At 43.9% G+C, this 71,017-nt stretch overlaps 2 protein-coding genes and 1 long non-coding RNA gene across 4 annotated transcripts; 2 read left to right on the top strand and 1 right to left on the bottom strand.

Annotated features, from left to right (window-relative positions):
- Positions 1–11,734: 11,734 nt before the first annotated feature.
- On the top strand, positions 11,735–46,656 carry LOC113915965. Its single transcript, XM_027581850.1, has 18 exons — positions 11,735–11,794; positions 14,642–15,057; positions 24,821–24,855; positions 24,976–25,062; positions 27,476–27,517; positions 27,840–27,869; positions 31,462–31,506; positions 31,856–31,903; positions 32,072–32,118; positions 32,220–32,269; positions 32,544–32,761; positions 32,875–33,125; positions 34,934–35,068; positions 37,818–37,956; positions 40,187–40,240; positions 40,709–40,789; positions 43,345–43,614; positions 45,187–46,656. Exons 1-18 carry the CDS (start codon positions 11,735–11,737, stop codon positions 45,204–45,206), a joined length of 2,028 nt encoding a protein of 675 aa, XP_027437651.1. The 3' UTR covers positions 45,207–46,656.
- Positions 46,657–52,433: 5,777 nt separating this feature from the next.
- Positions 52,434–59,961, bottom strand: IL12A (interleukin 12A). 2 transcript variants are annotated; one of them, XM_027582985.2, is made up of 7 exons: positions 59,323–59,961; positions 58,468–58,622; positions 55,286–55,399; positions 54,896–54,937; positions 54,779–54,820; positions 54,538–54,681; positions 52,434–53,064 (listed from the first exon to the last, which is right to left on the bottom strand). In XM_027582985.2, the coding sequence occupies exons 1-7, from the start codon at positions 59,336–59,338 to the stop codon at positions 52,909–52,911; spliced, it is 669 nt and encodes a 222-aa protein (XP_027438786.1). In that variant the 5' UTR covers positions 59,339–59,961; the 3' UTR covers positions 52,434–52,908. The 2 variants fall into 2 exon arrangements, with proteins under 2 accessions (XP_027438786.1, XP_027438788.1); XM_027582987.2 differs by lacking the exon at positions 59,323–59,961 and adding an exon at positions 59,169–59,241.
- On the top strand, positions 59,250–67,079 carry LOC118356859. Its single transcript, XR_004819991.1, has 3 exons — positions 59,250–59,398; positions 66,350–66,480; positions 66,842–67,079. It is a non-coding gene; the product is annotated as an uncharacterized LOC118356859 (long non-coding RNA).
- The last annotated feature ends 3,938 nt before the right edge of the window (positions 67,080–71,017 follow it).

The raw sequence follows: 71,017 nt of genomic DNA, 5'->3' as shown, positions 1-71,017 counted from the left end.
ATGTGCCTTCTCAGGGTAAACAAAGTTTACAGTGGCTTTTTTCCAGTCTACCGGGCTAGCTGTCCCTTCTGGAACAGGCTGCTGTGTTTGGAGTGTGTACCGCCATGTCTGGTTGTTCAGTAGTAAGTGGTGGGTCCCGCATCAACCAAACATGCTCTTGTACTCTGCTGTATTCAAAATCAAGAAGACTGTTCCTCAGTTAATCACTCGCACAATCTATTTTAGTAAAAGTTCTTCAGGAAGCTGATGGTATCGATCTACAAAATGAGACAGCTCCTTCACACCATGTCCTCTGGTTTAGTAGTTTCTTGGTTTTGCATACCCTCCACACCCCCTTCCCTCCACCATTTGGACTGCTTTCTTGGTGTCCAGAGGTTGCAGAGGTGTTAAACCGTTGTTCGAGCATAATTTGTCCCTTTGGTCATGGCCATGAGGCTAGCAACCCTAGCTGTGACCAGCCAAATTCGAGTATGGCCCAGCACCAGGATTTGCCACAATGCTCCCCTTTACTTTCACTTTAATTATTACAGGTAAAAACAGCCAAGGGATTGTATATTAAACTTCTTTCCCATCCTTTTGCATTTTTTTGTGTGTGTGTACCTAGTGAAGCCAGCTCTTTGGGCCAAATTTGGTCTACCATTTCTTTCTCTTTTTTTTTTTTTAAAGATTTTATTTATTTATTTGACAGAGAGAGACACAGCGAGAGAGGGAACACAAGCAGGAGGAGTGGGCGAGGGAGAAGCAGGCTCACCACCAAGCAGGGAGCCTGATGCGGGGATCGATCCTAGGACCCTGGGATCATGACCTGAGCCGAAGGCAGACGCTTAATGCCTGAGCCACCCAGGCGCCCCTGGTCTATCATTTCTAAATTCCATTGGTAACCTTTATGTCCAGTAATTGATGGCATGTAGCTGCTGTCTCCTTTCCATTCTGAGAAATGAGACAACTAAAGTGCAGAGAGGTTTGCCTAAGGTCACAAGCAAATGAATGACAGAGCCAGTATTTGAAACCAGGCTTATCTGATGTCAAGGCCTTGCCCTTAACCTTTAGCCAAACTCCCTCATATGAGCAGATTCCAAACCCTGGAAGCCAGAAGCTTCTCCTATTCCACTGGGCTTTTCTTATATTATCCCATAGGGATTCCCTCTTCCCAACCATTCCCTTCTCTTCCTCTTTTTGTGATGGGCAGTCCATTCAGTCTTTGTCTGGGCTCTCTTTGGGCCTCTTCTTTTCCCACCCCAGGGCCTCTGTCGGGCAGGAAGTGGCAGTTCAAATAGATCAGTGATTCTTAAAGTTGGCTGCAAGTTGGAATTACTTTGGGAAACTTTAAAAAATGCTAATGCCCAGGGACGCCTGGGTGGCTCAGTCGGTTGGATCATGATCCCAGGGTCCTGGGCTCAAGTGCCCTGTCGAGCTCCCTGCTCCGCCGGGAGTCTGCTTCCCCCTCTGTCCCTCCTCCCCCTCATGCTCTCAATCTCTCTTGCTCTCAATCTCTCTTGCTCTCAATCTCTCTCTCAAAAGAAAAGAAAAGAAAATTGCTAATGCCCAGTTCCACCCTAAAAGGTCTGATTTAATTGGTTGATTTCGGTCTTAGTTTATTCAGGCTGCTAAACAGAATGCCATAGACTGGGTGGCTTATAAAGAGCAGAAATTTATTTATCATTCCAGAGGCTGGGAAGTCCAAGATCAAGGCACCAGCAGATTCAGTGTGTGGTGAGATTTATAGACCTTCCTGATTTATAGACGGCTGTGTTTTTGCTGTGTCCTCACATGGTAGGAAAGGGTGAAGTAGCTCTCTGGGACCTCTTTTAGTGAGGGCACTAATTCCATTTAAGAGGGCTCCACCCTCATGACTTAATCACTTCCCAAAGACCCCACTTCCAAATACCATCACATTGGGGGTGAGGCTTCAGCATAGGAATTTTGGGGGCATACAAACATTCATTCTTTAGCAGCTGTTTGTGGGTTGAATGGTTGCTCCCAAAAAGGTGTGTTTACTTCCCAGAACCTGTGAATGTCAGCTCTTTTGGAAAAGGGTCTTTGCAGATGTAACTAAGCCAAGGATATCAAGAGGAAATCATCCTGGATTATCCCAGTTGGCCCTAAATCCATTGACAAGTGTCCTTAGGGAGACACCAGGGAAGAGACAGATGGAGGAGAGGAGGAGACAGCTTGAAGATGGAGTGGAGATTGCAACCAGGTGGACACAAGCCAGGGAACACCTCAAGCCACCAGAGGCTGGAAGAGACAAGAAAGAATTCTCCCCTGGAGCCTTTAGAAGAAGCGCAGCCCTGCTCATACCTTGATTTTAAACTTCCAGCCTCTAGAATGGTGAGAGAATAAATTTCAGTTGCGTAAGCCACCATGCTTGTGGTAATTTGTTTGCCAGTCAGGGGGAACTAACACAGTTGGGGTGTGCCTGGGCATCGAGTGTTTTTGAGAGTTCCCCAGGTGATTCCAATGTGCAGCCAGGGCTGGAAACCACTGGAATAGGGCATTTTGAGAGTGTCTCCCCTGGCAGTTTCCCTCAGCTCAGGGCTTCTGCCATATCATGATGTCTTCTTAATTACATTTGTGTTGTCTTTTAGTGGAGTAAATATTTGATGCCCTGTGGGAACAGCCAGGATATACAAAATCTATAGTAAGGAAATCCAAAGTTTTACGCACAGGTATTTTGGTATCCGTATCTTAAATGCACAACCTGATGCCAGAATTTTTTTCTCGAAGGCTGTTTGGGCTGTATCTGCAGTGTTGTTTGCTGCTGCGTTGTTGGGTTTCTGAGTTATCCTGCCCCCTTCTTCTGCCTTCCTGTCTTCCTCCTGCTGCTTGTCTCTGGGCAGTTTACTTTACTCTAGGGCTCCTCAGCACCTCTGGAAACCTGGCCCGAGGAAGGAGAAGGACCATGCCAGGTGCTCTGTCTGCAGGGCTGAGGAAATGTTGTGTGGAGCGAGGAGGAAATGGTCACTGTGAGCTTTCTGGGATTTTGCCCCTTCTCCACATCCCTGCACAGGGAGATATGTTTCCGATGTACAGACACCTTTCCATATAAACCTTGAGAAAGAAGATGTTGGGGAATGATAGGGATACGTGTATTCAAGTACAGAGACTTTGTTACTCTTTTAAAGGCATGGGGAATAATTGAACTGACAGTTTGAGAGCTTCCAGGGGGTTGGGATTCAACACAAGTTTAATAGTCTCTGAAGCTGTGATTTCTCCACCATATCCTGCCTCTTGAAAAAAATACATGGCTACGTAACAGTATATATACTGATACTGATGTGTATGTGTATTAATACATTCCACAATGTGGATGACACAAACATGATGTAAACTGAAAGAAGACACAAAGAAACTACATTATGTATGATTCTGTTTATATAAAATGTCCAGGGGCGCCTGGATGGCTCAGTTGGTTAGGCGTCTGCTTTCAGCTCAGGTTATGATCCCAGGGTCCTGGGATCAGGTACCATGCTGGGCTCTCTGCTCAGTGGAGAGTCTGCTGCTCCTCCCTCTCCTTCTGCTGCTTCCCTTGCTTGTGCTCTCTCGCGCTCACTGTCTCTCTCAAATAAATAAATAAAATCTAAAAAAAACTTTAAAAATGTCCGGAAAAGGCAAACCTGTAAAGATAGAAAGTAGATTAGTGGTTGCCTAGAGTTGGACGTGGAAATGGGTATTAACTGTGATTGGGCAAGAGGGATCTTTTTGGGGTGATGGAAATGTTCTAATGGGTGAAAATGTGATGGTTGCACAACCTGGCAAGTTTACTACAAATCATGGAATTGTACACTTATAATTATTTTACCGTATGTAAATGATACCTCCATAAACTTATTTAAATATTTATATGTAATATCTAATTTAACCCTGTTACTATCAGAGTGCATGTTAAATTTTGTAATCTATAGTGCAGCACACTTGTGGCAGAGCCTCATTTTCTCTGAAGGGGCTGGGCATCATGCACCTGCCTAATCCTGTGAGGTCGAGAGTGCAACACCTGCTAGAGGAATCCCAAGCCCAGGGAGTTTTTCTCACTAGGTCTTCAGGATAGTCTAGGGCCTTTCTCCTGCCAGAGAGTTTGGAAAAGTGACAGTGGTTTTCTCTTCTTTCGATATCCTATCAGGATATGTACAACAGTTTTATTATAGTAATAATATAGAAGATTTTCCGCAAGAAAATCATTAAAACCATACTACTTCTTTTTTTTTTTTTTAAAGATTTTATTTATTTATTTGACAGAGAGAGACAGTGAGAGCAGGAACACAAGCAGGGGGAGTGGGAGAGGGAGAAGCAGGCTTCCCGCTGAGCAGGGAGCCCGATGTGGGACTCGATCCCAGGACCCCGGGATCATGACCTGAGCCGAAGGCAGACGCTTAACGACTGAGCCACCCAGGCGCCCAAAACCATACTACTTCTGTAGACCCTAAGAAGGGTCTTGGCTTTACTTTCTGTATCAGTCAGGATGGACTGGGTTATGCTGCAGTAACAAAAGTCATCCAAATTCCAGTGGCTTAAAAGAATAATAGTTTATTCCACACACTGTATGACTTTGAGGGTTGGTGGGGGGGCTTTGATCCGTGTCATTCCCTATTCAGGGACTCAGGTTGACAAAGTCTCCACCATCTAAGACATTGCCAGTGTCATGGTATGAGGAAGAAAATATGGAGAAATACACATACTGGTTCTTAAATGTTTCTACCCAGAAGTCCCAAACATTTTTTCCACTCATGTTTTATTGGGCAAAGCAAGTCTCATGACATCACCTAACTTCAAAAGAACAGAGAAGTGTACACCTCCTTCCTGTTGGGAAATAGAGGGGAAGGGAAAGTGGGTGAGCAATAATTATGCTTGTCACACCCACTTCCACCAGAAGAGGCATCCCAGTGGTAAGGACTCACAAGCTGCCCTCTGCTGGGTGAGGGTGACCATCTGTCCCCTTTTGCCTGAGGGGTTTCCTCAGGATAGGCACTTTTAGTGCTAAAACTGGGAGAATTTCAAGCCAGTTGAGATGGATGGTCGCCCTAGTTGAGTTTTGCCTTGAGTTGCACATCATGGGTATGAAGGATGGAAAATCTCCTTGCCTATGAATACCACTTTCAAAAAATCTGAAAGTTACAGTCCAGGCCCTAGAGTAACCCAGCAAATCCTTTTGAGCCTTTTTTTTTTTTTTTTTTAAAGATTATTTATTTGAGAGAGAGACAGAGAGAGAGGGAGGGAGGGAAAGTACAGAGGGAGAGTGAGAGGGAGAAGCAGACTCCCTGCTGAGCAGAGAGCCTGATGTGGGGCTCCATCCCAGGACCCTGAGATCATGACTTAAGCCAAAAACGCAGACGCTTAAGTGACTGAACCACCCAGGTACCCCATCCTTTTGGACCTTTTAATTAAAAATTGAGGTTACTATAAAGACTGCTCTGAAAGTTCTCACTGGTCCCTAGCTCTAAGAGGGAGTCGGAGTACTTGTCTCCTTGGGCAGGGTCTGGACACTTCCCTTGCTCATTCAAAAGTCATCACCAAGTTAGTCCATCCCATCCTGAGAGGGTTACCTGCAATTGATGAAGCTTGAGCCTCAGAGCTGCTCACTTACATGGGCCCTTAATGTGTTTGCATGGTTGATGTGTGTGTGTGTGTTTTAAAGATTTTATTTATTTATTTGACAGAAAGAGACACAGCTAGAGAAGGAACACAAGCAGGGGGAGTGGGAGAGGGAGAAGCAGACTTCCCGCCGAGCAGGGAGCCCAATGTGGGGTTTGATCCCAGGACCCTGGGACCATGACCTGAGCTGAAGGCAGACGCTTAACGACTGAGCCCCTCAGGCACCCCGGGTCAATGTGTTTATATAAAATTTCCAAAGTAAAATATGTTTGTATTCCTTTTCTGAAAGAGAACTTCCCAAATTATATGCTCTCTAAGCCCCACAAAACCTGGATTAATTCCAGATTGCATCAGAACATGTCCACTATGCTCCTCATGCCTCAGATGGAAAAAGGGCATGACTTTGCTCAGGAAAACTTTCCTTATCTTCCTGTGTAGCCTTTTCCCCTATTGTATATTTTCAGAGCATCATGTACCTCCTATTCATAATGCTGGAGTTGCAATTTTAACATTGACTTGGGCAATTATGTGATTAAAGTCCTCTCCCTTAAGAGGTTGCCCACTCCAGGAAGGCAGGGCCTATCTCTACTTTCACTTGTCACTGTATCTCCAGTACCTACCAGGATGCTTGGTACGTGGTCAGAGCTCAGTAAATGTTGCATAAAATAATGCCAGAACACAGTGTATACTGCATGCATAAAAATTTATCTTAGTTAAGTTCATTTTGAAGAATTTGTTGTATGCTTACAAATATCTGGAGACAACCTGAAGTTTTGTCAAACTGAGGCTGAGTGTCATTGTTCTAGGCTACTATCTAGATATTGTATCTAGATAATGCAGGTTAACACACATCCAACTCTACTGTGGTCACCATTTCTACCCGGGGAAATTAAACCTCAGTTGTCCAAGAATCTGAAACTATCTAATCTTAATATTCCATTTAGCTCCCAGAATTCCTTGAAATAGTGATAGGAGAAAGCTCAGCAATAATATAACACCCAGCAAAATAATCCTTGTTATATGCTCACACTCTAATTCAAGTTTTGTAGCCATCATACAGTTCTCTTCATAGTAGCTCCAATCTAGTGCGTAAATCATGCAATCCTTTTCAGTATTAGCAGTAGTTAATGTTTATTGAGCACTTACTTTGTGCTGGGCACTGAACTAGTTACTTTATATGCACTAGCTAAATCCTAACAATATGCTTATGATCCTACTATTCTCATTGTACAAAGAACAAAACTGAAGCTCAGAGAAGACAAGTTACTTGTCCAAGGTCACAGTCACAGAGCAGTGAGGTTCAAGGAAGAGAAGACTCCTGGTTGTCCTAATAATCATTCTTCCTTTCTTTCTTAGTAAAATCTCTCAATTTTAGGCAAATAAATGAATGTGAATAAAATTATTTCAGTTTAGAGGGGATGGTGATAACATTTATTATCATATATTTGCACAGAGGGGCTTCATAATAATAAAAAAAGTGTAATAATCTTTCCTCCACTATGTTAGCTGAAAACTTATTTCCTTGGGCAGGTTTTGCCAAAGACATTTGACCTTGAGAACTCACCCAATTAAAAACCCTGTTGAAAAGTCTTTCACTTGATGTAACATCAATGACAAAGAAAGAACTGGAGTTAGTGGAATTCATAACAGATGATGAAGGAACCATAGGGTGTGACCTACTGTTAAAAGAGATAAAAGGTAACTATTGTGTCTTTCTAAAAAAAAAAAATAGAAAAGCCTCATTATTTAGGAACTCAAAATAAACATTGATTTTGAGAACAGAAGACCTGAATTCTGGTCTAATCATTGTCCTGGGCCTTTCTCTAGCTGCCTTTTTACCTCCTAGAATTGGACACGGGAACTCATAGAAGAATTTATAAAGTATGAGGACAAAGAACAAACAATTGAATTGGCGGCTATTTTAATTCTTCAAAAATAGTTCAGAAGAAACGTTTAACGTCTTCTCAGTCACTTTCTGCAGATGACTGTAAACAACGAAACAATTTTAGTTTAGTCAGTTCTTCCATCTGGGTTCCTGTGGTATTTTTTATTGCTCATTAATATTCACACCAGCACTGATATTAATTATTAACTTTTCCTGGCGATAGTTTTACCATACCACAAGGAGAGAAAGGGGATTGCTGATTCTGGGGCCCACAGGATCGTGGTGGGTGATTCAGTCCACCAGGAAGCGTATTTGTGCAACAATGCCGGAGCGATAAGAAATACCTTTCACTGGAATAACACATTACACTCTCAGTTTACTTTCACATGAATTAACTCATTTAACTGTGGTTCCGGGTTACCGTACCTGAAGCTCGAAGATTCCTGGTCTCAGCACTTGCAGACAGGTCACTTTGTGCCTCTCTTTTCCGACCTATACAGTGGAGATTATACTACCCTCCTTATCTATTACACAGAGTTGTTCTGTGGCTCAAAGGAAAACATGCTTTGCAAACTATAAAGCTCTGTGTAAATAGAAGCCATCATGCTAAAATAATACGAAAGGCGAGGGAACAGAGGCTGGATTTGCTAAAGGTGACTGGGGAGATAATGGCAGAGCTGGGCTCCACCATTCCTCCAAAAAGAAATACGTAGGAAGTGGAGATGTGCCATTTTTTACGGCCACCCAGCAGCTGAACCTCCTTGCCTATGTTTTGAAGACTCCCTCCCCTTCGGAGGCACACCCCTCCTGTCATTACTTAAACTGAAAATGCCAGCCCCTTTCCTGGCCTCCCCCAAGCTGGGGGCGGGGCGGGGGGGGGCAGGCTGTCACGTGGGCCCCAGCAACCTTCCACATCTCCCTTGTGCCTCGGCTTGGAAGCTAGAGAGATGAAAAAGGGACTGGACCCACACGGGCTCCAAAGGTGAATGCAGTCTGCTGCCCAGTAGCCGCTGTCCAGGCTCCTGTCCTCGCTGAGCCCCTCTGTGGAATGATTGGGGTATTGTTCCAGACAGCAATATCTCAAATCTGCTCTCTGGCCCTCTTGGAGAGTCTATGAACTACCCAATATCTTTATATCAGTGCTTCTTATAACTGCAGTGCTTACAGATCACCGGGAGGTTGTGTTAAAATGTCGATTGGGACTCAGTAGGTCTGCGTGGGCCTGGGATTCTGCATTTCTAACAAGTTTCCAGGTGATGCCGATGCTGCTGGCCCGTGGATCCCACTTTGTGTAGCAAGACCTTTACTAAATTTGTTTTCAGCTCAAACTAACATCCTGACCTGTACTTATGGATTCTGTCATCAAAAATGGGAAGACAGGGTTTATACGTAAAATGATAGTAAATCACACTAAAAGGAAAATTTCCAGTTTTTTCTGGAATTACAATTATCCTATTTCCTCCTAAAAAAAACAACCCAGATGATTTTTAATTTTAAAAATTAAGACGAGTTAAAATTGTGTTGAGCAATATTTTATTGTTCTGTAACAGCCCTAGAGTTCATCGGAGACATGATGATGTGTCATAAAACTAGATCTGGAAATCATCTTTGAGTAGTTACATCTTCAGGTGCATGATTAGAATGGGGATCTCAGGGGTTGTAGGAGGGAAGAATGATAACTTCCTAGCTGAAGTTACTTTCCTCAAATTCCTCCTCACATACTTTCTGTCTCAAAGTAAATGAAGCAAAGAGATAAAGTCTAGACTGCCAGATAAAGGCAGAAACAGAATAGTCCTCCCCAAAATATAATAACATTTGTTGACAACAGAAGCGTAAAGACTAGTGTGTGATCAGCTTGGGCTACCATAACAAAATGTCACAGCCCGGGCGGCTTAAACAACAGACGTTTATTTCTCACAGTTCTGGAGGCTGGGCAAGTCCAAGGTGCTAGTAGATTTGGTTTTTGGTGAGAGTTCTCTTCCTGGCTTGCAGGTGGCCGCCTTTTTGCTATTTCCTCACAAGATGGAAAGGGAGCTCTGGTGTCCTGTTTTTCTCTTTTTAAGAAGACACTTATCTCATTATGGGGGGGGGGTCCTCACCATCATGACTTCATGCACGCCTAATTACCTCCTAAAGGCCTCACATTCAGTACCACCACAACAGGGGGTAGGGTTTCAACATCTAAATTATGTGGGCAGGGGACACAAACATTCAGTCCATTACAACCAGATAAAGATTCTTCTAGATAAATGATTTAACTTCAGTGCTGGAAGTCTGTTAGTTCTGGGCAAAGGGCTGTGTTGTCAGTTGTGGTGTGTTTCACTGGAAGGAAGGTGTACTGTGGTGAGCTCCGACTGACAGTGGAGCCGGGGGGCAACACTCCTTTTCCATGGAAGCTGGAGGACTGCTTGTTTTGTCATTTGGAGAAACCGGTGCATAGCAAGTCCTAGGATGCCATGAAAAGCATCTTCAACAAAAAAACTGGATGCCCTCATTCTAGAAAACAAACACTGCAAGCTCTAAGGTAGCTCAGAACCCAAGAGAATATATTAATGGCCTTTAGGAAGAAAACCCAGAGTTGTTTGAATACATAACTAAAGACTTCTACTGGATAATGTCAGTAGCAAAAGAACTTCTTAGTGTTGATATCTTGGCTGCATCTGCTTTTCTAGGCCTGGTACAGAAGACAAGAGTCTATGACACAGAGAAAACAGATGTGGAGAGAAAACTGAGTAGTCTTTGACATACTTAAATCAGGAAATGCCTGATCTTCTCCTGTTTCACAGCTTCAAGGAACGATTCTCACTCTGATCTTACAGTATCTTTTTTTTTTTTTTTTTTTTTTTTAAGTAGGCTCCACACCCAGCATGGAGCCCAATGCAGGGCTTGAACCCACGACCCTGAAATCAAGACCTGAGCTGAGACCAAGAGTCGACTAAGCCACCCAGGTGCCCCTGATATTATAGTATTTAAGGAATTCTCCAAGATATCTTCAGGAAATCCTCTCTTCAAATCTTTCTCTACTAATACTCCATTCTCCAAAAATTAAGATAAATAAATTTACTTTTTAATCCAAAAACAAGCAGGACTCACATACAAATTTCATACTTAGTATCAAAATGAGACTAAAAATTATATAAATCAAATAGTGCTAAATATATAAATAACAAAATTTGTCCTTAAGATAGACCTTTGAGATACACTGTAGAGTAAAAACAAACTGAAAAGCAGTGCATGTGTCACACAATTTTTGAGACAAACATACATAAAAATGGCATTTTCTACAATATATGGGAAGGTTTGGGGAAAATGGTCTGGAATGAACACTCCTAACTGAGATGAGTATTTACCCCAGGGAAAAGATTAAACAACCACCACAAAACAAAAAATCCAAGCATGGACTTTACCATCAGGGGTTCCCAAGAATAAGCCTCATTTGGGCCTCAGAGAGGGAAGACACACCATCTTCATGGATTTAACCAAATGTGTTGGGAAAAATAATAAACAAATATATTTAAATAAAAGGAGAAGGAGATGGAAAAGTAATCACTTTATTGTGGTGTCCTCTCCCATTCAAATGATGCCTTGGCCTCCACTTCCTCAGGCAAAGAGAGGCCAAAACTAGAGTAAATTGAAGTAAATACAAGCAATTTAGTTCTTGGCCAGAACTTCCTGATCATTTGGACCCAAGGCTACAGTAACGATGAATGTCCCTATGTAATATGTCTAAATATTTAAAAGTTATAAATCAAGCTAGCCCACTGTTAAATGAAATACATTCCATTTTCCTGACCTGACAGATATTCCTGTAAAATGATGTGGAAGATCAGGTCAAGTTAGACTTCTCAGAGTCCATTACCAGTGTGAGGCAACATTAGGAGAGCTGGCTCAGGGTCCATAGGCCACCCTCTTGGTTTTCCACTGCTTGCCTTGTCCGCATGGTGAAGGGCTCTGTACACACATGTGGACCACTCAGCTCCCATGTGGACCACCCAAGCGCCATCCATATCCCCTTAAGCAGCTGCCCTTGGTCTCCCTTACCCTGGCCTGTACACTCTGGTGATATGCTCCATCCACAGAAAGTTGGACCTGGGAAAAAAGTCCTATGCAGGCCCTAGAAGTGGGCTCAGGACCATTTGGACAGGGAATTTGGGATCTCTTATCCCCTGAGTTTGGTCTCTAAGTTGGGTGGGGGGAAACAGTCTCCAGAAGGGCACATCCCTTGGGTCTCATTGGCTCCTCATCCTGTGGGAGGTACGAATGGAGGAGGGCCACGGGGGGCCCTCTGGAGCAAGTTTCCAGGGCTGGCCCTGGCCTAAGGTCAGTACTATTCTTTGCCTGGGGACTCCTGGGCTCAGGTCCTGATGAGTTAAGGGATTTCAGGGGTTATTTTGACTACATTATATATCGAACCCAAGTCAGTGAATTAGCCTCATTTCCCCCACTTTGTACTAAATATGGATAGTTAAAAATATGAGCTGCACAGCCAGCATCAAGACTTTCTCCTCTGTGAGAGGCGCCCAGGACTGGAACAGAGACTGATTAATGAAACCAGACCTACCTTTTTCATCTTATCCTGTCATTTCACTGGAGTAGAAGGCAGAATTGTCGACACCGTATAAGTTGTTCTCTCTCCCTCTTTTTCAAAACCCACTAAGGTTGAATTTACCTAAGTTGAAGTGCAAATGATGTGATTCTACTGCACTAACCATAACATCTTGTTTCCTGTTTGTATTAGTTGTTTACTGCTGCATAACAAATTATCCCAAAATTTAGCAGCTTAAAACAACAAACATTTATTATGTCATAGTTTTCATGGGTCAGGAATCTGGAAGTAGCTTGGCCCACCAGGGCTGCAACCATCCTTTACCATGGGGTAAGGGATCCACTTCTAAGCTCACTCACATGGTGGTTTACAGGCTTTAGTGTCTCACAGGCTGTTGGATCAAGTGTTTTAGTTCTCTGGGCCTCAGTTGCTTATCATACCATGTTGGCCTCCTGGAAGCCAAAGAAGGAGAATTTCAGGAAGGGGAGAATGGTCAAGTGAGTCAATAGCATATGGAAAAGTATACTTCAGATCTAGCAGCTGCAAGGTAACTGCTGACCTTAGCAAGAGTGGGCAGTGGGTCAGGAACAATGTTACAATTGGTTGAGAAGTGAATGGGAAAGAGGGAAAGGGAGTATAGGGCCAGTAGATCCCAAACCACTGTGGGCCAACAGGTGCTGGGTTTGGCCACTTGGGGAGCTTATACAAAATATGCCAATTCCTTATAGTTAATTATAAGTATTATAGATTTGAAAGTTGCTAAGAGAGTATATCTTAAAGTTCTTATCATGAGAAAAAAATTTGTAACTCTGCCGTGATGGATGTTCACTAGACTTATTGTGGTGATCATTTCACAATATGTACAAATTAAGGAATCATTATGTTGTATACTTGAAATTGATACAATGTTATATGTCAATTATATCTCAATTAAAAAAATACCAGTTCTTAGACATCCCCTCTTTGGGGGGAGGGGCAAAGAAGCTGAGATTGAGAAAAGTTAAATAACTTGCTCAAATTCCCATAGCAGAACTGGGGTTAGAGCTCAGGCTCATCTGGAAGCCAAAGTTTGTGTGGGTAGGCAACAGACTAGTCTGGCTCCCCACAAGCCCATGTGAACATGAACCAGCTTTCACTGACAGCTGGTGGCCCCATGTGAGCTCCAGTTTTATGATCTATTAGAACCCCAGTTAGCTTATATGTAAAGAAGGTGTAATATTTACCTTGTGTTGTTATTGCAATGATTAAGCAAGATAATTTATTTTTAATGTCCTCTTGCCAAAGACCACTTGGAATACACCTGTAGTTATACAAGCTGGATTTATTACTCATTGGTGAGGGACGCCATGACGGTGTCTCAGTGAGAGGATGTTAGAAAATATCATTAAAGGATCTGGGCTCTTGTTAACTGACTTGGGGACAGGCTTAAGAAAGCAGGGGTAGTTCTATGAATGTGTATCTTCATAAATCTTAGCCATAGAGAGGGCAGACTCGAGTAAGGCAAAGGGCATGAGTGGCCAAGAAGCAGCAGTCCCTCTTATTAGCCAGGATAGCTGTATGTTTGGTATTTTGTGGCTTGGACCACGTTCACATTTTGTCTGTGCTCCGACAGGATTGCAGAGTGATCTTGTTCTTGTCTTGATCCATCATGGTCCCAGAGAGGCCTTGTCTGGTGTTGATGTTCTGCAAAATTGTTGATGTTTGGCGGGAGAACATCAAGGCCCAGTAACAGTGCCAGGGCAGCTCTTTCTTAGAATATAAAGTGTTGACTACAGTGTTGGACTCACAGGTATTCCACTGGTAGGGGTTATGACTTTTTTTTTTTTTAAGATTTTATTTATTCATGAGAGACAGAGGAGGAGAGAGAGAGAAGCAGAGAGAGAAGCAGGCTCCCAAGGAGCAGGGAGCCCAATGCGGGACTTGATCCCAGGACCCCGGGATCATGACCTGAGCCGAAGGCAGACGCTCAACCATCTGAGCCACCCAGGCGCCCAGGGGTTATGACTTTTATTGTGCTCACCCACACTGCCAGTGCAGGCCCTTCCAGTCACAGGGAGGCAGGCACGGGGCTGAGCCTTTTGGAGGAATCTCAAAGACAGATGTCTCTTCAAGCTGCAAGGAGCCATTTTCTTCCCCAGTTTCAGGCATTACATGAGGCCATTTCCAGGAGGTCAGGGGTATTTCAGTCTGTGGAGAATTTCAGAACAGCAAAGAGAAGGCTGCCAGTTAGAGGACCCATCCTGGACTCTGCCTTTGCCTCCTTCCTGCAGTCGCCCTGAAGTGAGCCAGACCTGGGCTAGGTGCTGTGACAAGCCACCATGCCACAAAACAGACAAGCAACCATGCTGAAAAATGGGGTAAAAGAGAACAGTGTGCGGTGAAGACCACCAACGGTCTAGGCAGTGGTGCCTCATTCCAGGCGCTTGTATTTCAGATACAAAACCTGACAGAATTTCAGGGGGTTTAAAGATCCTAAGAAGCAAATCTGGGAACCCCTTGGTGGTGGGGGTGTCTCATGTCCCCAGTGAAAATCCCCAGATACTGGAGTAGCCAGACCCCAGTCAGGATGACTTGAGCTCTCCGACCCCTCCTGAGAGAATAGCGCGGGTCCTTCTTCACAGAAACCGCCGCTTAGGGTCATCAAACCGAGTTCTCTCGGGGCTAGGGCGCCGACAAGCAGCCGGGGCTGGGCCGGTGTGCGCACGCATGTGTGCGAGTGTGTACGCTGGTGTGCACGCGCGGGGCCGCCGGCGAGCGTGCGTTTCCGTTACCGGAGCCTCGGCAGCCTCCGGCCGCCGCTGCGGATGCGCGCCCGGCACCCCCTCCCAGACAGTCCCCTCCCCCGGTGGCTCTCGCTCGCCCTCTTCCCTCCCCGCGCAGCGTCGGCCGCCTCCGAGTGTGCAGGGCAGCGCTCCGCACGCGAGCCCCTCCAGCAGCCGCCCGGGTACGCACTGAGCGCCGAGCCCGGGGCGCGCGTGGCGCCCCCTCCCAGCCGCAGAGCGACGATGAGCCGCGGCGTGGGGGTCGTGGAGAGCAGGTGAGCGCATCTGCGGGGCTGGGGGGCTCGGAGGGAGAAAGGGCAGAGCGGGGTCGGGGGACGGCCGGGCCCAACGTCGACGCGTCGCAGAAGAGGCTTTGCCCCCTTCGGCACCCCCAGCCCCTCCCGGGCTCTGCCTTTGCCCTGTGCCGGAGGGGGCGAGGGCTCCACTCCCGTCCCGGCATCCCCGCTCCCGCCGCACAAACAAAGCACACTTCGCGGGCGGCGCCTGCTGCGCGCGGGCACAGAGCGTGGGGAGCCAATGCGCCCCCCGGGCCCGACTCGGACCCTCTATCCCTGGCTCCGGGGTCTCGGCGGGCCGCACCTGGGTAGGGCAGGCGGCGGCGGGGTCGCGCGCAGGTGCCCGCGCGGGAGGCGGGGGCGCGCAGCTCCGGAGGCCCCGCGCTCCCGGCCCAGAGGCGGGGCCTACAGGCGGCGCTGCTGCTCCCTGCGGCTGCGCTTCCCTGGGCGCCGGCTGCTCCGCGTCGCCGCGGTGGCAGGTGGGCCCGATGTATTCACATCCTTCTGGTGGAGGCGGCTGCGGGCGGCCGGCGAGTGCCGGGGAGGGCAGGTCGCCATGCGGCACCCCTTTGCTCCCCGCGGGTGGACTCGCGCGCTTCCCGCCTCCACTGTGACTCTCCGCCCCCGAGCCTCGGTTTCTGCTGTCCTCATCTGCCCCTAGCTCCCGGGCTTCAGCTCTCGGGAGCCCCTGCGCCCTCTGTACCTGGAAGAGGACTCACTCCAGGAGGGTGCCCGGGGTTTTGCTGAACACTGTCGGCTTTTAAATTGTTTGAGTCTAGGGTAGGATTAGCTCCCTTAACGCTGCCCTTGCCCATATGTGGAGGCCCCACCCCCGGCAGCTCCTCACCCGCGATGTGGCGCTAACACAACGTCTCGCTCACAGAAGGCTCCAGTCAACATTGCTTGAAGGATTTCTGCTATTACAGTAAAGGTAGCCAGTGCTTCTGTTTGTCATCAGACCTTTATTTTTTTTTAAGATTTTATTTATTTATTTGTCAGAGAGAAAGAGAGAGAGCACGCACAAGCAAGGGGAGCGGCAGGCAGAGGGAGAAGCAGGCTCCCCGCCAAGCAGGGAGCCCGATGCGGGATTCGATCCCAAGACCCTGGGATCATGACCTGAGCCGAAGGCAGACGCTTAACCGACTGGATCACCCAGGCGTCCCTCAGAAGACCTTTAAAAGCAACTGCTTTTTACATGGGAATGTTATATTAAGAGCTAGTTTGGGGATGTTCTAAGGATATTGTGGGCGTGTTCTCCAGAGTTACTGTCATTTGCAGAAGGAGGCTTTTAGCATTGGATGTGGTGTTCAGCAAGACGTGTGATGGGCGGTTTGTGAAATATATCCTTTAGGTAATCCTTTCATTGCCGTTAAGCACGTGCAGGAAGTCACCCTAAGCAGTGCAGAAACGCTCAGCAAGGATTCAGACTGCAGAAAATTTTCTTTTTGGACAGTCACTGCTGCAAAACCGAGTTTCTACAGGAGCAACTAGAACAAGGAGAGACTGCCAAGGTTTAAAGTGTCCACGACTTCAGTTTTTCGTGGATCATTAAACATTAGGCCCAGTTTCTCACGGAGGAGGGAGGTTTGTTTTTTCTGCCACTGCCCTTTCTTTAAAACACTGTTGCAATCAGGAAGGCAGCCTAGAAAAGTCTGTGTGTAGCTAGGTTTTACTAATTTGATTTCTTGACGTTCGGATCATGAACAAAACCACAGTAGGACACGAACTGAGTCCCCGTTGAAAATCAAAAACTCTTCTTATAGAGGTGTTCACCCAACAGCAAGTCTTGGGAATGATTGTTAAAGAGAACTTTAAATTATTGCTAGAAGTAAAGTTTTCCCCCTGCCAAACCGATAAAGAGAGGAAGTGAATTGAAAAATAGCATGTGACATTAACACAGTTATTTACACAAACAGAGCTAACCGAATTTTTCTGCTGGTCACCCAGAACTACCAGCCCTTGTTGGTATTACTGTAGGATATGGACCCTCCCCACCTCTTTCTACGAACACTCCTTAGTCCTCCATCTCTGATCTTCCTGGCCTCTTCAGGGAGATTGTTGCTAATGTGTCATTTTCATGTTTCAGCATGGCAACAAAGTCCATAAAATTCAGTATCAGCCAAGGGTGAGGTGCAAGTCTCTGTAAACTGTAAAGTTGCTTGTAATTTTTAGTAGCTGTACAGCATTCCCTTCTAATATTTTTGGCCATTTAAGCTGTTTGTTACAGATTTTTTAAATACTGAGGAATAGAGTCTTTATGTCTACCCTAGTCTTTCTGTCATTTATTTGTTCAATGAACTTTTTTTTTTTTTTTTTCGGTGCAAATTATATGCCAAACCATGTGCTGGGTGCTGGAGATGTGGAATTCTTGGCTATACACACCCCCTCGCTCACACTCATTGTTTTTTCAGTTCCCAGACTTATAAACAAATTACTGCAGGGCAGTGCAATAACTCCATTAATGCAGGTGTACATCAGATGTTACTGGCTCAAGGAGCGGAGAAGAGAAATTCCTTCTACTGGGCTGAGTCATGGGAATTCCCCACCCCGCACATCTTCAGCTCAGGAGAGCTCTCCTTGTTCACTCAGGATTTCTTTCTCTTCTCTTTTCCTCTTGCCCTCCTTATCTTGTCACTGCTGGAAATGTCCCAGCAGTCTCCCTTCTCCCTGCCAGCCTGGTCCCAGCCCTTTTCTCTCCTGGCCCCACTTCCCTTTGGCGTACATTAGGCTAGGCTCTCACTGACAGGTACAAGAAGGAGGAAGGGAGTAAACCCTGAAACTGTTTCCCCCAGTTCCTGCCGCCCCACCGCTAGCTGCCTTTTAGGCCATATCCTCAATGCACTTAGCCTCTTCATCTTGCTCCCCTACCAGCCAGGGTCATTCTCCATTCACAACTGTGGTCTGTAAAGCCAGAGTTCTAGATACTTTCCTTTTCCGAGATGCTGAAAACCCGTGTGTGTGTGTGTGTGTGTGTGTGTGTGTACACAATCATACAGAAAACACAAGCATCTTAAGTGGCACATCACAAAGTGAACACATCTGTGTCACCATTGCCCAGATCAGGACATAAAATATGGCACCCTAGAAGCCCCTCTCATACTCCGATTTCTCATAGTCCTGTTTCTCCTTCCCAAAGGAATGAGAGATTAGTTTTGCTTATTTGTAAGCTTTATAAAAATAGCATCATATAGCATATAACCTTCACGTCTGGTTTGTTTTGTGCAACATTATGTTTGTGAGATTGATCCACATTGTTGTGTGTAAGCAGTTCTTTCATTTTCATTGTTCATAATATTTGATTATATGATTATATCACATTTTGTTCATCCATTTCTTAACTCTTAATGAGCATGGTAGTTGTTTCCAGTTTTTGCCTATTCCAAATAATATGCAATGAATCCTTTAGCCTTTTGGTACCCAAAGATCTACCAGTTCCACCATTATTTTTTCCTACTGGAGAAATTTAAAAAGGGGATAGCGGGTAGGTGAAGGAGCCAGCCTGTTGAGCCAGCCCTGTGGATTTTCCATCTTTACCAGCACTAAGTACCTTTGGAGGAACCCAAGACTGTGCTCTCATTCAGGGACCTGAACATTGAAGAAAAGAACCCATAGGATGGCTGCTTCTTTTGTGAGCAAGCTGATTGGAAGTGGTGATCTTTGGGAAGAAAGAAGAAAAGAAACTAGGTCATGATGGGAAGCCAGTTTGGTTCAGGAAGTATCCTCAAGGTTTTGGACAGCTGGTGGCTTAGGGTACCCACATCTCTCCTGTCCCCCACTCCTCCACCTGCCCCCACTTTCCCTTTATTGAGTCTCCGATCTACCCCAGGGCTGGTCTTGGAGAGCTTGGCATGGATGGAAGTCTTTCTGTCCCGGCTTGTATGGAGGGGACTTTTGGCTTCTAGAGCTCAGTTCTGAATGCAGACAGTTTCCTTGGAGTGTGCTTTAAAGTTACACAGCCCTGTGGGAGGTTTTTGTCACCTACTACTACGACTGCCTGGGCAGGGGGACTGGCTCTTGTGGCCTGGGGTACTGAGGTTTTCTTTGGGGAAATACTTAGGCCTCTGGACTCAACACAAGCAGTGTCTTAACCTGCAGGTAGTCAGAGGGTTGCACGGGTTCACGTGGTCCCCATGTAAGACACTGAAGACAGCAGATTCTGGGACCCTGCACTATTGACTTCCTCCTCTGCTTTTAAGATGTCAATCTTCCCAAGATGGAAATATAGAGACTACTCAGCAGACTGAATAATTGCCACTTAGCATCCTTGGGCTTACCATCAGTTTGGTTACAGAGTTAGGATTTCTCCACCTCCCTGACCTTCCTCATCTCCTGCTTCTCTCCCCCTGGCCACACTTGCTTTCCTCCTGTTCCTGGAACTTGATCCGCTCCTTCCTGTCTCAGACAGGAGCTGCCCCCACTACTCCCAGTCCTTCTCTCTTGTCCATTTCTGCTGTCCTTTGTCGCTCAGCTTAAATGTCACTTCCCCAGGGAGCCCTCCCCAATTCCTCAATCTTAGAGGAGCTCTTTTGTCATTCTCTCAAAGCACTTCCTGTCTTAGATACAGGAAGTCAGGCTTCCCCATCAGGCTGGTGGGCTGGGGAAAGCACAGACCGGTTGCTTTGTTCACTCATATCTGGCACACACACTCCACACGTGTTAGTTGAATGAATGAATTGATAAGGAAACCAGGAGACCTGAGACAAGTTGTGAGATTGTGTCTGCTTATAACTAGCTATGTGATCGTGGGTATTTATTCACTTGCCCTCTCCTCTTTTGCCATCTCCCTGTGTAAAATGATGCATCAGACTGGAAGATCTTGTAGGTTCCTTTCGTTTCCAGCTTTTCCTGAGCCTAACAGCTAGAGGATCCTGTTTTTGGGGATGCAGTGCTTTTTGAAAATGCAAGATGGTCTTAGCATCATGGTTTAATTGGCTGTCAGTCACATGCCTGTGATCTTAGCATAAGAGTTTGGTTCTTCCTAGTTCTTCAGAGCCTGCTCTGGGCTAACACTATAGCTTATGTTTATTTTTATTTTGTTCTTCCTGCATCATATACATATGTATTTGTTTTCTGATCTGTCTCCACCTCCATTTGGGTGCCCCTTGGGGACAGGGTTCATGTGTCTTGTGTTACTTTTATATCCCCTCTGCCTAGCGCAGCATCTGTCATATGGTAAATAGGCGTTTGTTAATTTGAGTTGATGGAAAAGAGATCTATATTATAGAGAATATTACTTGCATTGCGATTATGCCCCGGGAAGTATAGTTTTTTCATGATTGTGCATTTTAACTCTGGTTTGTGACTAACATAAAATCTTTTCCACTTTCTTTAACTGATTTACTTAATGGGTTTTACTTTACTTGTTATGGTCTGTTTTCTAGAAGGTTGATAGGTGCTAAAAGAAGTAAAATACTGCTTGGTTTAATTCTGGTGAAAAGTTAGAGGAGGATTTGGGGCATATTATGCCTAAAAACTCTGTTTACCTACAGTTGAGAATTACCTTCATAGGCAGTAGGAACCTAGTAGGAAGAAAGACTGATGTTTTGTCGTTATCTACTTGGCAGAATTTTCAGCTTTCTTTTGTAAAACTGTACTGGTAAAAGCTTGGGCTCTCCAATCAGATGGACCAGGATTCTTGGATAAGTTACCCAAGATCTCTGAGCATTATTTTCTCTTCTGTGAAATGGGGATGCTACTAGGCCGGTGTCAGGCACTTAAAAGATGGTCCTAATGGTTAAATGAGCTAATCGACATAATGCCAAGTCCTTGACTTAATTTCCAGCACACAGTAAACATTTAACAAATACAAGCCATTATCATATTAAGGTTTTATTTTTACTTTAAGTATTGTTAAAAATATTTGGGTAGAGAATTATTACTTATGGAGCCAGATTGGGTGAAATCATTCTGATGCCTGATATCAGCCTGTCCAGGCATTCTGGTTCTAGTGCATCCTTCACCGGCCCATGTGGGTTTGGCTTACGTGACTGGGCACCTCTGAGCTGCAGCGTCCTCATCTGCACGTTGGGATGGCAGTCCTTGCCCTGCCTTCCTGGCAGAGTTCATGTGAGGAGCTTCGTGCTCTCGTGGGTCTGAAAGCACTTTGGAAGTTTTAAGGTCCTGCACCTACATGAAGATTTGGTATTGCTCTCAGGTTTCATTTCATTGCAGCTATGACTTAATTCTGACAACAATTGGTTTTGCTCATTTGCACATAGTTTCATAGAATCCTCATTTTTCCAACAAACATTCAATAAACACCCTCATTTAATATTAGCTCTTTGAGGTTTTTAAGCCTGTTCTTTCCGTCCTGCAGCAGCTCAGGGATTTTACTGTGCCAAGATGCAGGATGTTTTTGTTTCCCCCTTCCCCTAAGGGAAGGGGCTGTGCCAGTCTGGGGCCCGGAAGCTGATAGGTGTGAGGCAACATTTATATTTGATGCTGGTGTTGGAACTGCAGTAAAATTCTACCTAGTAATAATGATGGAGTCCACATCAACATTTAAAGAGTTTTAAGTGCTGAGTAGATGTCCATGCCCCTTTCCTACTTAATCTTTAGTCCCTGAATTACACTGAGAACATTTGGAATGCGTGCTCTCTCTCCATGATTGCTGTGGTGTTTACTTTAGAACAGTGTCCATGATAGGAGAGAGGGCGGGCACGAAGCATTCATGCAGTGGCAAGGCGCCCCCTGGGTCCACTACGGTCAGCCTGCCCCGGTGAGCCTGCCCCGTGTGGCTTTCCTTCCTGAGGCGGGGCGGGGGTGGGGGTGGGAGGGAGCTGCCTTGGGGGCGGGAGCTGCCTGGGGGGCGGGCTCCTCCTCATTCCTCATTGCGTCTAAGCCCCTCCCCCTTCTCTGCCCTGGGGTTGGTGTCGGGTGTTTCTGGGCAGGGAAGTGGCCTTCTACTCCCCAGCCTCACTAATCGAATCTTGGACACCACTCACTCTCCTCACTCTCATCTACTTCATGGAGAAAATGAAGGTTTTATGCAGAGACTTTCTGGGTTTTAGCAAAAGTTGTAATATCTAAGCAGATGGATACATGTCTGGAAACAGAGATAAGCAGCTGCAGAAAGGGGAAAATGAAAGTGCTAGTAAGGAGAAAAACACAGTTTTGTTGAGAACACAGAAGTGGGTTTTAACCAGGCATATTTTGTGCAATAAGAATGGCCAACTTTCAATCCATGTTCTCATAATTATCTTCAAATTAAAAGGCATAGTGACTGCATTATAAGAGGTAGGAGTCTAGAGAAAAAAGATGTCATGTTTGGCTTGTTCTTTTATACATTTCATTAAAAACCATATTTTAGCCTTTCTTGGTTTCTTGAAGCATTTCCCAATTACAGGTTCACCACCACAGCCTGACCTTTTGAGCAAGAGTTGAGGATTAAAAAACAAAAGGATTTAAGTCTGAAAACGAGAATGTGTGTATTTCCTAGAAACATGGAGCTTGGGAAATACCAACTACTTGGGGAAGTTTACCAGCTAAAATCTTGAGTCAAGGAGGTTTACAACATCTGGGGGTCCCAACTGACCTGGGGGAAGAAGAGGAGGGAAAGGGAAAGCAGTTGGTCTGCTGCCTTTGCTGTCTTGGTCCTCAGTTTGCAACCAGGGTTGGGACTTGGGGGTGGAGTGGTGGGCAGTGGGGGAAGGCTTTGGGCCAGGCAAATACGTGGGCTTTGAAGTCATAATGGTCTAGAGTCAAGTGCTCCTTCTCTAGTTGTTAGCTCTGTGACCCTGAGGAAGTTAATTAACCTGTCTGAGCCTCTCTCTGCATTCGTAAAATGGCCTTCAGAGGCTTTTTGGGGTGATTGAGAAAATAAAGATTTTAAACACGTATAAGTGCAAATAACATCATTGTTGTTTTCTTCCTGTATTTTCATTTATTCATCAAAGGTTCTGATTCAGTGGGCTCAGAACAACTGTTTTTAGAGGGTACCTCATATAGCTCTATTGTTCCTCAGACTATACTTTGAGAAGTGCTGTTTTTACATGATAAATAGGAGTTTTGGCATCAAGGGGAGGGCGGGGCTGTCACTTATATGCACAAACAACTCCAGGGGGTGCCCCAACATCATAGTGCATGTTCATGGAGTCCCCAGAGTTGGGGCACATGACTTGCAAGGCCATAGGCAATGACCCTGGGTGGGGGGTGGTGATACAGAGAGAGTGGTGTGTGTGTGTGTGTGTGTGTGTGTGTGTGTGTGTGTGTGTGTGTGTGTGTGTGTGTGTTTTATCCAGGGTGTGCTTGGGACACTGAAGATCTTTCACTCTGGGGGAGCGCATGGGTGGGAGACGAGGGAGCAGGGTGGAGGTCCTTGTGCGTCCTGCCTAGGAACTTAGGTTTAGCCAGAAAGCACTGAGAAGCCACAGAAGGGTATACGCAAAGATGTGATTAGATCACACTGATAGTCACATGATGAACCAAGAGAGGGAGACTGCAGGTACGTATAATAATTATGAGAAAATTATAATCAACTAACCAGGTGAGAGCCAATGGTGAGAGACAGGGAGAGGAAGAGAGAGAGAGGGAACATACTTAAACTGAGGCAGAGAGTGTATGCCAAGGAGGGGACAGATTTGAGAGATGTCTGGAGGGAGGCTCAGGAGGACTTGGACTGGCTGCTTGATGAGGAAGAGGGGGCAGGAGCTGGTGATTGCCGGAGGTTCCAGGTAGGTGCCCCAGAGATGTGATTCTCTGCAAAGGCAGGTCAGGAGGAGCAGGTTCTGATGAAGAGGGAAAGCAACGATTAAGTGCTGACTGTAGTTAATTTAAAGTACTGAAGTGCCCCCCAGGCCCCGGGCACCTGGAACTCAGAGAAGAGGCCTGGGAAGGAGGTGCAGATTTAGGATGGGAAACCCTGGTGGCGTGAAGGGCGCACCGAGGCAATGTGAGGTGGGAAGACGAGGGTGCACAGAGGTGACTCCGGGTCACGTCGCTGCCCGGGGGGCTGGCGCGGATGGAGCCAGCAGATGAAGCACACACAGAGGGGAGAGGTCACTGCCACAGGGAGGTGGCAGCAGACCAGGTCAGAAGGGACGTGGAAGCCATGGAGAAGCCCGCCACCTCCTTCGTCTAATGAGGCCGTGGTCACTAAGGACTGAAGAGGGCCCATTGGGTCTGTTGGCCAGGAGTCACTGGTAGCGTGGGAAAGCAGAAGCCAGGTAGCTTTGAGTCCAGGGGAGAATGGTGAGCAGGAGAGTGGAGACCATGTGCGTAGGGCACAGAGAGTTCAGGCCGTGGTGAGGACAAGGGAGAGAACTTCTAGAGCCCTCAGTGCTCCGGGTGCCGTATCTGAGGGAGGAGGCCAGAGAGGCAGAATGAGACGACCTGGGTGAAGGAGGATGACTCTCGGAACCAGATGGAGGGCCTGGAGGCCAGTGCGGGCTGGGCAGTTGGGACTGTGTGCCTAGGGACGGGACAGAGGAAGCCAGATGGCTGGGCATGGAAAGGCAATCCCGTGAACTTTGAAGGTGTGGTGCTGGCTCCTGGGGGTGACGGGACGAGAAGGGGGTCAGGTGCACACCCGACAAGCCCCATTGGTGTGTTTGGCTTGGCTGCAGGTGGAGTCAGCCCATAGGTGGAGAAATGAGAGGGGCAGGAAAACCGTTGAGGAGGGAGAGAGTTCTTTAATTTGCAACATTCCTGGAGAAACAATAAAATGATCATTTTGAAGATTTTTGTAATTATTTTATGTAAAATTGTATCAGTTTTTAAAAGTCTTTTTCTTTTCTTGTTCTAGTGATGACCATCACAATGCCTCCTCAGAAGAAAAAGGTATGGTACTCCTAAGTCAATGTTGAGTTATTAAAAAACTGATACTGTATGAAGCATGTGCAGTTTTAGAAAATTATAATTTATTTTACTTATGGACTGCAGCTGCTTTGTTACATTCAGGCATTGACCGGCTGCTGGCTTGCAAGCTGGCCTCCTTACACGGAGGGCAAGGAGAGACTGAAGAAGGAGGCAAACCGCTCCAGATTGGTAGGTGGCAGTTTCCATAAGCAAGGGAACTGACCTAGGAGGCTGGTCTTGGTCTGCTTGGTACTTAGAAGCCGGGCAGATGTTCATTCATGCATTCAAGATGTCAAGACCTAGCTCCAGGCCTGGCAGACCAACAGCAAGACCATCAGCCATGGTTTGCCAGAGGATAAATGTGACAGGGGAGATCACAGAGGAGGCGTGGCTAACTCGGTGGGGTGGAGGACAGCAGCTGTGACTTCGGGCTGGGTCTGAACAGATCCCTGGGGACTCTGGAGGTGGGGCCTGGGGGAGGGGCTTCCAGGCAGTGGGAGGTATCTGGAAAGGCTTGGAGAAGGAGTGGCAATCATCCTGGCGTTCAAGTTTGGGGAACAGGGGAGTGGTTAAAATAGATTGATTCTAGGCCAGTGGTTCTCAACCCTGGCTGCACATTGCAATCATCTGGAGACTTTAAAGAATACTTTAAGACTTTAAAGAATACTTTAAAGAATACTGCTGTTCAGGCGCCACCCCAGGCCAACTAAATCAGAACCTCCAGGGAAGGGCTGAGTCCTGGGCGTGGATGTGTTGAGAAAGCTCTGCAGGTGATTCCAAGGTGCAGTCAAGGTTGAGAACCCTTTTCTGTGCTTCCAGCCCCGGAAGACCAAGGCCACGGCCCATTACTTGATTTCCCAGCATCTGCCCCTACATAGTCAGTGCCTCACCTCCACCCAGGCATCCTCCCAGGCAGGAAGGAACCTGCCTCCCACTCCCCCTCTAGGCCCATGTCCAATCAGTCACCAGCTCCCCGGGGGCTGACCTGCTGGAGTAATAATAAGCATGTGTGTAAGTGTAGCAACATGGTTGAGGGTGCAGTTTCCGGCCAGACTGCGTGAGTTGAAATCTTAGCTGGGGCAGGGGGTAGGGTGGGGGTGGTCTGGCCTCTGCTTACATCATTGGGCAGTCTTGAGGAGACATGCGTAAATACAAGTGAAGCATTTTACATAAATATATGTGAAGTATCCATATACAAAATGAGTAAATAAATATGAGTAAGTACATGTAAACAAGTAAACATATATACATGCCTGGCACATGGAACACTCCAAAGAAGCTGCTATTAGCGCTGTTATTATTGTTCTCATTATTCTCAGATCTTTTCCTCCCTCCTTGTAACTGCTGCCACTCCTTCGTTATGGACGTAGGGAGGAGGGTTTGAGAACAATGCTAATAGCTTTCCATGTGTGTGCTCGCTGAATCCAGAGCCTGCGTGGAGGGGGAGGCCGTGTCTGGAAACTGGGAGGAGGAGAGGATGAGGAGTGGGAGTGGGGAAGGAGCCCGGCTGGCAGGTTGGGCCTGGGGAGTTCCTGGGGTCTGCCAGGAGAGGCCCAGGTACCCCTGCAGGTGGAGGTCGGGATCCAGCTGCGGAGTGGGTGCCGTGTCTTCTTAGGGCTCTCGAGGGGGAGAGGAGGCTGGGAATGGGGAGTGGGGCCTGGGATGTTAGTAATTGGTGGGGGAGGGCGGTGGTGGCAGAGAGGAGTTGCAAGGCCGCCCCGGGGGAGAGCACTCAGAGAGGTAGGGGTACCAGGACAGACATCATGGGAGGGCCATGCGGGCAGGAGGGAGTGGTGGGTGTCTACCTGCAGGAGTCGTTTTCTGGGGGTTAGTGGTCCCTTAGGGACATCAGGGAGAGGATTTCCAGCTAGCTGTGGGAACAGAAGCGTGATTGCAGTGGGCTGAGGCACTGAGTCGGGGGTGAGGAAGTGGAGGGAGCATTCTTGAGGACCACTCTTTCCAGAAGTAAGTTGGGTAATATGGACTACGTTTGTCCTGTGCTTCAGTCAGCGGCACGCACACTCCAGAATTTCTGCACAGTTGTGTCATTGGCCTTGTGCATGTGAACTGTCCAGATGTGCAAATGCAGGAGCCAGACAGGAACAGTGAGGGCAAGTCACGACTGGGAAGGGCTTGCGCGATGACCAGATGAAGCCAGAGGGTGATCGGAGCTCATACTTAAATAACTCAAGTGTGTTTTATCCAGTTCCAAAGAAAAATAAGCCCCCTCTTATAGGAACCAGACTAGTTTTGGACTGAATGAGAATTTTTTTTTTAAGATTTTATTTATTTATTTGAGAGAGAGAATGAGAGAGAGAGAGAGAGTGCACATGAAAGGGGAGAGGTGCAGAGGGAGAAGCAGACTCCCCGCTGAGCGGGGAGCCCGATGCGGGACTCGATCCCGGGACTCCAGGATCATGACCTGAGCCGAAGGCAGTCGCCTAACCAACTGAGCCACCCAGGCGCCCCAGACTCAATGAGAACTTATTAAATTAGGAAGAAATCAATTGAGTTCGGATCTGTTTTATAATAGGTATAATTAAAAAAATAGTTCTTATTTTTTATTCTCTGTGTATTTCCCGTGGCGTATGTTTTTATTCAGGGGAGGACAGCAGCTCTGAGAGCAGCTCTGAAAGTGAATCTGGTGAGTAATGTATGCCTTTCCTTAATTATGGAATTCTGGTTAAACCTATGAGCCTTTACTTTTATTTTAAAGTAATGCACACATCTCTTAGATTGTTTGAGGACCTATTACTAGCGTGGTTTTGTGAAGTCCTGAAGAAATACATACGTGGTAAATACTTTCTAGCTGGCAAGCGAAGTGGGAGAACAGGATGAGCTGAAGAAGAAAGGCAGGAAATGGTTGCTATTGGCGAAAGCCAAACATTTTACCTATTCTCCCATCAGCCTGTGTTTCCTCTTGGTTGTCAAAAGAATTTGATTTAGACTTTTTTTTCTTTTTGTAGATAATGAGGAACCAGAACCAGAACAAACAAGTGAGTATATCCTTCCTCCCGATTTTATTTTTTGTTGTTGAAAGGAAGAAGGGGAAGGATAGCCTTTGGGGTTTTTACGTTACCGATTGCTTGCTCATTATCTTTTTCTGTGCAAAATAAAGGTAAACATTAGGAAACTTCTCTAAGTGTTTTGAAAATGTGAGCTCCCTACACCGGGCATACAAAGCATATGCTTGTGATCTGCATTGGTACCAAGACTGTATGTGTGCAGTTCTGCTCTTAGGTTCCCTAAGGAGGAGAGATTGAGAGGCCGGCCGTAATCGGCTGCACAGCCGCAAGCGGCCCGAGCTTCCTCCTGTGGTGCTCGCTGCTCACAGATTAGGGCAGACTCAACTATTTGCCGCTGCAAATGTACCATTTGTGGTTTAGAGTTTCTGGCATGCTGTTCTAGCTATTTGTGAACAACTTGAATATGAAACCACTTGAAGGGGATAGATTCTAAATATAAAATAGGGTTTTTGTCTAAAGTTTTGTGAGTGACTAAGCTTGTATTTTAAGTGATTTTATTTTACTGTAGGATTTTTTCCCCCAGGTCTTAAGACTCTGATCTGCCCGTGAACACTGTAGCAAGGCAGTCAGAGAGCTCCTTTGCAGTACTTGAAAATAAATGAAATCTCTTCACTCAGAAGTCCTGTATATAATCTGATTCTCTCTGCAGTTTCTCTGTGGAGAACCTGTGATGGTAACTGTAAGTTTCTTGCAATCACGTTATACATTGATAAGAAGCTGGAATGATGTGTGTAGCAGCCTCGTGGAAATGTCATATTCTGATACCCATAAAGAAAAACTGTGTGCCCACCCTCTCACCTGCTATTCTCTGTACATTATGGATTATTTCATCCTTCAAAATGCAGTCAAAAGTCTAGCCTCATAGGTTGGATTAAGGTAGAAATGAAATTAGAAAGCTGGCATAGGGACCAGGTTTCTGATGTTACCAGGTAACAACTGGGTAATGGGCCACAGGGACGTGGAGTCCAGCGTCAGGACCCTCAGGGTCCAGAAGCTAGGCCTGGGCCAGGGCCGCACCAGGGTAGGCAACCTAGGTGGAAGGCATTCGGAGTCAATTAGGCTCGAGATAGGCTCAAAATCTGGTGGGTGGGTGGGGTCAGTGTGGTCAGCAGGGCGTATGTGGAGCACGGAGGGGCTAGCCCGTGACTGGGTCAGACATCTTGGTATTTTTGGCAGTCGGAGTGCCCTGGCATCTTCTGTGGGCGGGCTGAGGTTGCTTGTCCTTGGAGCCCCAGGTCGTGGAAGAGGTCCTGCCTTCCCCCAAGATTATTCTCTTTGTTAAAAGGTCTTTGATCCTTCCCATTAGGGGAGAGACCAGAGAGGTACCCTCCCATTCACCTCCGTTCTCAGGTCAGATAGAAAGACCGGGTAGGCCACGTTGGAATGTTTGCTCCTCTGTGGGCCAGCCGGCGATGCAGGCTCACCCGTCCTCCCTGAGTGGATATGCTTTCTACTCACAGGCATGAATGTGGGGTCACCCACGTCTGATGGATTGAAGGGAAGCCATAGTTGATAAACTGGGGAGAATTGCATCAATTTCTCTGCTTTGGCTGGGAAGACCTGGTCAGAGACTCAGTGTTTGCCAGCTGGATAGCATTCTCTGATCTCTTTCACTTCCTCTGCTCCTAAGGCAGAAAAACATGGGCTATGGATCAGATACAATGTAGACAGTTAGCCAATCAATAATTTAGAATTTTATGATCCTTTATAGGACAGTAACTGAGGAAATATGATCGGAGGATGGTGTGGTGCAGGAGTTGGGTCAGTATTTCGGATCTGTCGTGTTCTGAGTCTAGGACTCTGAATAATTTTAGTCTCTCTTTGCCACATTATCTTCATGCTGTTTTTTTTAAAGCTGGTTCTTTCTTTCTTTTTTTTTTATCTTTTTTTTTTTTTAAAGATTATTTATTTATTTCAGAGAGAGAATGAGAGATAGCATGAGAGGGAAGAGGGTCAGAGGGAGAAGCAGACTCCCCGCCGAGCAGGGAGCCCGATGTGGGACTCGATCCTGGGACTCCAGGATCATGACCTGAGCCGAAGGCAGTTGCTTAACCAACTGAGCCACCCAGGCGCCCAAAGCTGGTTCTTTCTTGCAAGCCCTGGTCCCTGGATACTGATGCTATAGGCCAGGAGATCAGGCAGGAGCGCTATCCTGGCGGGGGGTGAGTGTCTGTACTTCCTGGGCATTGATGATGGCATAGAACCTTGTGTATGTGTTGAGGAGTGCCTTACCCATGGGGTGACCCTCCCAAAGGTTGTTCAGACCTTTACAATATAAAACCAAGCATTTGACACATTAGGTCTTGCCTTAAGTGACAGGGTTGTTGTCTAGAATTCTTAAATTTTTTTAATGAGTCCCACCTATCACTATAGCAAAATAATAGTTAATAATAGTTATCTAACACTTACTGAGCATTAGGGAATGGTCATTTAATTTTCCTAAATTTTGGGGGGGGTGGTATTATTCTAATCTCCGTTGGATAGATATGGAAAGTGAAGCTTGGGGAGACTTAGTAATATCACCAGATAGCCCAAGCTCATGCAACTAGTGACCAGTGTAGATAATAGAAAAATTCATTGCTGTTCCCTTTCTTTCTCTCTCTCTCTTTTTTTAAGATTTTATTTATTTGAGAGAAAGAGAGAAAGTGAGCATGAGCAGGGGGAAGGGGTAGAGGGAGTGGGAGAGGGAGAAGCAGACTCCCTGCTGAGCAGGGAGCCCGATGCAGGGCTCTATCCCAGGAGCCTGGGATCATGACCTGAGCCAAAGGCAGACGCTTAACTGACTGAGCCACCCAGGCGCCCCTGCTCTTCCCTTTCTTAATACATTTTTGTATTACAGAATTCTAATCATTCAGAAAATAGTGACTGAGCACTTACCAGGCCCTTGCGGTACAGTCCTCATGAAGCTTACATTCTAGTAGGGAGAGAAACAGGAAGCAGAAAACACTAAACTACAGTGTGCCAGGTGGGGGAGATGCCCCAAAGGAAAATGAAGGGGGCAGAGTGAGTATGTCAGGCAGGCCCTGTTTCAGGGAGGGGGAGTGTGCATGTGTGTCAGGAAAGCCTCTCAGATAAGGGGACGTTTGAGCAGAGACCACAAAGATGTGAGGAGGCAAACAACATGAATATTTGTGAGAGGAGACAGTATGTGCAAAGGCCCTGAGTCAGGAGTGAGTTTTGAGGTGGAGAAGTGGTAGGTAGTGACTGGAGGGCCTCAGGTGTGGGGAGGCAGGCAGGAGATGAGGTAATGTGTAGCCAGATCATATAGGGCCTTGAGCCGTATGGAAGGAATCTGCAGGCTAAATCAGAGATTCTTATAGTCGTTCCATAAGTTTAAATATGCTTATAAGTTATAAGTTTAAATATGCTTAAAATCAGCTGTCAATTCTTTTCTTCCAGGCTAATCTCTAGCCCTAATAGCTGGAGGGCTGATGCCAGCCAGGCATTATCTTGGGCCATGAAGGAATCTTCAGTGGGGGCTGCAGCTCTCCAGTGGAGACACTGGCCCCAGTGAGGAATAACTAATGAAGAGATTGCTCATGTGCCCCTCTTGTCTTCACAGATGGGGAGCCAGGAGGGTCTTGCACGGAGGAAGCTTCTGCTCAGAGTAAGAACCAGGCAATGCGGTTTCCTCTGCTTCTCTCCCATGCTTGTGTGAGAGGGTCAGGTGTAAAGGATGATGACAAAGCCTTTGCTGCCGCATAGAAAGATCACGTAAAGATTTATGTGCCAAAATAGGGTACACTGAAACTCGAGTTACATTCGAGCTCATTTTTGCACCTTAGACCTACAGTGGGATTGACAGACATAATGTGTCATTGGATTGACTTGTGGAGGTGTTTAAATACATGTTTAAAGTTCTGTTGGTTGGGAAGCTGAAGGTGGGTGCTTGAGTAGTACACTATTTACCCTGTGACTGACTTGTGCCGATGCATGTGTGATGATCTCGTTCACAGCAGAAGACTGGGAGGATAAAGAATTGCCCAAAGATCATTCACATTCAGGTATAAACTGACATTTTCCAAAATATTCTTTTAAATATTGTTACTGCTGAAGGGGCATATACCTCTGAATTTTGTCATCTGGTCATCTCACATATATTTATTTAAAAATTTGTATTTGAAAATGCCGATCACATTCATTATAAGTGAAACTTTTTCTCTATCGTTTAGAACTGAAAAAGATCCAACCTTACTGTGAACACTGTAATGCTGAAAATGTAAGTATCTTTTCATTATAGAATATGATTCTCTAATTTGCTTTAAGAAAATAACATTTACTTGTGTATTATTTGCTAAAATGTCTGTACTTTTTCTCCAGAAACACAATGAACAAGTGACCCCCAGGCTCCTTTCCGGGGAACAGTTTTTGTAAGTAGTTGCGAATAGAGAAAATTTAACATCATCAGTAATTTAACTTCGTACATAAAAATGACCCCAGGTAGGGGAAACACAAAACAACCTAATTAATCTCACACACTTTATGTAATTACTTGGACTATTTTCTTTGGTAGTGATGCTTCTTCAAAATGCTATAGAATTTCGTCAGTGCTTTTGAATGAAATTAAAAACATAAATAATTTTAAGAAGTCCTCTCCTGACCAAACATAAGGACTAAAAAGGTGTTCTTATCTGTCCAATGCAGACTGAAGTTGGACACAGAGGGAACTTACCAGTGCACGGAAACTGGTCTGATATTTGAGGTTAACAGAAAAGTTGACATCAAGTATTGCATTTTGTCCTGGAGCAAATATGCAGACCTGGTTGTTAAACCCTGGGTTGTCGGTGGACCCTTGTTTGATGTTAAATGTGACCCAACCTGTCTTATCTCCATTCAGTTTCCACATTCCCTCTGCTTGGGTCGTAAGTACTTGTTTCCTAAAAGTCTAATTCGTGTGCACGTGAGTGTATATGTGAGAGTATGTGTGCAACCCGTGTACTGCCTGGAGCGCTAATTTACCTTCATATTTTAACAGACCATGATGCCAATATGACATTCAAAGTCTTACATGTTAAAAGTTCTGGGGCCTCATTAGAATCTACTGTGGATCATTCTACAACCCACGTCAAATGGCGTGTGAGCTCTCTTTCTCCTGTGGGACCTGTTATTCAAAGTGAAGAGACCGTATACCACCACGGGGCTGTGGTTCTCTACAAAGCCATTGACCATAACCCATCCTTGTCTTTTCGAGTGTACATAGCAACCAATAACGAGTCTTTCATCAAGGTAAAGTTAAAGAAAATGAATAATAAGTGTTGACTCCTTTGTGTTCAGACATGATGCCATGTGTATGTGGGTCCCGTTCCTGTTGATTGAAGTGTCCCCCTGCTGTGGGTCTCATTTGGCACTCATCTAGAGAGGTTATAGGGTCAATGCCTAGGTGCGTGCCAAGTTTTCTGATTCCTGGAGGGCGGTCATTCTGATCTAAGGAGAAGGGGGCAGGGGTCTGGGATTTCAAGGGGAAGAAATGCAATTCGCAGGACAATGAAAAAGAGTAAATGTCTGGTAAACAAGCATCTGCTGGGCCACTCAGAAGCCATGGGACTTAGGAGTTTGATCCCACAGGCCTTGGTACGTTCCTCCCTGTCTCCCATACCTAGTTCATGTGCTAGTGTAGTTATCTGTGGTGACAGCTCTCTTCCTGGAGCAGGTCCTCTATGCAGATTCTTTTAGGCAGCTGTCAGGCGTGGGGTGGGGGAGAACTTTTCCTGAATCTGCTGGGTTCGGATTGCTTTTTTAAAAAAAATTGTTTGAATTAATTAATTTTTTAAAAAATTCCAGTATAGTTAACATACAGGATTATGTTAGTTTCAGATGTACAATATAGTGATTCATCAATTCTCTACATTACTCAGGGCTCTTCATGATAAGTGTACTCTTAATCCCCTTCACATATTTCACCCAACCCCCACCCGTGATTGCTTTTGAACTAAAAACAATCTTCATGCCAAAGTGGCCCATCTTGGCCTAGCCAGCCCTTGGCCCCCTCCAATATCAAACTACCTATTTCCAGTGTTTTTAGGTTATAGTGTTTTGATGGCTTTAAACATAAGTTATATTGATTACAATTGGCAATCTATATTAAAATTTAAGAACTCTATTGAATAATAGATTTTTAGTTTCTTCCTAAGAAGGTAAAATATGCTTCCTATAATCCTGTTAAAGTTCATACTTTCAATTGGGAAACTACTTTTCAAAATGGTGTAAAAAGTAGAGTAAAGTAAAGTAGAATTAGCATGGATTTGGAATAAGTACTATTATTCAATGAACTTTATATTTCTTAAAAGTAAATTCAGTTAATTAAAAGGGTGTTATCTCTACTTCCTGGGAAGCTGGGGTGAGGAGCTGATTATATCACTGGAACCATAGGAACATGGCATGGTTAGGGCAGGATGTGCTTCCTATTGATGCTGTATTTTTACACCTTCTTGGGTTGATTTTTTTTTTCCTATGTAGGAAGATTTCCTGGCACTTTGCATTCAGGAAACCCAGATTTCACATTCAGCTATACAGCTGCTTTACAAGTGAGCCTGGGCCAAAGTCTCTGCCTCCTTGGGGCATTCGAACTGTGTATATAAAATCAGTGACCCCCCAGGAGAGTGGTGAAACTAAGGGTAGAAACACATAGAGTGCTGGGTAGAAGCAAGCTCTGGGTAAAGCAGAACTGTGTACAGTAAAATCATTGCTTTGTATTGACATGATGGGCAGATAATCAACACAAATGTGTAATACTAGTGCTCATGTAATTTTCTCAAATCCTTCAGAAGCAAACTTTTGGTCCCATACAGGGCACGTGTGTTGCTTCTGGCTGGTGTGCTTGGGCAGAAAGATGTTTGGAGACCTAGAAGCCTGCAGCGTGGGTTCAAGGTGCCTAATTAGCCTCCTTTTTAGAGCTCTGTGAAGGTTTTTCCATCGTTGTCATTCTGTAGGGGGACATGAAGATAATGCAGGGCGGCACGTGCACTGCTGGGCGCTTATAGTTCTTACAGTTGTTGCTGATACATTTCATAGCCAAAACCTATTTCTACCTGTAGGATATTTCCAAGTCGGTAAAGCACTCCTCTAAGAAATTCATGAAAATTGACAAGCCTCCTGTTTGCCAGAAGTTATTGCAGAACGGGAAGAAATACAGACTGATCAGTGAACCAGAAGCTGAAATCACCCCAGAGGTATATATTTTAAAAAACCACTTGGAATAGCAGCAGGGATGTATATTTTAAGGTTATTTTGAAAGTTTTAGAGGAATGCATTTTGTTCTCATTTTTTATTTATTTATAGGAAAGCAATTGTTTTGCTAAACTTGTAGCTTCTTCCAAAGACACTGTTGAATTTCTGAGTTAATCTGCCACCATCGCAAAAATAGACTATTTAATCTTTTTCCCTTTAAAAAGATTTTAAATTTTCTTGAGTTTTTTAAATTAAATTCCTCAAACAATGTTAGTTTCAAAGGAATAAAAACCTTAAGTTTAACTTTAAGTCACAGAACACTGAAAATTAATAGGAAAGAGTTGCTAACAAGGATATTGGCTTTTTCTTATTGGAAGGCATTTGAAAAATAGTTATGGGAACAAATTGTCACTAGATTTCAACTATTCAGTGTACACACCATGACATTTGTAAGTGATTTCGGTTTCCTATAAAGTGACAAAGTTATTTTTAAAACTTATTTTCATTGCATGCTCTGAATGTGTGTTGTAGCTTATCTAACTAGACATCTGTGTGGAAATTCTTTTTGTACACCTCTTTTTGTTTGTTTTATAGTTTGTGAAAAATTGAAAACATGTTTGGATTCCATTACGTTAAAATAGGAAACACGAGAGAGCTGATGGCAGTGGCCCATGTTGCATTATTATATTATCAGAGGCCTCGGGCCCTGTAGAAGCAGTCAGGTTGGTCAGACAGCCTTCCATACCTTCCTTTCCAGTTGCAAAGGGTTTCTTCCCACCTGGTGTGTTTTTGGTTTTTTTTTGAGCTTCACAACAGTGAAGCTGAAGGGACTAATGTGCAAAGCGGATGAGCGAACTGCCCAGGTCCCATGCCCAGGTGGCAGACAAGCCTGGCCCTGAGCCCACTCTGCCCGTGGTCCCTAATGCCACAGTCTTCCCACTGGTATCTGAGAGGTTGATTCCTAGCCCTTGCGAGCTCACCTAGCCCTGGCAGATGCTACCTTAAGATGATCACCAGAAGCCAGCTGCGGTCTTGTCTGGGACGTGGAATGAAATTCGAAGGGTTTGCTTAGAACAGTGTGATACTTGGCCTTTGCTGCCAAATGGAATTCCCAGGGGAGCTTTTAAAAAAGTCTGTGGTCTGGGTCCTACCCCCAGCGATACTGACTTAATTGGTCTGGGAGTGGCCTCAGCATTGGGCTTGTTAAAGCTCCCAGGGTGACTGTAATGTGCTGCCAAGATTAAGAGCCACTGGGAGAGGGAATAATACACATTGAATGGGTAAATCTGTCTAGGAAGGGACTCAGATGGTCCCCAGAGGTCTCGCTTACACAAGATGATGACGGTGGGAGGGCTTTAAGTAGTCTAGTTCTGTTAGCATTTGTGTGCTCTCTCTTAACCAAATTTCTGGATTAATGGGGATAATCTTCCAGGATTGCCCTAATGATCATACAAGGTAGTGGTTTTGGGGTACTCTGAGAGTTGTGAAACTATTAAATCTAAGGTGTTCTTACTGATTTTAGACCATTAATGATTTGTTTAACTGACATTTATCAAAAGTACCTATTACAAGTCAGTCTGGGAGAAGAGCTAAAATGAGTAAGTCATAATCTTTTCCCTCAAAAGATGCCAGTATAGAGAGAGACATACTATAGTCACGTAAAGAAATAATTTTAACGTGTGAGGTGGTATTGCCATAGAGAAGGGTGCAGTGGGTTTCCAGGAAGGAAGCGTTCCTATGTGGTGACATTTGTTCTGGGTTTGAAGGGAGAGGGATTCACTGGGAGAGACAGCCCTCCTGGAAGAGGGAACCGTAAGTGCCTAAGCGAGGTGATGGGGATGTGCAGCCAGGCCCAAGGCCCCAGAGAAATGGGAATGAGAAATGGGAAATGAGAGATTTGGGAAATCTCTCCCACAGCAGAGGGCTTTGGGAGAGATCTTGGCTTTGTAGGCCTTGGTGACCCATGGTGAGGATAATGGTAGTGGTTTATAATGGAAAGGGAGAGGGAGAGTGTAAGACTGTTGGTTTTTAAGGGTGATGCCCAGTACAGTTTATTGATTTTTTTTTTTTTTTTTTAAGTAGATTTCTCCCTGCAGGCTTCCTAGCCAGTCTGGAGAGGAGCAGAGGAGGTCCAAGGCATGGGGCAGTCTCTGTAGTGGGTAAATGTAGAGGTTAAATGTGGTGGTTGAGTCAGAATGTGTGGATGCGAATTCAGTTCTCCCACTTCCTAGATGTGGATTTGGGCAAGTTAGTTAGGTTCTCTGAGATCCTTTATCCATAAAATAGCAATTAGAGGGTTTGTTGGGGCAAGGTGGTATTCGATGAGGGAATTTGATGTGGGCGAAACACACAGTGTAGTTCTGTAAATGTCTTGAATCAATTCCAGGTTGTGGAATGGTCGAAGTGAAAGATGGTAAGGAAGCTTAAAAGCACTTATGAAAGGGTGATTAGTTTGGGAACATGAAACACTGAAACCAAGAAAGGGCTGAAAAGTTACACCTTAAAAAAATAGAGCCAAAGTACTGGAAGCCTCAATGAGGGAGAAAAGCAGGTCTGAGTAAAGAGGGACTAGAAGAAGCAAGTGAACCATAGGGTCTGTGATTACGGAGTGACATTTCCAGCATCAGAATTTCAGGGAGCATTCAAGTCAGCACCGACCCTTCTGTTATTCCTTATTTGACATTTCATGTTGTCAACTAATGCAGCTTTTATTTAAAAAAAAAAAAAAATCCCCCCCCCTTTTTTTTAAAGGAAACTGAATTTGTTGATGGTTCACTTTTAAAATTGAAAAATTACATTGAAGTGTATTTGGAGCAACCAGTGGAGTTTAAATTACTTTTGGTCGAAATGGATTCTGGGGAAATTGTATGGAAAGCAAAACTGAGAGAATGTAAGTGTTTTGTATCTTGAATGAAAACTTGGGTTTGCGGGGGCGGTCTGGGTGGGCAAACAAGTAGAGTGATTGTTCCATTACCATAACATCTAAAAATCTGATTAAGAGACACAAAGACCCCGGCGAGGCTCTGGTTCTCAGGCACCCACTGCCAGACCCTTTGGTCAGTGGGTAGTTCAGTGAGGTGTGGAAGCTTCAGGCAGCAGGTGGGCTTAGTCAGTAGAGGGTTTGTTTTTTTTCCCCCCCTTACATTCTGAGGTTTGGATCTCAGATGTTTTAATGTGAATTAGGGACGTCCTGACAAAGTCTGTCCCATGACCTTGATGTACATCTGCATTTTGACTGATTTCCTGTCTCATTTGCCTCACCCTGTCTATCTGATCTGCAGCTGGTAGCCCTGCTCTGTGTGATTACAGCTCTGCTGCGGGAACGCATTCCCCTTGTTTAAGATTTCTGTGCTGGAAAGTCCCTTGGCAACCACCTTTTCAACATCCTCCCCTGCACTGGGAGGAGTTGGAGAGGGCTGCTGCTGATTTGGACTTCCTCTGGAAGAGGGGAGATGCAGGGGGACACCCCGTAGCTGCCCTTGGCCACCTCCTCAGGCAGATCTGACCTTGACTTTCAATTCTCTTTGAAGGAAGTTATTAAAACAACAGACATATGTCTAGTGGGCACATTTTGGAGCCAAAAGGGAGGCAGAAGAAAGTGGTTGGGAGTGAGGTCCTATGGGTTCTAGTTCCAGCCCTAGAATTGAGCAGCTCTGTGAGTGAGTGTGGGAGAGACCCTGAACCTGCTTGTGGCTGTTGTACCCTCCTCTGCGCATGGCACTGGGGTCCCTCCTGCCAATGCTACATGATTGTAGTAGAAATTATTTTTGCATCATTTGCATTGAATTATAATACCTTAACTCTTTCCTGGTATCATACGTAATCCAGTATCATTCCAAAAAACAGCACAAGCAGTAAGTGCCATTAGTGGGATATCAAAGGAATTTTAACCCACTCTTCTATTAATTTTATCCTCCAGAATTTTTATTTTGCTGTACAGATGTAGTAATAACAAGGGTCTGTTAAGTATTCTGTAAGTCTCTGTATCTTCTGAACCACATTTGAGTCCATTTTCGGCTAGTTTCTTTTGTACCCACTGGGTCACGTGTAGACACATGAATTATGTCTCTGCTAGTGACGATGTGGGATGAGTGCTGTGTGCTGGTCATACATTTATGTCTTTCCACTGTGCAGATTGCTGCCTGTTATAGTCTGCCTTTCCTGTTGTGTCTTTATACTCTAGCAGTGAAACCCGATCGAAGCATTTTGGAATTCTCAGTCCTTGTTTAAGCACAAGCCTTTTTGGTAGATGGGATTGATTCTTATTCCCAGTATTATACTCTTAAATTAGCTAGATGTTACTTTTTGGTCACAGCTAATGCCACTGTAATAGAGGTACTCAACATGTACAATCTGAATAACATTTTCTGGGCTAAGAACGAGTCTCTTGGTCATTTTAAAGACCACTTTATAAGACCTTTTATGATTGGTTTTTAAAAACATATTTAATAATACTCTGCATTGTAAGGTGTTTCTGGTCTCTACTGTTTTGGGAGGGAGGAGGGGCTAAACTAATGGTTAATTGAGATTGCTCATCACTATTAAGGCATCTTCACTCTAGGGACCTACAGAAGGCCTGGATGAGGCACAGACACCTTATAGAGCAGGGACTGCATCTCAAACAGGGGAGGTGATGTAGAATCACAATGATGTGTTCAGAAAGAACTCCCCATGTACAATGTTCCAAAGTACAGAATGATAATATATGAGATTGTTTTAGGTGGAGTACATATAAATAACATTTAAAATAAACATTTTTTATCTTTATGACTTCCTTATCCATATAGCAAGTGATACCAGTGTTCTGTTTACAGTAGTTAGAGATGTAAAGAAATATTGAATAAGTAGCATTTCACCTGGCATATGGGTTTGGCAAGAATTGGGATAGTTGTGTGCAGATGACTTGAATTTGGGAAGCATTTGTCTTGTAGGACCTGTTGGGAGGGGTGCTCAGTATTTATCTCAAAGATATGTGCATTGGCATACGTACCAGGTTAAAACCCCAAACTCCTATTTGAACTTGAGAGAGACTGCCAAGACTCTAGAGCTTCATACATTTTCATGAATTGCTTTAAATCAAATTTTGTCTGTTCCAATTGCTGCTTATTATCCTTTAACAGGTGACTGGGTTCAGCATGATCAGAATCAGAACATTTCGAAAAGAAGCACAAATGGTAAGTGCTAGGTAACTGGACATTGAATGAGTTTTAACCTATTTTATTTCTTCTATCCACTAGAATTTTTATTTTGCTGGGCAAATGTGGTACCCCTAAAGATCTGCTAAGTATTCTGTTATTCTCTTAATCATCTGAACAACCTTTGAATTCATTTTCAATTTGTTTCTACCTGAATGATGATTTCCTTAAAAATCCAGGTTAAAGGTAGGTAGAGGGGTGCCTGGGTGGCTCAGTCGGTTAAGCGTCTGCCTTCGGCTCAGGTCATGATCCCGGGGTCCTGGGATCCAGCCCCGCATCGGGCTCCCTGCTCCGCGGGAAGCCTGCTTCTCCCTCTGCCCCTCCCCCTGCTTGTGTTCCCTCTCTGTTAAATAAATAAATAAATGAATAAAATCTTAAAAAAAAAAGGTAGGTAGAAAATAAGAAATATTAGGGAAAGCCGATTTGTTGATTTTTTTTTATTTTAAGGTAACAGGCGGCGAAAAATGACTAGTAGCTTATCTGATGAGGACGTCTATGACAAGAGAATGAAGCAGGTTGACACTTCAGGTGTGTAAAAAGGTCATCAGCTGCTATAAATTGTTTTCCCTGGCTTCCCCCACTGATACTCTTCCAAGCCCAGCTGTTGGGTCAGTCTCCTGGAGCCGCGCCCCAGCTGTGCCTGTCCTCCCAGATACCTTCTCCTGTGTCCCAGCGCCTCAGGCCGGGAGAATGGTCCTGCTTGGCCGGCCCTACCCTTTTTCCAGTTTGAGTCCTCCAATGGAACCCCTTCACTCGGTCTAAATAGAATGGGGCACCCAGGGGAGCTCCCTTATAGTCTGTAAGCACAGGGGCCATGAACTGTCCATCTTTATGTTTCCTGTAGCAGTGAGCATGGAGCCTTTTCTGTAGAAGACAATGAATGTCGATTGAATGAAATTGTGAATGTCCATGTGTGCATTCATTGGCTTCATGGTTACTAGCTACATCTGGGGTAAAGAGCCTCCAGCTCAGTGGAGGCACGTCTCAATTTCTTCCAATTAAGTGGCAGAGACCAAGGCTTGATAGTTGTGAAAATACGAGATTTAAATGTTTAACAACAGTACTCCAAGGAACCAGAAGATGGAGTATGTAGCTCAAAATTCAAGTCCAGCCAGAATTTACAAACTTAAGTTTAAAAACAGTCTCAAATTATATGAGACTCAAGGTCTCAAGGCTTCAGGAACCTCATGTAACTCCATAAACTAACTGCTTCATCAAAATACCTATTCTTTTACTATTATTGTAAGGTATGAATCTCTGAAAGCAGATAAGCTCTCTGTAAAGTGAAGCAAGATACTCTCTACTTTCTAGAACAGATTGTGAGGGTGGCATGTGGATGATTTTTACTGTGTATCACTATAGAAATGTTTATTGTTATTTTTGTTAAGTAAACATCAAAGTAAGTGAGGCTCTAGAATTATTTTAAAAACCTAACTATATTGGAATACGTTTTTTCTAGTTTTATTGAGATATAATTGACAAATAAAATTCTGTATACATAAAGCATACAATGTGATGATTTGATACACATATACATTGTAAAATATTTACCAATCAAGTTAATTAGTACATCCATCACCTCACTTTCTTGTTTTGTTTTGTTTTTGGTGGCAACAATATGTAACATCTACTCTCAGCAAATTTCCAGTATATAATACGGTATTAACTCTAGTCACCATGCTGTCCATTAGATCCTCAGCCTGTATTCATCTTATAACTGGAACACAGTTATAGGTTTCTTGTTACATGCCGTTAACTTCTGGCTATTTAAAATTAACTCCAATAGCAAGTAGGTAGAAAAAGAATTAAAATTATTAAATGCTACCTAGAAAGATTAAGGATTTCCAGCATTTTTGGAGTTGACAGTGTGGTATCTAAATAATTTAATAAGGATTTACTTTGTTTTAGGTACTTCCACAACGTTCTTTGAGATACTAAGTCACCACCATCCTGGTGGTTTTAGATTTACTCTGTGAGTGTGATTGACGCTTTTTAAATATGGTCAGCACTCAGGTTCAATAGAATCATCTGGAGATCTTGTTAAAGTTTAGGTTCGGAATCAGAAACAGATCTGGGGATGGTCCTGAGAACTTGCATTTTTCCTAGGTTCCCCGTGCAGCTTCCATTGCAGTGGCCGTTGGGAGAGCTAGGAGCAATGCACCACGTCTCAAGAAGCCACTAGAGGGCGCAGGCCATTGCTTAGATCCATTCTTCAATCTAGAAGGTTAGGGATCTGTGAGGTGGGGAAGGGTCCCAGCACAAAGGTTACATTCCTATTAGTAAATTGTGGGCTGTAGATGAGCAGAGGTATTGTGGTCCTGGAGGAAGGGCAGGCCTCTCACTCCCTTCTAATTTCACCTCTAGTATTTGTAATGCCTTTATGATCCTTCACTGAATCTAGGCGACCTCAGTGAGCTTTGCTACACTATTGCACAACTGGCTAAAAAACATGAAAAGAGAAAATCCAGCTTAGTGATAGGGCTCATATTTTTTCATGGGGCCGATGGTTTAACAGTAGCAAACACATGTCCCTCCAAGATTATGATGCTGTTTTTTAGAGTTCAACAGATATTACAGATACCATCTCATGACTTTTCTGTGGATTGTGCTTCTCCCCAAATGCCAGGAGATGGCATAATGGAGATTGCGATTCAGATCTCTTGCTGCCCGCTTTAGTGGCCCTTAAGGTAGCGTCTATGTATGGCACTAACATTCAGATAGAGACACAGAGCTGGGCAAGGGTGTAACTGTATATTTTTCTTTTTGAGCTATATAAATTATTTTTGGAGTCTGATTTTTTTTTTTATTCCCACCCAATTTGTGCTGCTTTGTAAAACAGTCTCATTCCCCGAGTTAACTGAATTACCACTGTGAACATTATACCCTGGTTTAATGTTATTATATGAAATCGTTCCCTTCCCATAATAGTGTGGAAAGCAGGGAGACTTAAATATATTTTAAAGGCAGCTAATGTTACAAATCATGGTGTCCTTTCTTATATAAGGAGAATACATTTTCATTATAAATTGCTATAAATGATTGATGTGTTGAAAGGAATGGTGGACTTCCTTGTTTGCTTTTAGATGGAGCAAAGACCAGAACCCTTTTAACAGACGCACAGTTGATTACCCTTGCTGCGAAGCTGGGGAAGGAGTGGATAAAAATTGCCATTGCCAACCTGGAGTTGGAGATTGGTGATATTGATGATATCCGGGAGAAGAAAGAAGACATTACGATGTGTAACTTTAGGATGCTGAAGAAGTGGCAAGAAAAGGAGCAGGGCAATGCCACAGCCGAGAATTTATATAAGTGCCTGAAAAACGTTTCTGTTGAAGTCCAAGATGTGCTGAAAGGTGAGCAGAAAATTATCTTAGTCGCTTCCTTAGAATCAAGCTGTGTCTTCGCAAATAGCAGCTTTCTACCATAGAATGTGTTGCTTGCTTACTTGTGAGTTTGGGTTCAGAGAATTATGTAAAGGTCGAGTAAGCATGTGGAGTGCCATAAGTAGAGATCAGAAAGCTGATTTGTGCGTGGGCTCAGAGGAACGGTTCAAATCCCATCTCAAGTGCTGGCTGGCTTGTGACTAAGCAAATTCTCAACCCAACTTTAAGCCTCTGTGTTCCCATCTGGCAAATGGATGCAAAAACCCCTATGTCCTGGGTTTATTGTGAGAATGAAAAAAAGATAATGCATGGGAAAGCTCCAGGCAGGTAGTTAAGGCTCGCGAAGGGCTGAGGTGGATAAGGATGTTACATTGTACTTGAGACATTTCCGCCTCCAGGCCTTGTGGCGCTGAAGCAGTGCTGGGGAAGGCCACTGGGTGGCGCCAGTGAACCTCCAGTAGCAGAGAAGAGAAGAGGAAAAGCCGAGAGCCCAGAGCAGGGCTAAAGTTTCTAGGCTTAATACAGAAAACTACACAGTTCCTTCCTTTGTTTTTAATAACTTCTTTTTGTGTGTGTGGTTTGATTTGGCACATGGGTCAAACCACTTCAAACCTTTATTACCTATTGTTACCATAGTTGTTAAATGCAGTGTTAACTTCTCCAAAGCCTCAGTAAGTCAGAGAGAGGGCTTTATTGGAATTCTGTTTGGACTTTTTATTCCAAAAAGGATGTAAAAATGTGTAAATGCCTCACAAGTTTATATGAACAGTAAAATCATTCTGTGATCTGTCCTGATGCTTTGAGATACTGTGGGCATATTTCCCCAGTAGATTTTGGATGCAGAAGCCTCAAGCTTATTCAAATAGAATATTGAGTTTTGGTGCTGATTTTTTCATTCATATTCCTGGATATGTTGAAATTTTGTAAATTACTGAGGCCCACGTGTGGAAATCTGCTTATTTGCATATAGGCGCTCCTGCCTGTTGCCAACAATGGCCTCTGTGTTGTCATAACCAAATAATCACAGCCTCTCCCTTCAGAGTAATAAGCTTTGAAAAATCTCTCTCACAGAAAAATCTTTATAATGGGTTGTTATTTTGTTTTTTTGTCTCTGCTCCTGATCTCACTAGACACTTGACTTGTTGATACATTAGAACCATAAAGGGGTTTGTGAGATTTTTTTTTGAGCACTGAAAGAGATCATAAAAGCTAGCTTATTAGCCCAATTCCCTCATTAGATAGGAAAACAAAACTCTTCTGAGTTAAAAACAAGCAAAAAAAAAAAAATCAAAATTTACCAATATTTTGTGCCTTTGTGTGGCCAGAATATCCAGTTAATTGGTGGAATTCTGTATTCTTATCAGGATGTTTTATTACCTTGTAACTGTAGTCTTTAAATTGCAGTGGCTTGTCTTCAGCTCAGGAAAACCCAGCCATTGCAGAAGATCCTTTTTGAAATGGCCAAGTGATTTTCCCTAAAAGCATGCTTCCTTTCCCCCCAACAGTGAATCCCTGAATTTGTTTGATTCTTTCTTTTGTTAGGTTTCTTACAGGAAAGGTGAAGTTTGGAAGATGAACTGAAAAAGGAAGCCTCAGGAACTTTTATCTGCAAAAGACCACTTCAACTGGTAATTGGGTATGGACTTGATGAGTCCTTGAACTTCACAGTCTGGAGGCAGCTCCTTTCACACAGGCAGCCACTCCACAGCTCGCATTATTCAGGGGCACAGAAAATGTAAAATATTTGGAAAACTTAAAGGAAAGGAAAAACCTTTATAACATCGAATTTTTTTTTTTTTTTTTTTTTTGCACCTCCTGCTCACACCATCCTGCCCTGCTTCCCCATCTAACATCTGTCCTTACAAAGGTGCTTAAAATGACTCCACTCAGATGAGAAATGTGGTAATTTTCCTTTTGGAGTCTGTGAACTATGAAATTCGTATCAAGTATTTGAAAGCTTTTTAGCAATTAAGAAGTGGTAGTGTGCTTAGACTTGCACCAATTTAGTTGAGCTTTTTTTCATTGTGACCTTAATAATGACGAGAGATTCCTGTTCTTTCAGCCCCCACTCAGACAGACACACATGCCCCCAGGTACAGTATATCTCCATAGGTGGGATGCTTTCTGTAGCTCACTTACCAACCCGTCTGGCTGGTGGTCTGTTAAACCGGTAAACCAGTCATGTTGCCTGGTCCTAGAGTGATGAGAGGAATGGAATCCTGTTCCCATCACAGGTTGGGGTACACGCTCAGAGGTGATCTTATCTCATGTGGTCAGGATGGATGGATGGTCAGAGAGTCCCTGGAAATTTCATCAACGTTCCAAAATCACAGCGCCAAACACTACATTTCTTGACTTTCACCCTGGGAGCATTTACTTTCTGGGGGGAGAAATGCTACTCAGAAATAGCTGTAGCAGGACCAAGGGAAAACTGTCATATCTTCTTGAAGAAGATTTGCCCCAGGGAATAATGAGCCACATTGGCTCTTGTTAATTGGTGAAATGGTTTTTTGGGGTATGTATAGATATTGTCACTCTCCCAGAATCATGCATGTGGTGATTAACATTTTGGATATGTTTTGTTAACTTACTTGAAGAAACTATAAATTACCATTAGTCTACTGTAAGAATTAGCTGGAGAATAAAATAAATCTCAATGAATTAATCAGAGAAATACACTTTAACTATTGTTTTGCCTGTGAAGAACAGATTTACTTTATAGGGGAGAACATATTTTTAATTGTCAGGGATCCTGTGGAATTCAAATCAGTGTCACTTTATAAGTTTTTTTTTTAAATTGTACTATATTTTAGGAAACACAGGAGTTTTAACATTCAGGAGTGTAAAATACTTTATTAAAGGACTTGAATTTTTAAATGTTTATTATTTTTTATAAGTTGTTTTCCGAAGAAAAGCATAATTTCAGAGGTGCTTTGTATGTAAGTGGTTTCCTAACAATTTTCAACCTTTTTCATACTATGGATGAAGGGAAGAAAAATAAATCTGCATTTGTACAGTACTCATATGTGTCTTCTGTGTATTATTATTTACTTACAAAGTATTTTTTAAAGCATCATATTTCTCGATTGCTGTTATCCTGGCTATTTGGGCATTAGTTGGTTTTGTAGCCCCCTCTCCAGTTCTTGAACTGGGGCTGAGTGTAAACCACGGTAAGTTGGTTCACCCGGGAGTTTGCAGAAATTCAGAATTTGCCCGTCCGCTTGTCCCCTTAACTGTCCTCACTCCAGGAATGACTGAGTGTGTGACGACACCCGTTCCCCCTCATTATTGGAAGGTGTGTTTTTATTTAAAACCAGGTGGGTTCGTTCATATTAGTTCCTCACCTGTGCATCTCCCTAATGGGATTTTTCTGCACATTTGGGACTCATTTTGTAGTTTTATTGAATTGCTTTAGGGGAAAATTTTCCTCCCCTGCTTTGTCATGTGGAAGCACATTTTCACTCCCATATTCCGAAGAGGCCCTCATATTTGCTGATTTTTAAAGGGGTTCTCAGGAGGAGGGTGGTTTTCAGCTGTTGGCCTCACCCGTCGCCCATCGCTGGAAGTTCTTCTCGGGGCTAAAGCAGCGCACGGCTGGCTGAGGGTGTGACCCCAACCGGAGACGGCCGGGATTCTATCTCTCCCAGCCCACAGCCTGTGGTTTGAGTGTTTCTGATAATGGCTCTGGAGCGGAGGTCCTGGGGTGGAATTCTGAGCACGGAAGTCTGAGGTTTTTCCTGCTTCTTAATGAGGACCTCCAGCTCTGCCCTGAAGCCCCGCCCCCCCAGTGGAATTTGGATCCAGTGTGTTCCTGTCATGATGTAGATTCCTGGTGAGACAAGACATCCTGGAGTTAGTCAGCCATCTTTATTCTGTGGAAGTCCATTCTTGCTGTTTGCTCTCACCTATGGCTTGAATTTCATTTTTAGAAGAGGTATGCTGTAGGGGCCCCTGGGTGGCTCGGTCGGTTGAGCGTCTGCCTTCGGCTCAGGTCATGATCCCAGGGTCCTGGGATCGAGCCCCCACATTGGGCTCCCCGCTCAGCGGAGAGCCTGCTTCTCCCTTAGCTGCCACTCTCCCTGCTTGTGCGCGCGCTCTCTCTCTGACATATAAATAAATAAAATCTTAAAAAATAAAAAGGTATGCTCTGTGCATTTACAGTGGTGCTTTATTTTCAAGCAAGTTGGGAAGTCTAAGAGACGGTTTTGTTACTTATAAAAACTCAACTACAGGAGAGACTTGGACTAGTTCAGTGAGTGTTTAACTTTTCCTTAGCTGTAAAAGCCATTTGTGAAATCTCGTCTGGAACCTGCATGGGTAAAGTGATCAGAAAGGGAGCTTCTCTGGTGGGGGGTTACTGAGGGCTATGGCAGGGTGTCGAGGAGCTCGGCTGGATCTCCGAACCACTCCGGTCCGGGGCAGTGTGGGAACCAGCCAGTGACGTGATCGCCTGGGCCTCTTGGAACTACCGTCGAGGGGTGTGTGTGTGTGAGACCCGTGCACGGGGAAGTGGACGACTGTTCGGTTCACCAGTGTGATGTGTTGGCGTGTGGCTTCTGAAGGACAGTGACCACGTAATGCCAAGCCATAGCTATGTGGGTTACATAAATCAACAGGCTTATGAATTTCGGATTTTTTTCCAGCATAAGCATGTAAAATTGTTTTGAACTAAGCACATGTTGTGCATTTTTTTTATAATTTTAAACTTTTTTTGGTAATTGGGAATACTTTGATTTTTAAAGACTAAAGACTTTCTTCTTTATTCCCAGATTAGAAAAAGAAATGAGAAACATAGAGGAGCCCATGAAGATTTGCCTTCTCTTGCTTTCTACCACCTTTCAGTGCCAGGGCCTGAGAACACATAGACATGGGTAACATGGCATTTCCTGTACTTGAGGTTCTCATAGTGTCTCGAGGGGGAGAGATGTATAAATAACCATGATGGTGTTTGTATGCTTATGATGAAAATGTCCCTTGAGTTACTGGGCCTTTACTACCCAGTAAGGGGAAAGGCTGCAGTGGCTACATGGGCTGGAACCAGGCTGCCCGGGGTCAAATCATGGCGCATCACTTACTCGTCATGCAAGCTTACGTGGTTTCTTACCTGAGTTTCCTCATCTATAAAAACGGGAAGGTAATAGTTTCTCCTCGTACAATTATTGGGAGGATTTTATGCATTTGTGGTAAACGCTTAGAAACACGCCTAGCATTTAGTTAGCACCCAGTAAGCATTAGTTAATGTTACTTCTAAAAAAGGTCACGTGAATATATTCTCTGATGTTAAATTGATGTCATAATTCACATACATATTCTTAAAATGATTTTATTTATTATTTTATAATAAGAGAACAAGTGAGGGAAGGGGCAGAGGGAGAGAGAGTCCCAAGCCGACTCTACACTGAGCATAGAGCCCGATGTGGCATTCGATCCCATGACCCAGAGATCACAACCTCAGCCAGAATCAAGAGTCATATGCTTAACTGACTGAGCCACCCAGGTGCCCCTGCATATTTTTTTTTGTTTTAAGTAAGCTCCAGGCCCAACGTGGGGCTTGAACTCACAATCCTGAGATCAAGAGTCACGTGCTTTACTGACTGAGCCAGGCAGGTGCCCCTCACATTCATATTTTTAATATTGTATTCAAGGAAACATAAATACAACTGAAGTTTTTGACCTGTTCTCACCAAATACATGTCAACCAAAAAATTGATACAATTCAATTTTTTGAAAATGTGGCTGGGTTGGTTTTTTTTTTTTTTTCTTCCTTATTTAAAATAGATTTCTTGGTCAGCTCAGACTGTTACAATAAAATACCAGAGACTGGGTGGCTTAAACAACAGACAGGACATTCATTCCTCACAGTTCTGGAGGCTAGGGAGTCTGAAGTCAGGGTGCCGGCAGATTTGGTATCTGGCGAGGGCTCTCATCCTGGTTTGCAGACAGCCACCTGTCACTGTGTCCCCACAGGGGGGTGGGGGTTTCTCCCAATCTCTTCTTACAAGGGCACAAATCCTATCATCAGGGCAACACGCTTATGACCTAACTCACCTCCTAATGCCTCACCTCTAAGTACCATCGCTTTGGGGATCAGGGCCTCAACGTAGGCATTTTAAGGGGGCACAAACATTCAGTCTGTGGCAATATTGTAATGCACTTTGTCCTAAACTAGGAAGCCAGATCATGCTGGCTAGGACCAAGCGTCTAGTCTTCAAACAAGGATAGCACCCAAACGGTTCAGGGTGATACAGCCAAGGGGACTTACCCGTCTGTCGGTGCTGGCCCCAGACAAAGCTGGTTTTTCAGGGTGCCTGGGTGGCTCAGTGGTTAAGTGTCTGCCTTCGGCTCAGGTCATGATCCCCGGGTCCTGGGATCGAGCCCCGCATCGGGCTCCTTGCTCAGTGGGAAGCCTGCTTCTCCCTCACCCACTTCCCCTGCTTGTGTTCCTCTCTCGCTGTCTCTCTCTCTGTCAAATAAATAAATAAAATCTTAAAAAAAGAAAAAAAAAAGCTGTTGTTTCTTCTCTTTCTGTCCCCATGTTTTCTTTCCTCATTAGGATGTCTAAGGTGCTTTTGCATCTCTTGAGTTGTCCAATACCTGCCTTTGGATGTCTGGCCAGGCTACTCCCCAGAACTGTTCCCTTTGCCCAAAGCTCTGGGCCCTCCGTGGGACAGCTGTCAGCGGTTTGTTTTCATGCTGATTCTCGGATTAAGTCATTCTCAGGTGTGAAAAACACTTTCACTCTTTATTTCCTTTTAAAAATAATTTGTTGATCAAATGAATCTCTAACAAGCTAGGGCTGGGGAATATTTTTAGGGAGGAGGGGCCTTGGTCCTATTAAGTTCCTTTGCTCCCCATCCTTTATTCTGTGAAGGCAGGGACTTGCACCAGGCACCTGGTGAACACCTGTGATGTGCTGAGTGCTGTGCAGGGACAGGGCATTGCGGAAATCTAAACAATCTTAACGCTTTTCACAAACTGATGTTGAGCATTGACTCGATGCCGGCCCTGTACTGTGTCATCGAATCCTCACAACAGCACTGAAATAGGGCCTACAGTTTTCTGAATTTCACAGGTAAGAAAATAGTAGCAAAGGAGGGTTTCACCAATTTGGCCCAGTCACCAAGCCCAAAGACTGCTAATAATTTTCAAAAATTGCTCACATGGTGTATGTATTACATGTCAGGTGCGGTGTGAGTGCTCTGCATGAGCTGTTCCATGGAACCCTCGCTCTGATCCTCTGAGGTAGGTTCTAGCATCGTCTTCCCTTCTTAGAAGAGGAAACAAGGAGAGGTTAAAACAACTTGGTCATGTTATACGACTTGTAGATTGTAGGCCCAGGATTAAAAGAAAAAAGAGACAAACTAACCACATAATGAAGACTGGAACTAGTTGGGAAGAGGTTTCTTGGGCCAGTCATGGTAATTTCTAGAACCAAAGTAACGCCTGTGTTCCTCTGTACAAACCCTGTCCATAGATGATCTGCTTGCCTCTCCTTGTTTCTGGGCACAGACCACAGATGAGTCGTCATTACAAGTGAAGGATGGCCCATCATGCCATAAAGCTATTCTTCCCATTATCAAAGCCACTGAAACCCCAAACCCAACACTTAAAGGCAAGAAACTCCTGTCTGTGAATCACTTGCAGGCCATTCAAGGTTGTGGAGGAATCCCTCAAGAAAAGGGGAGTAGGTGTTGGGATCTAGCTTCTGATGATTTCTATCTAATTGTATACCAAGTGGGGTGAGAATTTAAACAAACGAGTCAGTCTGCCACACAGATGAGGGGTCCCCAGGGATACGAGCTGGGCTCTGGTGGGCAGGAGTCACGTGAGGAAGGCGGCAGGACCCCCTAAATAGTGCCTTTCTTACAGCCTTTTCATATGAAGGAGGAAGATGATTATCAGAGCACTAAAATTACATGGTATTCTGCCAAGTGAATCTTTTAAAATTCACATGGTTTAGAGAATTAAAAAGATGGAATTTAATATTGGGTCATTAAGAGCACATCTCTTAAGTCAAAGAGAGGCAATTATCCATGTGGTTCAAGGCAGAAGTTCTATATCATTTGAAGCAAATGGAGAATTTTTCTCGTAATTTGGAAACAGCTTCCCCCTGAGGGCCCAAAGGGTCACAGAAATTAGAATAATTTAACTAGAAGGCCTCTAAATGATATTTTTCTCAGTTGGAGGATGTTATTATGCATTTATCTAATGCACACAGTATGTTATGGGGCTGTGGTTAACAGGGAAAAAACATTTTTAAGTATTTTACTTTTAGATGCAGATGTTGAACAAAATATACTCTCAAAAACCATAACTCACCCGATGGCCTTGGTCTTTTTTTTTTTTTTTTTTTTAAAGATTTTATTTATTTATTTGAGAGAGAGAGAATGAGAGACAGCATGAGGGGGAGGAGAGTCAGAGGGAGAAGCAGACTCCCTGCTGAGCAGGGAGCCTGATGTGGGACTCGATCCCGGGACTCCAGGATCATGACCTGAGCCGAAGGCAGTCGCTTAACGAACTGAGCCACCCAGGCGCCCCTGGATGGCCTTGGTCTTAAAGCGTATCTAGTCTTACGAGTCTCCCTTTAAAAATAAGAGATTAGAGGAAGCAGGACTTGGGTAAGAATATTGTGGCATTCTTTCCAAGGGAATTTTGTTCACATTGGAGTTTTCAGTTTTCCCACAATGTGTATTTTAACGCTTAAAGTATTCCAATTAGAAAAAATATGAGACATTTTATTCAATCATTTTATTTTTAGAACATGAGATATTTCTCAAATCCATCTGATAATAAATACTTTAATAAATATAACATAAATAAATATAAGTTAATTCACATGCCTTCATGAACACAAAATTATATAAATAATTATTTTAAAATAAATTATGCTTGAGTGTGTTTCTACAAACACTTTGGTACAGAAATAGCTTATAAATTCTTGCTCTTCTATTAAAGGGAAAAGAAAAACATGTTCAGTGAGGACATTTTCCCTCCTTAGCAATTTGCTCATGAAAACTTAAAAAACAACTTATCCATAGTAAATGTGAAATCTACTTGATCAAAGGCAGCCTGTGGATGTAACAGTCACATCTTTCAGATTTGGGGGGGCAACTAATGTAAACAAGCATGAGAATTATTGTACTAGCTTAAGTAGGACCAGGTCAAGCCACCCCCTCCCTGGTTCTTAACCCACATCCTGTGAAAAATATTTTTGGTTCACATTATTATAAGAATGACTTGAAGGTCGGGAGGGACCTCAGCTTTTTAGGAAGAATTCAGATAGCTCATCATTCTATCGATGGTCACTGCACGAATTCTGAAAGCATGAAGAAGTATGCAGAGCTTGATTTTAGTTTTATAGAAATCCGGTTCTTCAAGGGAGGATTTCTGTGGCACAGTCGCACTGTTGAAATTCAGGGCCTATGAGGATAAATATTAAGGATGACATACATGGTATTCCAAAATTAAAACATTCATCCGTAGAAATGGGTGAAGCCAATACATGTCTCAGAGTCTGCAACCCACTCCCTCATTACATCTCCTAAACCCGACCCAAATCTACTCCCAGCCAGATGGCCAGGCAGAACCTGAGAGAAGAAATACTCATTATCCAAGCACATGTATCTTCAGTGGGCTCTGAAAAGACTCTTAAAGCTATTTAGAAACTCATCAGTGGGAGTTGAGTTTTAGAAAGGAACAATTCTGTTCAGATGACATCTGCTGCAATATCTAATTAATTTTTGTATGTTATACTAAGAAGCTAAGTCCTTTTTAGAACAGAGAGGTGACGGATTGCTACTGATCGGAACTCCTTGAGTAACAGACCTGTTTGCTACAGACACTCATTTGTACCAGATACATAAACCTGGCAACGGATCTCTCAGTTTTACCCTTTCATTTGATAACACAATGCAAGATCTTATATTTGCACAAGGATCAATACTTTCACTTGTTCCTTGCAAAAAGCCCAAGAGAAAGGTAAGGTGGGTAAAGCCACACCATTTTACAAGGGAAAATACCGACTCCCAAAGGGGGTGAATGGTTTGGGCATGGTTGGCTGATTCCTGGTAGAATGGATTCCGATGCTCAAGTCACCCGACTCTAGGACCCGAAAATGAAATAACTCTCTAGATGCTAACATTCTTTGATACTTGCAGGAAGCTCATTGCCTTTCAAACAGTGATTTGACACAAAGAGAGAAACCATACTTATTTGTATTCCATGCCCTGGTCACCAAGGTAGTCACCCTGTTCTTTCTTATGTGAACATTTCTCTGTTTTGTATTAGCATCATGAGCTATGGTGACTCAGAAATTACAAAGCCAGTTCTTGTCTATGAGTGACATTGTGGATGTCCCAGGTGATAGGTCATTCTTTTACTTCATACACATTTTAGTTCAAAATGGGTCACACCCAGGCATTAGTCCCACTTGTCTTCTCTGACAGTATTTGCAGATATGCATGCTGGCCCCTCAGTGCACATCCTGGAGCCGTTAGAGGTGAGAGGGAAGATAAGTGTCGTGAAATCTCTCTGATGGGGGTTTCAATCCTGGCTCTGTCACTTACAAGCCATTTGGACAAGCGGCTGACTCTAAGCTTGGCTTTCCTCCGTTGTACACACCCCATGTGGTTGTTGTGGGGATGGTAAGAGAAAATCTATGAAAACATCTGCAGAGAGCCTGGTGTATACCACATGATCAACAAGTGGGAGTCTGCTTTTCTTGCTGTGGCCTGCTCACGAGTGCCCTTTGTCAAGAGGCTCTGTAGGGGATATAGGAAGGGGATTTCAGGCCTTTCCTAATCCAGGAAGGGGCGATTTTATACTTCATCATGGACCCTGACTAGCCGTCTCGGCATGAAGAAGGTGCTCTTACTGGTAGTATGAAGTTCTCACCTGTAAGAGCTCATCAATAGCTGTCAGCATGTTTTGATCCAGAAAGATCTGCCTCTTAGGATCCATTAAAAGCTTTGCGTTCATGGCCTTGAACTCTATCTGGTACATCTTCAAGTCCTCATAGATACTGCTAAGGCACAGGGTCTAAGTGATTTGACAAAATGGGGAAGGAACCACTTAGATGGCTAAAAATGTTTCCCCCACATTGCATTTGAGGAAAGAAAGAATATTTGTGTCTTACCGTCATAAAAGATGCCTTTCTGGAGGCCAGGCAACTCCCATTCTAGAAGAAAAAATAATGAGACATCAATGATATGAATTCATCATATGGGCTGAAACCTTTAATTTTCTGACTTACAGTTATCAAAAAGATCTCTCTGGAAGCCAGGCAACTCTCATTCTAGAGAAAAAAAAAATCACATCAAAGATATTAATTCTTAATATATGTCTTCCTGGCTTTTCTCAAACATATCTTTTTTATTGTGGTAAAAAACACATAACATAAAATTTACCATCTTTACTACTCTTAAGTGTACAGTTCAATAGTATTAAGTACATTCACATTGTTGTAAAACACATATTTGTTGTATATATATGTATTTTTTTTTTTAAATTCAACTTCTGAAGTGGGACCTGTTAAAATCTCACGATGATAGAGACCAGAAACATGCACATTTCTGGAAGAAGGTGAGGTTTGATGCCTAGCTCTTAACTGCATTACATGCTTGGGGAAGAAAATCATCTATACCATGGTTAATTCCAATGGTAAGCAGGCCTCCACTGTGCTGGTTTTATCCTTTGTGATATCTTCATGATCAATCTCTTCGGAAGTGCAGGAATAAAGTTCTAGGGTTTGTCTGGCCTGTAAAAAACATAAAGAGTAACCCAGCCTATATTATTAATAAGGCACCTGGCTTCATATGAGGCTGGCCCTGCAGGGTGCCAGCAAAGAGAGAGCCGGCTGCTTCTGACATCCATCTCGTTGACCTGTAGGAAATTTGGGATCTTCCTAAGACAAAAGGAAACCGGTTATTTACATTCTCTCTCCATCTCTCTGGATGATCCATTTTTCCATTATGTAAACACTATAAATCATTTCAACAGGCTATGCTAATCAGCATCTACACCACGCTGTGACACTTGTTTCTGGTGAAGACAGTTTTTTCCTTTTGCCAAAGCACCTGTGTTTTATGAATATCCTTTTCAAGTATAACTTCTAAAGGCAGAACTGTTAAGGTCCCAACTTGATGGCTATAACAAACATGTAGCTCTAAAGACAAGTGGAGATTTAATTTGCGGTTCACATACACATACGCAACCACACACACAGATGTCATCTTACAAGCATGTTGGAAAGCACTGTCGGATTAGAATTATGAAATTTATCTAAGAAGTCCATAAATTTGATCGAAGATTGAGATCATTTTTCCATTCATCAAGGCCCAGGTGTGCGAGTAGTCCCCCCTCTTATCTGTGGCTTCACTTTCCTTGGTTTCAGTTGCCTGCCAGCAACTGTGGTCCGGAAGGAGATGACCCTCCTTCCAATGCGGAGTCAAGAAGTTACTAGTAGCCTTATGCTATGCCACAATGCCCCTGTCACTCACTTTACTTCGCCCCATCACGTAGGCATTCACATCACAAGAAGGTGAGTACAGTACAGTAAGATATGTAGAGACCACATTCCCGTAACTTATGTTGTTAGAATGGCTCTATTTTATTATCAGTTATGTTATTAATCTCTTATTGTGCCTAGTTTAGAAATTAAACTTTATCATAGGTATGTGTGTATAGGAAAAAAACACAGTACAGGGTTTGGTACTGTCTGCAGTTTCAGAGGTCCACTGGAGGTCTCGGAAAGTATCCCCCTTGGATAAGGGGGGACTTACTGTACTAAGGAACATGACAAAGAAGAGGACTATCATCCGCTGCTCCCTTCCCAGATTCCAAGTTCAACTGCAGAGACAGGAAAGTGCCCAAAGGATGAGGAGTCATGTCAGCAGGTGAGAAGTACTGAGAAGGCCGAGATGAGACATCTGCATTGAGAGGATTAGAAGGTGGCAGGCAGAGGGGAGGGATTTCAGGCAGAGGGAACTGCATGAACCGTAATCAAGACTTGAGATGCAGAGCATGTTTGGAAAAAAGTAGTAGAATCTCTGTGGTAAGCAGAATAATGCCCTATCCCCCAACCCCACATCCACTTCCTAACCCCTGGAACCTGAGAATATGTTACACGGCCAAGGGGAATTACAGTTGCTGATGAAATGCAGGTTGTTAATCAGCTGACTTACAATAAGGAGGTTATCTTGGATTATCTGGGTAGGTCCAATGTAATTGCTGGGTCAACGTCAGAATAATGCAGCATGTGGACCACTCAACTGGCCATCGCTGGCTTTGAGGATGGAAGGGGGCTATACACCAGGGAATGTGGGTTGCCTCTAGAAGCTGAAAAAGGCAAGAAAATGGATTCTCCCCTAGAGTCTCCAGAAGGGACACAGCTCTGCTCACACCTGGACTCTAGCCTATTTCAGATTTCTGAACTCCAGGGCTGTAAGATGAGAAATTGGTGTGGTTTAAAGCCGCTTACTTTGTGGTAATTCGTTATAGCAGAAACAGGAAACTATACACTGGTCCTGGAGGTGTTCACACACACCTGGGCAGTCACCATCCTGAGCAGGTGGTAAAGAGTTACGTTTTGGAAATACGGGCCCTCTGTTGTAGTTCTTTAGATCTTTTCGAGAGAAGCCGGAAATCTGGATTCTTATATGAAAGGTCCTCTTTTTCAATGGCATCAAACTCAAAATCAAAGACAAAAGGTATGGACCAAACTCTACAAATCTGTGGGCTGTGAATCACATGCATTTCCCACCTCTTTCTTCTTCTGTAAGTAGCCAGCTGATTTGTTCTAGCTAATTTGACAAAGGAATGATATAAAAAAATATCAAACTGAGTTCTGCAATCTTTTGACTGTTAGTGCTGTACTGGGGAGTTGAAGAGTTAGCTTTCTCACAAAAAGCATCTATTTAAATTGCAGCTCCTCAACTGTATCCATATCGAAACTTTCTTGAGGAGTCAAAGCACTTTTCTCTGCAGTTTTCACTTGGCCTTTTTAATTAAGATTGAACTGTGAGAAGCAATTGGCAGCACACTGTGAAAGCTTAGAGCGGGAAAAGAATTCTTTAGAGGGCCTTGTGGCCTTGAGCTTATTTTAATATATTCATAAAACAACAAGCTAGAAAATATTCAGGAAAGATTTACTAGAGGACAGGAAGCCAAAAGACAGCTTTTAAAACATCAGTTTTTGGCTGTTCCAGCAGAAGTATAGGTATAGAAGTACTTTTAAAAGGAAAGAAGATGTTTTTGCTTTAAAATATGAAACCTAAAAAAATGAATGAAGCTGTAAATAATATTAGATAACTCTCTCCCTAGAAAATGAAGGCTGGACGCCCACTGCCATAGGCCCCCTGGAATGTGCTGCTCAGACAAAGAACTGTGTTACCACATTGGAAGCTGGTGAGCAACGTGAGGGGAAAGTCTAATTCATCTTTGTAGCCCCTGGAGCACAGAGGCTGCACCTAATAATGGTTTCCTGGATTGATAAGTGTGTCAGAGAAACAGTGTGGGCCTGACACAATTCCATCTCTGTTGGCAGGCTACAGGGAACACTGTAAATATCCGCTTTCCTCTGTGTAGACATAGCCAAAATGAGTGCCCTTATAATTTATTACCACTCTTGCTTTCTCTGGATACACAATTCCATTGAGACTCTTTAGCTAATAGTTGGGCCCTTTGTAAAGTTCTGTCTCCCTGTCTTGACAGCTCCTGATTAACGTCCCCAATTTTTCCGCAGTTCTTTTCAGGTGACCAGGGGTTCAGAGAAGCCCCTTCCCTAGAGAGGCTGCAAAGTGGGAACAAGAATATTGAAAAACTCACCTTCTGAAGCGTGTTGCTGACGGCTTTCAGCAGGTTTTGGGAGTGGTTGAGGCACTGGAACATTCCTGGGCTTGGTGAGGCTGTGGGGAGGCTCCTGGCCAAACTGAGGTGGTCCAGGTGGTTTAGGAGGACCAGGATGGTCACAAGGAGGAGGCCTGGAAAAGAAGAGGAGCAGGCTGAGCTTGTCAGCTTGGTTAGGCCTGCCTCTACCTTCTATCCATTCTGGTCATCTCCACCCATCCACATCTTAACCACACCAACTTCCCTCCACCATTTCCAATCTTCCTTCAACACCTGAGAAATGAATCAAGTTCTTGGAAGGCAGGGCTCTTTTGTAGGGCTAGAAGCCAACTCCCTGTGAGGGCCCCCTAATGAGCTCAGACAAGGATGTTGGATTCAGCGCTCTCCCAGTAAAACCCTCTATTTCACCAGTAGGGAAACTGAGGCCAGGTAGGGAAGTGACTAGCCTAGACTCATGGCCTAGTGTTTTGGAAACTGGGGAGACAGCCTCACTTTGAAGCTGGCTGGGATCCGCCCTCTCATAGCTGTAGCTGAGGGACCCTGAGAAGGAAAGGTACCGGGTGGGGCCTGAGTTTCAAACCTGTGAAGTGGGCATAATGATAGCCCACGAGGCTGTTTCCAGATAAGGAGACAGTGTCCTATTTAGCGCATGGTAAGCACGCATTCATTCTTTCTTTCACCTCTGCACGAGGTTGCTGACTGCCCTCCAATCTTCCTTTAGCGGGTCCCAAGTTTCTGCCACCTCTTCCCCGGCTGCCGCCCCTCCCCACCCGAGCGCCGCCGAGCGCGCCGAGCGCGCCGAGCGCGGCGGCTCCGGTCGGGCTGGGTACTCACCGCGCGGCGGGCACATGCTGAGCGGGCACTGCGTGGACGCTGGGCCGGCGCTGGACGCGGACTGAGGGCGCAGCAGGTGAGGGCGGTGGTGGGAGGCCGACCCAGGGGGTCACATTTTTATAATTGTCCCGAGGCGCGGCAGGACTTTCCCGGGACTCTGGTCTCCTGCTTGCTTTCTCTCTCTGTCTCTCTCTACATCAGCTTCTCGGTGACACGTGGAGTTCGGCCCGCGGGGTTTGCGGCGCTTTCGGATTAACTCCGCGGTGCCCGGCCGCAGCCGTTCTGGGGACGGCCCCGCCGCCTCCAGCTGGCCCAAAGCGAAAGCGAAATTCGCGCAGAGTCGTGGCGCAGGGTCCGCCGGCAAGCCCGACCCCTCGCGGGCCACCCTGGGTCCCCGGCCTCAGACGCCCCCGCCCCTAGCCATCCAGCCCTCGCCCCGCCGCCCTGCAGCACCCCCTCCCCACGCAGCGCCGAGGACTGCCACTCACTATCCATCTATATCCAGCATGTGCCCCGATCGTGACCGCCCGCCCAGTCCTGAAAGGGCGTTCATCATTCATCCACTTATCATTTGTTCATTCACACGGGCCACCGTGTGCCAGGTTGACATTGTGCTAGGCGTTTGACACCCAGTGGTGAACAGGTCCCTTTGGGGGCACTCCCACACTAATTCTGACTCCATGTATTTTATTCACGGTTGTATCTTAAATATGAAAAGGGATGAAACCAGACTGGTTATGCAATAAACTATTGTCATAGAGAATCCGGTTTCCTATAGTGAGAGAATGTTATAATTTAGTGGGATGGATGCACGGGGTCTTGGGAGAGAAGCCCAGAGAGAGGGCACCTCAGCAGGACAAGGGGATGGGGAGGCAATGAAGGCTCCCAGAGCAGGGCCCCCCAACATGCTTCTAGGGGCATGAGACTGTTCCCAGTAAATGGGATGCAGGTTCCAGGTAGGGGGAACAGGGATCAGAAGCACAGTCAGGGAGGGTAGAGGGAAGTGGGGATCTGGGGGTCCTGCCATCAGGGTGTGAGGTTGGAAAGAGCAGTGGGGCTATGCTATTGAGAGTAGTAGATGCCACGCTAGGGAGCATCTGCTCTGATGGTGGTGGGGAGCCTTCTAAGGTTTTAGGCAGGAGACGCGGTTAGAGAGGCATGAAGATTCCCTTCAGCAATAGCACGGAAGGTGGGTCCCAGTGGTCAGGAGTAGAGCACAGGGAACGGCTGGGAGGGTATGGCCAAGGCCTCAATCAGAATGAGGAGGAGAGAGTGGGCCAGAGAGATTCTCAGGGTGCTGAGTGGCCAAGGCTTGGTAACTCCTTAGGTGTGATGGGCAGGAAGGTGCTAAGGATGGTGGAATGGAGATTGTTCCAGGGCCTGGGCAGGGGTTACTGTAAGAGGGGAGCAAGTTTGGAGGAGATGGTGAGAAGTTCCATTTTGGATGTACTGGGTGTGAGGTTCCTGTGGGGCTTTTCAGTTCACTCATCTCTACCACAAGTGTTAGTCACCCTGGGTATGTGTAAAAGGGAGGGGTGTGTTTGGTCACCTACTCAGAGCTTCTGATGAGTCTGACTGTGCTCAGGCCCCAGGACTACATAATGGAGCCACCAGTACCCACTTCTGTACAGATGAGCCAGTCTTGAATAGGGAAAAGCCTTGAGGATACAAGAAAGAAGAGTGGATGTTCCCTCTTTCTCTCCTCTAGGTCCCCATTGAAGTCGGGATGGATGAGTCACTGTAGGCCTTGAGATGCTGCCAGGAATGCTAAGCAGGGCCAATTGAAGATGGAGTGATGAAGCCAATTAGGAGAAAGCTGTGTTAGCCCCTGGTCTGATTCAAGCTCTCTCAGTTGTTAGCATCAGCCCCCCAAGGTGGATCATCTGCTCAAGGGTGATGAGGCACCCACTATGGGGACTTTTAGATGAGTGTAAAATGAGAGCAACACTTGATCTCTAAGGCTCCTTCCAATGCTGCTGTCTGTGAATTGCCCCATGGGGATGGAGACCAATGTGTTGTCAGAAGCAATTGCATCTAGCAGATTGTGTGAAGCAAGTGACAGGTGCAGAGCTCTGTTGTTGCTATAGGGCTTTAGGACGGAATTAAATGTACTTAAAGTCAGAATGAAGTCAAATTTATCACAACTGAGCTATGTCTCCCCTGGAAGGGCTATCTCCTAAGGAAAAGTAATATCTGTGGCATAGATAAGCACAGGGCCTGTCTGCTTAGAATGGATTCTTGACCACCAGACACAATTTCTAGCCTATAGTCTCTGAAACAGTTCTCTGATGTGCTGCATGTATATAGCCAAGATAAAACGAAAACCTTCTTCTGGGACAACATTGCCTTTTTTAAGAGACATTCTTTGCCCATGATCTCTTCTACAGAGAGTCTACCATTTACTGGAAGTCTTGGCCAATGCTATAAGGCAAGAAAAAGGAATGAGAAGACTTAAAAATTGGAAAGGAAAAGACAAAATGGCCATTATTGACAGTTGATATACCAAAAAAAAAAAAAGGCAACAGAAACAATAGACCATAGAACTAATTAGAGAAATCAGCAACTTCACTGGATGCAAATATCAGCTTTTAAAAATCAACTACATTTCTGGAATTAAAATTAAAAAAAAGAACACTAGGTGATGTATGGAATTGTTGAATCACTATATCGTACACCTGAAGCTAATGTAACACTTTATGTTAACTATACTAGAATTAAAATTTAAAAAAAGAACTACATTTCTCTACAACTGCAACAATAGATTAGAAAATATAATAAAAATAATTTATCGGATAATGAATGAATAATAATACAAAGAAGATACCATTCACAATGGCAGCCAAACTATGAAGTTTATAAAGTTACTGCCTGTAAATTGAGAGGCAATACAGTGGTTAAGAGTATGGACTATAAACTATTTGAATTGTAGGCTGTTACTTACTTTACTCACTTGCAGTGAGTTCTTGGGCAAGTCCCTTATTTCTCTGGGCTCAGTTTCCTCATTTGGAAAATGGTGATACTAGAAGATTAAATGGTTGTTGTGATTATTACCTGAGTTAGTGTAAGTATAGAATAGTCTTTGGAAAAAAATTTAAAAGTCTAATCAAGAACATAGAGTGATTTAATTTAAATGGAAACACATTCCATACCCTTGGGTGGAAGATCTTAATATATAAAGAGCTCAAGTCTGTCCTAATTAATTCACATATTCAATGCAATCCCAATGTAGATTACAAATAATTTTCTGAGGAACTTAATAATAAGCGTACCATAACATGTATATGTAAGAATAAAAGCCCATGAATATCTAAGCTAAACTTGTAAAGGAGTCATAAACAGGGGGAGTAGCCCAGATATAAAGACATCATTCAAAGCAATAGTAGTAAGAATAGTGTTTGGCAAAAGAGATAGACCATTCAAATAGACCATTGAAACAAAATTAGAGACAGACGTGTACATATGAGTATTTAGTATAAGATTCAGATGGCACCCAGGTCAATGAGGAAAACATGGATTGTTTAGTAGAAAATGTTCACTATATGGTGAAATATAAAACTGGACTCCAACCTAAAACAGCATACAGAGAGAAATCCACTTGGAAGTGGATTAAAGACTAAATAAGAAAAGTAAAATTGTTATAGTGCTAGAGGACAATGTAGGAGGCTATCTTTGTCACTCATGAATGGGGAGAACTTCTTAAAAACATCAAAGCTCCAAGCCATAAGGCAAAATACTGATAAATTTGATTACCGAAAAACTAAGAATTTTTTAAAAAAGATTTTATTTATTTATTTGAGCTACAGATCGAGAGAGAGAGAGAGAGCATGAGCAGGGGGCAGAGGGAGAGGGAGAAGCAGGTCCCCACTGAGCAGAGAGCCCTATGTGGGGCTCGATCCCAGGACCCTGAGATTGTGACCTGAGCTGAAGGCAGACGCTTAACCGACTGAGCCACCCAGGCACCCCAAAACTAAGAATTTCTGTAGTATGAATTCCTGTTAAGCATTGACAGTTAACAGACAGCTGACTGAAAGGGAGAAGATATTTTGCACTGTCCCATAGGAGAGTAGACCAGGACCTCCTGCAAGTCAACAAGAAAAAGACAGAAACCCCAGTGAAAATTGGCAAAGCTTATGAACAAGTGATTTACAGAGAGGAAACCCCCAAGGCTAACCAGCATAATGAGATGCCCGCATATATTATAATCAGAAAAACACAAATGAAAGAAAGAATGAGATACCACTTTATATCTATTAGATTGGCAAAAATTAGAACATTGGATACTGACAAGTGTCGGGGGGAAATGTCGGATTCCAGAATGCTTTATATAATACAAGTAGACCGATGCAGCTATGTCCTGTCATCTGATTCGGTCAGATTAAATACAGGCACACCTGATAATTCAGTGTTCTACCGTCAGTGTCCATCCCAAAGAGATTCTTATGCAGACTCACAGAGGGACATATATGAGGACGTCCAGCAAGTCATTCTTTGAAGCGGTAGGGAGTTGGAAGCTGATCTGGGTGGAATCAGGTTCTGGACAACTCGAAATGAGAATTTTTTCCTAATCCATCTCACAGGAGGAATGACCCATCTCTTCTGGCCAAAACAGTTAGACAGGAAGACATTTAAACTCAACTGTTTGGTATCATATACCTCTGTTTATTTGATGACCCACTGCTTGGGAAATTTATAGGGTCTGATAACACTGATCTCAGAGTAAGGAGAAGGAAAATGGGACAGGAAAACACTGGGCATATTTGTACTTCTGAAAGGGAAGAGTTGAATCAGTTTTCTGTTCCCAAGTGCTACCTTTTGGCAGGAGACCCAAGCTTTTTATTTAGTAGATTTCCAAAGAAGTCCCAGGTGAAAACAACAACCCGGACCTTTACTGATAGCCTACAATTTCATTTCCTCTGTTGTTTTTACAACGTAAAATGTCCCAGGGTTTCTCTCCTAAATAATGACACAAATTTACCCAATGTCAAGGAACTTCAAAGAATCTAGAACACATTCTGAATATTCATGCCACTGGTAGGAAGATCCTCTCAGACAACAAATACAGAACAGTTTTGTTTCTCTCTAGAGCTGAAGACTAATGTTCCCCCACCCAATAAATATCTCTATAAAAAATTAAGCTACTGTGTTCTCATAAAACAACTGAAAATGATCTATTTTGGATTTAAATAGAGCTAAACTGATTTTATGCAAGTTTTAGGGCCTCCATCTGATAAATGGCTCTCTACAAATGATTTCATTTATCTTGGGATCACCTCAGCCAAAACTTCCGAGGCAGCCAAACAGCAAACTCATTGAATTCCAAATTAATTGGAAAGAAATTCTTAGTTAAGTTGCTCAGGGACTTTAAAACAAACAAACAGACAAACAAACAAGCATTGATTTTTTTTGAAAGCCTATGGCCAAAATGTAGTAGGTCGATACCCGTGAGGCCTGTTGATGAATTATACAGCTGTTCGTGCTGCGATAGTTCCGAATTGTGGCCGTTGCCCCTGGAGTAGATATGTTTCTCTTGAAATAATAAGAAAAATACCATTGTGAAAATAATGTATAAAGCGCAGAAAACACCTTTCAGAAGATCCTCTTTGCTTCCAGGTGGTAACTAAAGAGGCTGCCATTTTCAGAATACCGAGGCTTTGTGTGTGGATACAATAATTGCGTGACTTCAGCTATAAACAGTTTTATTAAAAAGGGAAGCTTGGTACTTTTCCCGACTGTGTTAGGGGATTTTGCACCCAAATATTACAATGGCTAGGAGTGAATCGGGAGGAGTGATTTTACTGGTTACTGGTACCAGTTGATAATACTTATTGACTGCATGTTATGTGCCAGGGACTATAATAGGCAATTTTATGTTATCATTTCATTTAATCTGTATAACAGCCTATGAGCTGGATACCCCGTTACTATCCCCACTTTACAGATGAGGAAACTGAGCTTTCATGAGGTTAAATAACTTTCCTAAGAGTGGGGCTGGGATTTGAACCCAGCACATCCTTGCTAGTCTCTTAGCCTATAATGGGGTGACAGGGATGGTTGAGGGTAGTAGGAAGGAAGTGTAAATTAATACGACCTTTCTGGAAAGAACTTTTGAAACACTTAACAAAAGACTTTAAAAACATCATATATTTGGGCCAAACAGTTACATTTCTGGGCTCTAGTTCAGGGCATTGATTAGAGATTTGTTCAGCGATCATGTACAAGAATGTTCACTGCAACACTATAAGAGTTTATAATATAGGTTGAAAACAATTGTCCATAATAGGCACATAATATAAATTATGACAAAGGCATAGTTGAAACATTACGTATCTTTTACTAATAATATTAAAAACATGTTATTAGGGGGCACCTGGGTGGCTTAGTCAGTTGGGCATCTGACTCTTGGTTTCAGCTCAGGTTTTTGATCTCATGGGTTGTGGGATCGAGCCGCGTCAGGCTCCCTGCTCTGTATGGAGTCTGCTTGGATTCTCTCACTCTGCCCTGCCCTCCACGTGCTCTCTCAAATAAATAAATAAATCCTCAAAAACAAAACATGTTATTGGGAAGATGTTCAGAATTTGTTGTCAGGGGAAAAAGAAAGATGTAAGACTATGTGTGTACAGTAGGATCAAAATTATGTTTAAAATGGGTTTTTGTGTAATTTTTATTTTCTATCTTATGCTTTTCAGTATTGATACATTTTTCTACAATGAGTATGAATTACTTTTATAACCAGAAGAAAATGTTATTTTTTTAATTTTGTTTGAAGAACAGTAAATTAACCAACATTGCAATTTTCATTGTTAGCAAATCACCTTTTCTCCTGAAGTTAATTTTTTAAAAATTTCTTTTGCTCTTATTTAGTATTATTTTTTTCTGTGTGACTTCTAAAGTATCACTGTAGAAGAAATTGTGATCTCAGGCAGATATGTTGGGGCAGAGTGAAGCCCTGGGTTTACTCAAACCTGTGTCTTAAATACTGTCAGTGCTCTCTTTGGTCACATCTAAATTCCTCGGACTTTCCCCGCAGATGTAAGAAGATGCCAAGGCAGGGCCCAGGGAGCTGTCGTCAAAGAACTTCAGAATTGGAGAAGAGAGTCAAAATGTAGCCTCTGATATCGACACTAATCAAAACAATAGAAGAGCACCTACAAAGTAAAGGTACTTTTAGAGAAGATTTGTCAATACATTCTTTTGTTTACTCGGCAAATATTTATATTTATACCACCTTCTGTGTTAAAGATTCTGTGTTAGATGGCTTGGGGAAAATTAATATAAATCAGCTATCATGAGCCCATGTTGCTGCCTTAGTTTTTATTAAGATGACAGGTCTCAGGGCGCCTGGGTGGCTCAGTTGATTAAGAGTCCAACTCTTGGTTTTGGCTCAGGTCATGATCTCAGGGTCACGAGATAGAGCCCCACGTCAGGCTCCATGCTCAGCAGAGTGTCTAATGAATAGGAGACCGAGAAGGGGCAAAACACAAAAGTAGATCTGGTCCCATCTTTCTCCCTTCTCTTTTAGTATCCTCAGACTAGAATCTCAGATCCCTTTGGCCAATATCATAATGGATCCAAACACCTCCACGAATGGCTGCGAAGCCCCTCATGGACACTGCTCTTCGTGTGCAATCTCAGGTCTGACCTGGCTCCCTGTCCACCCACGTTTCCCGCGACTCTCAGGAATCACTGCCTTTCTGGCCTTGAAACATGCCGGGCAGGTTCCCACGGCAGGGTTTTTGCACTTCCTGTTCCTTCTCTCTGCACCACTGTTTCCCTCAGCTATCTTCACAGGTCCGATCACATGTCTTCTCGTCGTTGCTTCCTCATGACTTCGTGTAAAATGCGCTTTTCCCTCTGCCCACTCTGTGACTCTCCAGCCCACTACTGTTTTATTTTGCTTTCCTAGCAGTTACCACTACTTGACAATATGTTACCTGTTAGTTGTTTGTTTAGTGTCTGTTGTTCTGCATTAGAATGTACGGTCCCTGAGGGCAGGGTCTTTGTCCATTTTAATCACTGTTCTATTCTCAGCATATAGAATAGTGCTTGGTCCAGACTAGTTGTTCAAGAAGTAGTTATTGAGTAAATGAATGAAGGGATGTACTTTCCTGGAGGGCAGTTTGGAAATAGGTGTCAAAACATAAAATTATATATGCTTTTGATCTAGTCAGTTCAACCTCTTAGATTTGTATTTTGGAGATAATTATACAGATGGGAAATTATATGCGTAATAAGGTTAATCACAGGATTGTTTATGGTATCACAGAGAGAGAGAGAATCTAAATATCCATTAACGGAACATTGTGATATAGGCAAACTGACATTGTGATGTGGAGGTCAATGTTTATCAACACGGAAAAATGTTTACAACATATTAGGGGGTGAGGAAAATCAATTGTGGAACAACACATATGGAACACATTAATAAAATTCTATCATACTTTGTATATATCTGTGCATACAAGGATGTGTGGAAAGGTATTCACCAAAATAATAACAATAATCTTGGTGGGTGGGAGTGGAATTTGGGGTAATTTTTATTTGTTTCTGTATACTCTTGTGTATTTTTATTTTTTAATATTTATATATATATTTTTAGGATTTTATTTATTTATTTGACAGAGAGAGACATAGCAAGAGAGGGAACACGAGCAGGGGGAGTGGGAGAGGGAGAAGCAGGTTTCCCGCCGAGCAGGGAGTCTGATGCGGGGGCTCGATCCCAGGACTCTGGGATCATGACCTGAGCCGAAGGCAGACGCCTAATGACTGAGCCACCCAGGCGCCCCTACTCTTGTGTATTTTTAAAAATAAATGAGCTTGAATATTTCTGAAAAAAGGTTTTAAGCCAAGCTAATAGAACTGTTTTATAAGTGAAAAGTTCTTCCTACTTTAGAATTTATTCTAGTGCATCTTATGTCAAAGCAGCCCACAGTGACCTGACTCGCTTCCTGTGATTCCAGTGAGAAGTGTTGTAGTTTTATCTCACGGAACCTACAGGGGTGGTTCACTGTGCTTCCCGATGTCATTCCTTTCTCCATTGCTCCTGCCACTGCCCTAAGTTAGACCCTTACCTGGACATGCAGATTAGAGAGCAGTTGGTCTTCCTGCCCCCTCCTGACTCTCTCCTCCAGTGGAGCAAACCACAGTGGCTTCCTGTGACCCATAGGAGAGTCTGGCTGGCTCAGGCCTTCCACACAAAGCCTCTGCTTCTTTTTCTAACCTCATCCTCAACCCCAACCGTCTTCTGCCATCGTTATCTGCCCAGTGTGTTTGGCTCTACCTTACATATTCATGCCTATCTTTCTCTCTGGAATTCCTTCCTCTCTACCTACCCTTCTCTTAAGGCTCATCTCACCTTCAATTTTTTCATCTAAGCCTTAGAGAACTACCTTCCAGGAAAGCTACGGTACTTAAAATCAGTACCAATTCTTAGCTTCTTAGAAAATTGGCTTCTTTTTATTTATGTATTATATTTGTATCACTGGTAAACTCTTTAAGGGCAAGAATATTTCTTATGCTTACTTGAATTATCCATAGAATCTATTTATTCATTCAACAAATATTTGTTGAGCACCTCCTGTGCACCTGACCTTGTGCTAGGTTCTTGAATAGAGCAATGAATGCTTCAGAGCTTCTAATCCAGGCAGCCACTGAGAAGGGCCTCACTCATTTGAGATCTCTTGATTGATAGTCTTCCTTCCAAACTGCACATCTACTAGTAATATTTTCTCTGTCCCTTTAGCAAGAGAATAATTTGTAGAGAAAAGGGATCAGTAACTAACACTTGCCTCTCTCTATTATTAATGATTAACAAAAGGATTTTGAAAGGAGATGGTCTCTTCTCTTGGTCTTTCAGGCACTGTAAACTCTAGGATCTGTAGAAGGAAACCCCCAGATTTCTGATAAACAAGGTCCTTTGAACCAGGCAAGCTTCCTGCTGAAGAGAGGATAGTCATAATTCTGAAGGTGAGATCCTGACGTTCATAGACCTTTGTGAACCTGTCAAATGGATCATTCAAGGGCATGATTTCCTCTGTGAAATGTGGCAAAATATAAGATCATGTCATATTATACACATCCCAAGTTTTTCATGGGTAAAAACCAGGAGGTTAAATCTAAGAATGCTAAGAGTCTACTGTTTAAATACAAAATATGAAGTTATGATTATTAATAAGTTTGAGAAGTCACATAAATATTAGTAAGCAATCACAGTTCTCAGCAGCTAAATTAACAAAACGCACAGTATCTCAGTACTTACCCTAAGTGTTTTAGGGGGATCCTTGGCCAATAATTTCCCTTGCTTTTTTCAGACCTTAAAGTAAGTATTTAGTTCTTTTTGGGGGGAAGTGAATGAAAGATTCAGAACCCTGAGAGACAAACATAATTCAGAAGGCTTTTTCAATAGAACCTCTTTTGCTGTCTACTCAAGGTAACATTAAATAATAATGGGTAATGCTTTTGCTAGGTTTTTTTCCTCTGGCCCCAAAAGTCCAAATGGGGAAAGACTTTTTTTTTTTAAATTTTTTATTGTTATGTTAATCACCATACATTACATCATTAGTTCTTCATGTAGTGTTCCATGATTCATTCTTTGTGCGTAACACCCAGTGCTCCACGCAGAATGTGCCCTCCTTAATACCCATCACCAGGCTAACCCATCCCCCCACCCTCCTCCCCTCTAGAACCTTCAGTTTGTTTTTCAGAGTCCATCGTCTCTCATGGTTCGTCTCCCCCTCCGACTTACTCCCCTTCATTCTTCCCCTCCTGCTGTCTTCTTCTTTTTCTTTTTTTTTTTAATATATGTTGCATTATTTGTTTCAGAAGTACAGATCTGTGATTCAACAGTCTTGCACAATTCACAGCGCTCACCATAGCACATACCCTACCCAATGTCTATCACCCAGCCACCCCATCCCTCCCACCCCCCATCACTCCAGCAACACTCAGTTTGTTTCCTGAGAGTAAGAATTCCTCATATCAGTGAGGTCATATGATACATGTCTTTCTCTGATTGACTTATTTCACTCAGCATAACACCCTCCAGTTCCATCCACGTCGTTGCAAATGGCAAGATCTCATTCCTTTTGATGGCTGCATAATATTCCACTGTGTATATATACCACTTCTTCTTTATCCATTCATCTGTCGATGGACATCTTGGCTCTTTCCACCGTTTGGCTATTGTGGACAATGCTGCTATAAACATCGGGGTGCACGTACCCCTTCGGGTCCCTACATTTGTATCTTTGTGGTAAATACCCAGTAGTGCAATTGGTGGATCATATGGTAGCTCTATTTTCAACTGTTTGAGGAACCTCCATACTGTTTTCCAGAGTGGTTGCACCAGCTTGCATTCCCACCAACAGTGTATATGTGCTGCCGAAGCGAGCACACATTCCCACCAACAGTGTAGGAGGGTTCCCCTTTCTCGACATCCCCGCCAACATCTGTCATTTCCTGACTTGTTAATTTTAGCCATTCTGACTGGTGTGAGGTGGTATCTCATCGAGGTTTTGATTTGGATTTCCCTGATGCCGAGCGATGTTGAGCACTTTTTCATGTGTCTGTTGGCCATTTGGATGTCTTCTTTGGAAAAATGTCTGTTCATGTCTGCTGCCCATTTCTTGATTGGATCATTTGTTCTTTGGGTGTTGAGTTTGATAAGTTCTTTATAGATTTTGGATACTAGCCCTTTATC

Source organism: Zalophus californianus, chromosome 1, assembly GCF_009762305.2.
Source record: "Zalophus californianus isolate mZalCal1 chromosome 1, mZalCal1.pri.v2, whole genome shotgun sequence".
NCBI lineage: Eukaryota > Metazoa > Chordata > Mammalia > Carnivora > Otariidae > Zalophus > Zalophus californianus.
Note: the sequence above shows the minus strand (reverse complement) of the source record. Positions and strands in the feature narration are given on the sequence as shown.

Excerpts from the sequence above, each read along its gene's own strand:
- LOC113915965 (XM_027581850.1), top strand. The coding sequence starts at position 11,735 with ATGGAGGAGGGCCACGGGGGGCCCTCTGGAGCAAGTTTCCAGGGCTGG. Across the intron at positions 32,762-32,874 it reads ACATTCCCTCTGCTTGGGTC|ACCATGATGCCAATATGACA; the intron begins GTAAGTACTTGT and ends ATATTTTAACAG. Across the intron at positions 40,241-40,708 it reads TTCGAAAAGAAGCACAAATG|GTAACAGGCGGCGAAAAATG; the intron begins GTAAGTGCTAGG and ends TTTTATTTTAAG.
- IL12A (XM_027582985.2), bottom strand. Across the intron at positions 54,682-54,778 it reads GAAAGGCATCTTTTATGACG|ACCCTGTGCCTTAGCAGTAT; the intron begins GTAAGACACAAA and ends CAAATCACTTAG. Across the intron at positions 53,065-54,537 it reads CTATTGATGAGCTCTTACAG|GCCCTGAATTTCAACAGTGC; the intron begins GTGAGAACTTCA and ends TTATCCTCATAG.